Below are 72,089 nucleotides of genomic sequence, written 5' to 3' on the forward strand. Positions count from 1 at the left end.
GAGCGTGGATCCATCCTGCCTTGTATCAATGGTTTAGGCAGGTGGTGGTAGTGTAATGGTGTGGTGAATATTTTTTTACCATGTAATGGTGTGGTGAATATTACCATGTCCATCCCTTTTTGACCACAGTGTACCTGTGTGTATGACCACAGTGTATCTTCTGATGGCTGCTTCCAGCAGGATAATGCGCCATGTCAAAGCATGAATCATCTCAGACTGGTTTCTTGAACATGACAATGAGATCACTGTACTCAAATGGCCTCCAGTTACCATATCTTAATCCAATAGAGCACCTTTGGGATGTGGTGGAATGGGAGATTCACATCATGGATATAGCGAAAAATTTCCAGTACCTTGTTGAATCAATGCCATGAAGGATTGAGGCAGTTTTGTAGGCAAAAGGGGGACCCGGTACTAGCAAGGTGTACCCACTAAAGTGGCTGGTGAGTGTATGTGGGTCTTAACAGATAGACATTTTGTTAACATTTTTTGGCGTGTTGCTAATGGTCTAAACTGATTCAATGATATATGCTATGCTAAGCTAAAAGTGCACCTGCCTCTATGGGACTTGCAAAATTATCTAGTTTTAAAAAAGGTGGAGTATTCCTTTAAGGGTCTTGAGCATTTGCAAAGTTGTTGTTTGCTTAGTAAAACTATTCAATTATTAGAAACGTTTACGTATATTTTTCTTGTCAAGGGGGACCTAAATATAATTTTGAAAAAAAAAAAAAAACAGAATGCAGAGAAACAGTAAATAATAACTACAGATTTTGAAGTGAAACACTACATGCTCCAGATATTGCTATGAGTTTAACTTATTTACAGTAGAAACATGGTCCCAAAGCACTTTTTAGCACTTTTAGCTTAGCTTAGCATAAATCATTGAATCAGATTAGACCATTAGCATCAAATTTCAAAAATATAACAACTTTTAATTTTATGTCAGTCTTATGATGTAACTACAGAAGAGTCCAGCTTTAAACAGGAAAATGGTCAAGACACTTTGTTAACTTTAATAGTGTAATGCTAATGGTCTAATCTGATTCAATGATATATGCTATGCTAAGCTAAAAGTACTCCTGCCTCTATGAGACTTGCAAAATGATCCTGTTGTCAAAAGAAGTGTAGCATTCCTTTAAGAATCTTAAGCATTTGCAATGTTTTGTTTGTTCAGTAAAAACGATGCAATTTTTAGAAACGTTTATGTATATTTTTCCAGGTCAACGTCGTTCTAAATATGATTTTTCTCAAAAAAATGCAATGAAAAAGTAAAATAATAATAAAATGTTTTAAATTTTGACATAAAACACTACAGATATTTTTATGAGTTTAAGCATGTGCAGTAGAAACATTGTCCAAAAGCACTTTTTAAGCACTTTTAGCTTAGCTTAGCATAAATCATTGAATCAGATTAGACCATTAGCATCAAACTTAAAAAATATAACAACTTTTAATTTTATGTCAGTCTTATGATGTAACTACAGAAGAATCCAGCTTTAAACAGGAAAATGGTCAAGACACTTAGTTAACTTTTTTAGTGTAATGCTAATGGTCTAATGCGATTCAATGATATATGCTATGCTAGCTAAAAGTTTTCCCGCTTCTATGAGACTTGCAAAATGATCCTGTTGTCAAAAGAAGCGTAGCATTCCTTTAAGGATCTTAAGCATTTGCAATGTTTTGTTTGTTCATTAAAAACGATGCAATTTTTAGAAACGTTTATGCATATTCAAAGTCGTTTTAAATATGATTTTTCTCAAAAAAAATGCAATGAAAAAGTAAATAATAATAAAATGTTTTAGATTTTGACGTGAAACACTACAGATATTTTTACGAGTTTAACCCATGTGCAGTAGAAACATGGTCCCAAATCACTTTTTAATTTTATGTTAGTCTTAGTATACAATCTAACTACAGAAGAATCCAGCTTTAAATAGGAAAATAATCAAAACACATTGTTAACATTTTTTTTTTGTTGGTCTAATCCGATTCAATGATATATGCTATGCTAAGCTAAAAGTGCACCAGCCTCTATAAGACTTGCAAAATGATCCAGTTTTCAAAAAAGTGGCGTATTCCTTTAAGGGTCTTGAGCATTTGTAAAGATGTTGTTTGTTCAGTAAAAACTATTACATTTTTAGAAATGTTTACGTATATGTTTCTTGTCAAGGTGGACCTAAATATAATTTTACAAAAACAAACTGCAGAGAAACAGTAAATAATAACGGCAGTTGTTGAAGTGAAACACTACATGCTCCAGATATTTTTTATGAGGAAACTTGGTCCCAAAGCATTTTTCCAGCACTTTTAGATTAGCTTAGAATTAATCATTAAATCAGATTAGACTATTAGCACCAACCAAAAAAATAGCACATTTTGGTAACACTTTACAATAAGGTTCATTAGTTAATGCATTTACTAACATGAACTAATCATGAACAACACTTGTACAGCATTTATCAATCATAATGGAACATTTACTAATGCATTATTAACATCCAAGTCCATGCTTGTTAACATTAGTTAATGCACCATGAGTTAACATGAACTAACAATGATCTACTGTATTTTCATTACCTAACGTTTATTAACATGAATAAATACTGTTGTAAATGTACTGTTCATTGTTGGTTCATGTTAGTAAATGCATTATTAACATTAACTAATGAACCTTATTGTAAAGTGTGACCCAAATTTTTATTTTCCGTCAGTCTTCGTATATGATGTAGCTACAGAATAGTCTAGCTTTAAAAAATGAAAATGGCCAAAAAACGTTGTTAAAATTTCTATTTAGCGTGATGCTGATGGTCTAATCTGATTCAATAATATATGCTATGCTAAGCTAAAAGTGCGCCTACCTCTATGGGACTTATGCTCCTCTAAGAGTCACAACAAAACTGTTGTTTGCTCAGTAAAAACTATGCAATTTTTAGACACATTTCATCCAGGCCAAGATGGACCTCAATTTTTATGGCCAAAACAATTTAAAAGATTTTGAAGAGAAACATTCTCTAGAGATTTTTACGAGTTTAACCCGTGTACAGTAGAAACATGGTCCCAAACTGTATGCATATATAAAGAAACCCCATGGCAGCAACCGTAGGCTAAAGGACAAAACAATACAAGCAAGAATAATCCACACAGCTCTGTACAAATCTGCACAATGCACATGTCAAGCGAAAGACGGTAGGTCCATTATTTTGTATAAAGTATATACTGCTTTTCAAAACGACTGCAGAGCCGCAAAATTACGCTAGTTAAGGAACTGAATTAGAGGTTTTGGAAATATAGGCGCATAGGAGGAGGTCTACCTGAAAGGTTAGTTGGCTAGATTGTCACATGGAGTTGTTGAGTAGCCCGACAGCTTGCGGGAAGTCTGTTAAATGAGGAGTCGGCGTTCACAACAGGGTTACAGAACGTGTAAGTGCTCAAAAGATTCGGATAAAGCTTTCCAGATACAATATGTATGTGGTATTCCAGTGATTGCCACATACAAGACTGCAATTAAATAGAGAATGCACATTATGATTGCAAAATCTATGCAGATATCCAGCAGTGTATCTCCCTGCCGCGTATGAAAGTGTGTGCTACTAATATGTGCAAATGGATGCCTGAGTAGCTCTCATTATATGGTTCCCTGGGTTACTCGGGTCCGGGTCATGTATGCTTCCAAATCCATCTGCAATATTTACTGCCAGTTTAACCCTCGACCTCGGAGGAAACTTAAGTGAAGGCAAAATAGCATCCAAGCAAAATATCCATTTCAAGAGAATGGCACGTTATAACAAATTATTTGCTGGTACACAAACAGAAGGTGCAGAGTGAATGGGGGGAAAGGAAATCGAGAGAGCATTTGAAAGTTATCAGTTTATCAGTATTTATTAGGTATGTTGGTTTGAGGAAAATGTTAACATTTAGGGGTTTTTTGTGCTATAAAAGAGTGATGAGATTTTTTTCAATTTTAAATCTATTTAGGGGGTAATTAATATAAACATCTGGAAATGTGGCTTATTTTGTGCCACTTTATACCAAAAATAAAGGCTCTAAATGACTTGTGTTTGACTAACACACAGGTTTTGTTTGATTCTGTAAAATACTGATGACATTTCTTCCAAATTAAAATAAAAATATAGAGCCAAACATTTGTTTTCATTTGTTGTGTTTGAAAATTACGGTTAATCCACCAAATATTGGTCATATGTTGTCTAAAATGAATATAAACGCTTGAAATATATCTTCAATTTTGTTACTTTATGAAAAATAAACGCTAGAAACTACATGTTTTTATGTTTGAGTATTGGTGTAATTTATAAAAGACTTTTCTAAATAATATATAAAAAAGTATTATCTAATAGAGACTTTTTACTGAGAAAATGAAAACTAATAATCCTTTGTTGTGATGTAAAATCAGGGTTAACCCACCAAATATTAACTTTTTAACTTGCCTGAAGTCAAAACATTGGTATTGGTTTGTCTAAAAATGAATATAAATGTCTGAAAATGTGGCTTATTTATACCACAACATAACGGCCTTTAATTGACACAGTTATTTGTATTTGTATAGTTTGAATGAAACAACATTTCTTAAGGGGAAAATGGGAATTGGTCATAATAACATTTGTTTCTTCACAATATAAAAAAATGGATTGTCTAACAGAGGTGTTTTCGGGAAAATTATATCTAATCATAATATTTTTTTTATGTTAAAACTTCACCAAATATTGACTTTTTAACTAAGTCAAAACATTTGTTTAGTTTAGTCTAAAAAAAAGATTATAAACGTCTAAAATGTGGTTTATTTTTTGCTACTTTATACTAAAAATAATGGCTATAAATTACTTGTGTTTGAATAACACAAGGGTTTTGGTTTTATTCGGTAAATTACACATGACAACATTTCTTCCAAATCCAATTTTTTTTAAGGACAATTGGTCATAATAACATTTGTTTTCATTTGTTGTATTTAAATATTACAGTTAATCCACTAAATATTGGTATCATGTTGTCTGAAAATGAATATAAACACCAGAAAATATATGCTCAATTTTGATATCTATGCAAAAAAATCAATAAATAAATAAATCCTATCCAAATTACATAGTTTTATGTTTGAGTAGGTGTAATTTTTGTAGGACATTTTGCATATTGCGTAAAAGTATCATCTAACAGAGATTTTTACGGGGAAAATGAAAACTAGTCATAATAATCATTTGTTGTGGTGGAAAATCAGGGTTAATCCACCAAATATTGACTTTTTGACTCATCTGATGTCAATTTTTAGTCAAATGAAAATATTGTTTCATCTAAAAATAAATATAAACGTCTGGAAATGTGGCTTATTTATACTAAAAAGACGGCTATAATTGACACAGTTATTTGTATTTGTATAATGTTTGAATAAAACAACATTTCTTCCATTTTTAAATTACAAATATTGTTGTTCAGAGCTCTTTTTTTAGGGGAAAATGACAATTGGTCATAATAACATTTGTTTACATTTGTTGTTTTGAAAAATCCTGGTTAGTCCACTAAATATTGGTATCATGTTGTCTAAAATTATTAAAAACACTTGAAAATATATCTTCAACTTTGCTACTTTAAGCACAAAAAACACTCCAAATTTGTTTTTAATTTTGTGTTAGTGTAATTTTTGGAAGACATTTCTACTCTATATTAAATAAAATTCATTTATCAGAGACTTTTTTTTTTTTACAAGGAAAATGATATCTAGTCATACTCATCATTTGCTATAGCTGAAAATCAGGGTAATCCATCAAATATTGACTTTTAAATAAGTGGTATCGATTTGTCTAAAAATAAATATAAATGTCTGAAATTTTTATTAAAAATATTGTTGTTCAAAGCCCCTTTTAGATGAAAAAGATGTAATAACATTTGTTTCTTCACAATATTAAAAGAAAAAGATTGTCTAAGAGGTTTTTTTGGGGAAAAATGATAACTAGTCATAATAGTATTTTTTCTTGTTAAAAATTCACCAAATAGTGACTTTTTAACTTGTCTGAAGTCAAAACATTGGTATCATTTGGCTAAAAATTAATGTAAATGTCTAGAAATGTGGCTGATTCATACCAGAAACAATGTCCTTAGATTATACAGTTATATGTATTTGTGAAGCGTTTGAATGACAAATTTTCATCCTAATTTTAAATAAAAATATTGTTGTTTAGAACCCTTTTTAGGGCAAAAATCTGGGGGAGATTAAAGGGAAAATTATAATATTTTTTTATATTGTTGGAAATTCACCCAAATATTGACTTTTTAATTCATCTGAAGTGAAAACATTTGTATTGTTTAGTCTAAAACTGCATATAGAAATGTGGCTTATTTTTTGCTACTTTATACCAAAAATAATGGCTCTAAATGACTTATGTTTGACTAACTAAAAGATTTTGTTTGATTATGTAAAATACTGATGATATTTCTTCCAAATTAAAATAAATATATCAGCATTTAAAGCCTTTTTTGAGTAAAATGGTCATAATAACATTTGTTTTCATGGGCTGTATTTGAAAAGCATGGTTAATCCACCAAACACAATTCGTATTTGTATTGACCTTATTCTTCAATTTGTAAATGCGCTCGTTTTTGCAATTGCTAGAACTCATGATTCAGTTGCCTATGGGGGAACAATCAAACAATCAAACTACTTGCTCTACAAACAAGTGTTTGCATGACTATACAGACAAAGAATAATATAATTTTGCATCAGTTTGCAGCATCAAGCTGAAAAACAAGCTGTTTTTAACATCTGAAAATGAACAGAAGTGAATGAGTCTGGAAGTTTTGAGCCAAAAAGATTCAAATGGTTGCGAAAAGAACAAGGTTATTAGGGTTTGAATGACCCCAAATTTATTTCAAATTTTAAATACAAATATTGTTTAGAGTCCTTGTTTCATTTGTGTTGTAGTTGAAAATCATGGTTAATCCACAAGATTTTGACTTAACTCGTCTGAAGTCAAAATATTTAAATGGTGTTGCCTAAAAATGAATATAAACATCTGAGAATATGATATTGCTTGCTACATTATACCCTTAAAAGACTATAAAAACATAATTATTTAAAAATGTGTCTAATTTGTCATTTACAGCCTTTTTTTGCATTAAAAACTTACATTATCATATTCCTGACTCTTATATTGCTTTTTAGACAAACATTAAAAACAGTTTCAATGTTTTAAAAGCAATATTTAGTAGAACAACCCTGATTGTTAATTACAACAAATGAAAACATTTATTTTTCTGTCATTTTACTATGTATTCTAAAAACAATCTAATAAGAATCAAACCAGAAGAACAGCAAATAAGTGAAAATAGACATTTTTTTAAAGTTTGATCTTATAAACATCAGGTCACTAGCACCCAAAGCACTTATTATGAATGAAATAATAAAAGGCAATAATCTTAATGCACACTGTCTTACTGAAACCAAAATTATTACATTAGTTTAGATGAAGCATACTTATATATGCATGAAACTCGTCAGACTGGTCGTAGTGGCGAAGTTTTATCAATCTTTAGTAATATTAGTGAGATGTAGAGATGATGCTAACCATCGAGGACCTCAAGGACAACACATACAAAGAGATGAAGCCAACCAGAGGATCTCAAGGACAACACATGCTAAGAGATGATGCCAACCATTAAGGACTTGCAGGACAACATATACACTAAATACCCTCCCTAAACATGTAGACATCACCTATATGCTATAAGATTGCAGGTTAACTATGCCTTTTTATAATAACTTATATTTGATCATGACTATAAATTAATTTGATTGCAATGCAATAATGTGCACCTTTTATAAAGTTGCTTTAAAACAATAATTGTTGTAAAAAGAGTTCAACAAAAAAGCTTGAATTGAATCGAATCATTTTCTGAAATGTTAAAGAAATGTTATCAGACCTATTCAGCATAAAATTAATATTCCATAATGGCATTTCGCATTTTTTACAGCTGCACAAACAGATTTGGTAGTTTGTGGCATTTAGCATCCTGATACACACGGATGTCAAAACCAGAGAAACTGAACAAAACCCCCAGTGGAAGTTATAATTTCAGTGCAATCAATTGAGCGTTTTGTCACAATAGGGAAAGGTGAGATTTGTGTGGTACTTTAATTAGGAGCAAATTGTATCTTGAAGTAATTGCATAATAACCCATTAAAACTTTCACCTCTCAGCGATTTCCAAGTGCATTTGTTGATTTGAGAACAATGTGGTTTAAAATGCAACCCATGGTTCAAAATAATCAAGTATTAAGTCTTGCGTGGCAAAACGGTCATGTTGCATTTAAATAACTCTGTTATTTGCTTTGTTCACAATATTGAATAAAAAAAACAACATTTTATTTGAAGTTATTAGTGGTTGCTAATACAGATCTCACTCATTTTGTGTTGAGAGAAAGGAGGTGAAGAAACCTCTTAAGAATTAAAACTTGGGCCTCACAGCTCTAAACTTTGTGATTTTAATAAATAAAGTGTGTAGAACAGTATAACAGATTACAGATTAATAAAGAATAAAGTATTGATCTTACACAACATGTAACGTTTCTTCATCCAAATATTTAAAAAAAGTATTTTCAACACATTTCTAAACATAATAGTTTTAATAACTCATTTCAAATAACCAATTTCCTTTATTTTTGCCTTGATGACAGTACATCATATTTTACTAGATACTTTTTAAGACGCTAGTATTCAGCTTCAAGTGCATTTTAAAGGTTTAACTAGGCAAGTTAGTGTATTTAAGCAAATAATTGTATAAAAATGGTTTGATCATAGACAATCAGAAAAAATGCTTAAGGGGGCTAATAATAATATTAATCTTAAATGGTTTTTAAAATATTCAAAACTATGTTTATTCCAGCCAAAATAAAACAAATAAGACTTTCTCCAGAAAAATAAAATATCATCGGAAACAGGCCTACTGTGAAAAATTCCTTGCACCGTTAAACAATGTTTGGAAAATATTAAAAGAAAAAAAAAGTCAACTGTAAATACAAATGTTGTAAATAAACAATACTGCTACAAATCTGGAGCATGTACAGTTGAAGTCAGAATTATTAGCCCCTCTTTGATTTCTTTTTTCTTTTTTAAATATTTTCCAAACGATGTTTAACAGAACAAGGAATTTTTCACAGTAAAAGCAGTTTTTAATTAAAAAAAAAAACATCTTAAAGACAAAATTATTAGCCCATTTAACTTAACTTTTTTTTCGATAGTCTACAGAACAAACCATCATTTTACAATAACTTGCCTAATTACCCTAACCTGCCTAGTTAACCTAATTACCCAAGTTAAACCTTTAAATGTCACTTTGAGCTGTATAGAAGTGTCTTGTAAAATTTCTATAGTCAAATATTTACTGTTATTTACTGTCATCATGGTAAAGATAAAATAAATAAGTTATTAGAGGTGAGTTATTAAAACTATTATGTTTAGAAACGTGTTGAAAAAATCTGTTCTGTGTTAAACAGAAATTGGGGGGGAAAATAAACAGGGGGGCTTATAATTGAGGGAGGGCTAATAATTATGACTTCAACTGTAGTGTTTCCCTTACAAAAATAACTGCAGTAAACTAAAGTAAAACTGCAGTACAACAGCAGTATATAAAAGTATAACAGCGGTAGGAGTTGTGTAGTAGGAGTTTGTTCTTTAACATCTTCTAAAAATATTTAGTACTTTTTTCAGGGATGTTTTTCAGATTCAAGGTATTTTCTAATAAAAATTGTAAGAGTTTATTTGCAAAAACGAACAATAAAAAATAACTGCAGTGAACTGAACCGTACAACAGCAGTAGCCTATATACAAGGATAACTGGGGCAGAACTGCAAAATTGATGTATATTAAGGTATAAACGCAATTCAACTGCAATACAATAAAGTTCAACAGCAATACAATCTGCAGTACAACTGAAGTAACATTAAATCAACTGAGCGGGTCAATATACAGTAGTGATATGTTAATTTATGTCAATGAGATGCACAAGTTAAAATTGCACTTTAGTTTTATTATGAATTGCAGTATTGTATTTCTGTAGTTAGTTATACTTCTAAAAAGTGCAATACAATATATTGTGGTTGTACTTCAGCAATACAGCTGAAGTGCTGAAAGTTAAGTTGTCCACCGAGCAGGAAAAGTAGTAGGGCCTACCTCAAAATTTGAACTAAATAAATTTCTGCATTATGACTTCACAAGCAGCGTTGGAGCAAAACTATTCCTCCACCAAATGATTTTCGGTGCATATCTAAGCTTCTAAAGTCAAGTTCTAAAATACCAAATACCTCAGTTTTACGTGTATCAAAATACTACAAAATAAAGCAGCCACAAATGTATCAAAATAAAATGCTGTATTTTGTATTTTGAAAATACTACAAAACTTCTACAAGAGAGCATGAATTTTTTTTGCAATCCTTCTATCAATAGGCCTTTTGAATCAATCCTTTTACCATTAAACTGATTTAGCGAGTTAAACAATGATTGATAACAACATCCTTTCTCTGAGCAAGTTGAAGCCAGCTTCTCTGCATCTCATCACCTCTACTGTAAGAATAAAAATGTCATTTTTATTTACAGAACTTGTTATTTTCTTTTTGAGAATTTTGGTATGTATTTGTACAGATTTCATACAGAGAGTACTGTCTTGAAGATTATCTCTGTAAAAACTGTAAAAACCATTTAATGGAGATAATGAGTTGAAAGACATCACTATATCTCTTGATTGTGAAAATTGCCACCATCTCTTAAAAGTCTTGTTTCAAAATTTTTGCATTTGAAATCTTCAATACTCAATGTAAAAATCACAATTTTTGAAAACTATCTCCAGTTTTAAGCATTTACATACTGTATATCATGAGTTTTTTGTTGTTGTTTTTTGCAGTTGTCCTCTTAAATACACAACATAAAACATGATATCACAAAAAAATAAATAAAAAATTGCTATCTATTTTTACTGCCATGAAACGCGAGTTGGGGTTTTTGACCAGTCTGTAGATGTGAGGATTATTAAATATTTTTCTCTCATACTGACTAATTATGTCAATGTTTGTAATTAACTGTAAAGAGCACCTGCAGATCAGCTATTAGGGTTTGAAACAGCCAATGAAGAATTATCGCCACTGGAGACCCCTGCTATTTGTCTGTTACTTTCTTTATATGTGATGCATAATTTCCATCCATACTCCAAGCATTGACCACCTTCTTCAATATTAATACATTTTCTGGTCTGACCTCAATCTTGGGCAAATAATTGAGAAAGCACCAATTAGAGGCCACATTTTATGATGTCATCATGTCGATTTTCTTACAAAGTATTTTACAGTGTTTTAAAAACACTAAAATATTTTAAAACAAAATATTAACCCAATTCAGAAACCCTATCAAATACAAATTACTAAATACTACTTTGCATTTTAAATAATATTTGAAATACATGTATCATAAATACTGCCCATCCCCAAGTAAGCCTACCTCAAAATTTGAACTAAATGTATTTCTGCATTATGACTTCACAAGTAGTTTTTGGAGCAAAACTGTTTCTCCACCAAATGGTTTTTGGTGCATTTCTAAAGTAGCTATTAAAGCCAAGAATATGATGATTTAGAAATCACACATATTGCAGTCAATCAACCTTGTTGGCTCTGGTTTCTAATCGCTGCCCACAAAATCCCAGCAGGGATGCTCAGGTTCGGTGTCAGAGCCTTCACCGGATGCACAGGCTATCTGAGGACATCTGAGAAGCTCGACCATCTGGGTTAAACGTTAGTAGGACTCACACTTTTGTCGCTGTATGGCAAGCCATTTTGACATTTAATCTATAACCCATACTAGTATCTATTTTTATGTTACTAGTTCTTATTATTTTAGATACTAGTATATTTTCCATTAAGTACTAGTGCTTATTCATTAGATACTAGTGCTCATTTATTAGATGCTGGTGGTTATTCTTTAGATACTAGTATCTATTTAATATACTTATTAAATAAAAACTTGTTCTTACTTATTAGATACTAGTACCTATTTTAATAGTGACTAGTAACTATTCTGTTGTTACTGGTAACAAAATTATATATTTTTTCCCATTGATTCTATAGAATCTGTCAATGAGATATCAACTCTTCAGTTTTTGGACTAGTACATATTTTTATGTACTAGTTGTTAATCATTAAGTACTAGTACTTGTTAATTAGATACTAGTACTTATGTATTAGATACTAGTACTTATTCATAAGATACTAGTACTTCAACATTAGACACAAATAACTATTTAATAGGTACTACAAAAATGACTGATTTTATTTTATTTAGACATTTTTGAGGGAATAGCTTCGTTATGGATGTGACTTTTTTTGTTATGGATGTGACGGATGTAAAATTGCCATTTGTGTGACTTTGGTAAATCAAATATAATTGTTTGAAAATATTGACAAAGACTTTTAAAGTATTTTTAAAGTACTGTAAAATACTTGCCATACTATTTTTCATGGCAAGGTTGACATTTGCATGGAATATAACTTGTCTATGACCCGTAAATTTATTCAGAGATTGATGTTAAAAGGTACTCTGTACAGAACATCGTTGTGTACGGAATATGGTTAGTCTTTAGTAACAACAGAATAGTTATATACACTCTAAAAAATGTTAAGTTATTTATTTAACCCAATGGTTGAGTAAAACATATTTGATGCTTTATTGGGATACTTTTAACCTTTATTCTGTTATTTGTTAATAACTCAAGCAGTTGAGTTAAATGTTTGGTGCTTTATTGTGTTATTTTTAACCTTTATTTGATTATTTATTTAATAACTCAACCAGTTGGGTTCAAAATTTAAATTTTAACAGTCAACTGATTTAACTGACACAAAACAGCTGTATTAATGGTTGCGTAATGTTGTTTTTGCTTTTTAAGTTTATTTAAGCTATAACGCAATAATATTGTTGTTATTTTTTATCAAATTACCTCTCTGTGTCGTTTTTTTTATATCCATTTCACCATCCAGGACCATCTTTTAGAAGTGTTTAGATGAGGTTAAAATGCATTGTACATTGTGAAGCCTGCTGCAGTGAAGCCTGCTGCAGCTGCTGGACAGTCTCTACATCACGCAGAGCTCTATATTCTGCTCAACACATGATTTTCTGCTTGCACAGTTTATAACTGTCTGTTCTTTGTTCCGTTTCTTCATTGTTTGTGATTCTTGATTTATTTAAAAAAAAGGGCTTGGAACTAAAATGTAATGGAAATAAAGCATTTTCAATATTTAAAAAAAAAAGTATGTTATTTATTTACAGTCATTATTATAAAATGAATAGTAGTACTATAGTAGCAATAGTAAAACTAGAATAGAAAAATGACATCAAAATAACCCAACGCATAGGATTAAAATAAACCATAGTTGGGAAGGTGCTACACTCTCAGAAAAAATGGTACATTCTATTACCAAAAAAGGTACAAAGCCTTGTCACTGGAGCAGTACCTTTTTATGGGACAGAATTGTACCTAAAGACAAAGAAACACATTTGTATCATTGCAGTTTGCACCTTTAAGGACATGATTTGCACCATGGAAAACTAATTTGCACATTTGATTTTTAAATCCTGCAGATACAATATTGTGCAGTACCTTCATCAACTGTACAAATCTGATTCATGAAGGTACCACAACAGTGACAAGACACTTTGTACCTTAACAGTGTCAAATGTGTTCCTTTTAAAGGCTTTTTGCTATAGCCGGCAGCTAGCTCTCTGCAACTCTCACATGGTCGCCCACTGAAGCTAAATGGGGCTGCGCTTCGTCAGTACCTGTATGGGAGACCACATGGAAAAGCTAGGTTGCTGCCGGAAGTGGTGTTAGTGAGGTCAGCAGGGGCCGCCCAACCTGCGGTCTATGTGGGTCCTAATGCCCCAGTATAGTGACGGAGACGCTATACTGCTCAGTGAGCGCTGTCTTTCGGATGAGACGTTAAACCGAGGTCCCGACTCTCTGTGGTCGTTAAAAATCCCAGGATGTCCTTCAAAAAAGAGTAGGGGTTTAACCCCGGCATCCTGGCCAAATCTGCCCACTGGCCTCTGTCCATGATGGCCTCCTAACCATCCCCATATTCCAATTGGTTTTATCTCTGTCTCCTCTCCACCAATCAGCTGGTGTGTGGTGTGCGGTCTGGCGCAAAATGGCTGCCGTCGCGTCATCCAGGTGGATGCTGCACACGTGTGGTGGATGAGGAGATTCCCACCCCCATTGTGTAAAGCGCTTTGAGTGCCCAAGCGCTATATAAATGTGAGAATTTATTATTATTATTATTATTGTTATTATATCCAAAATGGGTCAATTAATTTTTTATTAAATAAAAAACATCAAATTAATTTACTAAACACATTTATAAAACAATGTTTTAGTTTACAAATAAAAGTTTCTTTGTGTGAATGCACATTTTCAATTTGCAATGAAGAATAAAAATACTTTAACATAAATCAAAAGATATATTTTTGTATTATGGATACTCATGTTTATGAGTTCCTTTAAACACATGCTTTTAAATGATGATTCATATTTTAATATGCAAATTATTTATAAATCACTTTGCCTTTCCAGTAATATTTATTTTCATAGATATTGTAATAAAGAGGGAGTTGTCCAACACTTTTGTACCTTTTTATGAGAACATGTGAGTACCATTATTTCAATTGTACCATAAAAGATACAGAACAGGTCTTTTCTGTACCATATAAGGCAAAACTTTTACAAAGGCACAAAACTGTTCCTTAAGGCAGGGGTTCCCAAACTTTTCAGCCTGCGACTCCCAAAATGACAATGCCAGTGATTCGCGACCCACAATATCCTCTGAGGTGGTTATAAATACAGAAACCTTGCATACAATGGCTCACACACCAATACACCCAGGTATATTCTTCATTTATTATTTTTTTTTATCTTTGTCAGTGCTGTAAATGGGCCAAAAAGTTGAACCTGGTGTTATAAAATTAATCTGCTGCATCTGACGCTATTGCTGTGTCTTTAATATAATGTAATTATCACAGGAGTTGCAATCTAATCCAGTTGTTAAGTGGTGACGTGTTGGTGACGCTCATTTGAGTTGAGAAATTATTCGTTTATGATCACTTTTTATTCATTTCACGCACAACAGTTAATTTTAAATAAAGTCATAATATACACAACAATCTCTGGGCTTGCTGCTTAACAAATGTCAAAATTTTAACAATTTACAAAAAAATTAATCACTTTCTGCCCAATGGATATTAGGAATGGACATATTGCGATCGTGATTTTCGAAAGTATTAAATCGCTTTGTAAACGTTTATTATTACCATTTAATGAGTCTCCCCATACAGTTGAATAGAGTGCTTGGAGCCGGAAGCCACTTCACGTGACGTCACACTTAACAAACAGATAGATCTAGTAACTATAAGCTACTATAGTAACTATATAGTATAGTTCAGTAGGTTATGGATAAAATATCAAATAGATTTTTGGAAATCACAGGTGACCACCCTTCATTGTCCTGTGACCCCTTGAGGGGTCCCGACCCCCACTTTGAGATTGACATTATTTGTACCACCGTGTACCTTTTTCTGAGAGTGTATAATAACTTATAGTTGGGTTAGTTTGAGAACTGTGTCCTCAATCAGGTGGATAGGATTGTAAAGGATCCAACTCATTTTTTGTTTCCCCAGTACGAACTGCTTCCCTCTGGTAGAAGATATAGAGTCCCAAAGTGTAGGTTAAACCGCTATAAGAAATCCTTTGTACCTGTGTCAGTGGGTTTATTTAATAAGAGTATATCTTAATTAGCACTATAAATTTTGTAATTGTTGTATCTTCTATTGTTTTTTATTGCTTGTTTAAGTGAGTGACTGCAGCAATATGGCGATGCCCATAACAAATCTCCTGTCAAGGACAATAAAGTTTTACTACTACTACTATTTAATACTAAGTTACTACTTATATGTTGGGATATTTATTTTTATATTAAAATAAATAGTAGTATTTAATAAATAAGCACTAGTATCTAATGAATAAGTACCAGTACTTAATGGAACAGATACTAGTATCTAAAAAAATAAGCACTAGTAACAAGAAAACAGTAGGGGTTATTGATTAAATGTCAAAACGGCTTGCCATAGTCGCTGATGAGATGTGTTTAGCGGTGGCTCTGAAGCGAAAGAAAACAGTAAAAGAAAACACTCTTGCTTGAAAACTGCAGCGCCTCCACGACAGACGTTAGCTTCATTTCGTTTGTAGAATCGACTCCTTCAGCAGGACGAAACCACAGATGTCCTGCGAGCTTATACATCGTTAACATGTCCGGGAATAATTTCCTGTTGTCATTTATGTCTCTCTTTCTGTGTCCTCCAGCAACAGCGTGCACTAAAGCTAGTATAAAAGCAGATGTGCGTTGCAGGCCTGACCTTGGTTGCTATGGGTACGAGGGGCAGACTTATATTCAACCGCCTGCCTGAGTTCCTGCTAATTGCCGTTGTCATGGCAACGAAGCACCTGATGTAATGGTAGGAAAGGGCAATAATCTTACAAGGGTCCATTTATTTATAGGGAGCTCTTCCACCCTGCGCCTGTCAACTCGGAAACGGACTCGGATGAAGTGCTAACATATGGAACAATAACGTTTATTAAAAAGAAAGAGAGAGAGGGAGAAAAAGTGTGTTCGGGAGCACATAGGGGTGTAATTTTGGGCAATTTCCTGAAACAAACAGCCGCTGTAACAGCCTGTCGCGTGTTTCTGTTTGTTGAAATTCGTCTTAAATACACTGGAGACCAAACAGTGAAAACGCTTTACTTTTTAAAGTCCCCCTGAAATAAAAATGGACGTTTTTTTAGTGTTAATATATCAATGCTAATCTTAAAGTCACCTATAAGCTAGTGTGCTCCAAAACAAAGTCAAAATTATATTATGTATAATATAAGCAATATAAGCATTCACTTTTTTACTTTGGTCAATATGGATCAATGATTTTCATGACATCATCATGCACTTAGCCTTATTAACAGATTATCTGACCAATCAAATGCTTTCTAGAATCTAAGTATCTCGGAAGCTGTCAGTTTTTTAGGCCCTACATGTAACTGAGGGCTCACACAGACCCAGAGCATTTCCATAAGCACTTGCATATGTACAAAAATAATAAATGGTATACACTCACCGACCACTTTATTAGGTACAACTGTCCAACTGCTCGTTGACGCACATTTCTAATCAGCCAATCACATGGCAGCAATTTAATGCATTTAGGCATGTAGACATGGTCAAGATGATCTGCTGCAGTTCAAACAGAGCATGAGAATGGGGAAGAAAGAGGATTTAAGTGACTTTGAGCATGGTGGCATGGTTGTTGGTGCCAAACGGGCTGGTCTATGTATTTCAGAAACTGGGATTTTCACGCACAACCATCTCTAGGGTTTACAGAGAATGGTTCGAAAAAGAGAAAATATCCAGTGAGCGGCAGTTCTGTGGGCGCAAATGCCTTGTTGATGCCAAAGGTCAGAGGGGAATGGCCAGACTGTTTCCAGCTGATAGAAAGGAAACAGTAACTCAAATAAGCACTCGTTACAATTGAGGTATGCAGAAGAGCATCTCTGAACACACAACACGTTCAACCTTGAGGCAGATGGGCTACAGCAGCAAAAGACCACACCGGGTGCCACTCCTGTCAGCTAAGAACAGGAAACTGAGGCTTCCGGTGGCACAGGCTCACTAACATTGGACAAGAGAAGATAGGAAAAGAAAAACGCCTGGTCTGATGAGTCTCGATTTTTGCTGCAACATCCGGATGGTAGGGTGAGAAGATTCATCCTGAATTGTATTGACAATTCAGGCTGGTGGTGGTGGTGTAATGGTGTGGGGGATATTTTCTTGGCACACTTTTGGGCATGTCCATCTCCATGTCCATCCCTTTATGACCACAGTGTACCCATCTACTGATGGCTACTTCCAGCAGGATAACACGCCATGTTATAAAGCACAAATTATCTCAGATTGGTTTCTTGAACATAACGATGAGTTCACTGTACTCGAATGGCCTCCACAGTCACCAGATCTCAATCCAATAGAGCACCTTTGGCATGTGGTGGAACAGGAGATTCACATCATTAATGTGCAGCTGACAAATCTGCTGCAACTGATCATGTCAATATGGAGCAAAATCTCAGGAATATTTCCAGTATCTTGTTGAATCTATGCCACAAAGGATTAGGGCAGTTCTTAAGGCAGTATGGTCATCTTAAAGGGCATCTATGATAAAAAATAATCTTTTGTAAGCTGTTTGGACAGAGCTGTGTGTAGGTATAGTGTCCACAGTCATGTTGGAGTGAAATAAACACAAGTCTCTTTTTTAAAAATTTCCTGGTATTAAAATAGGACCCAAATCCCAGTGATTTTGAGGCCCACCACAACTTGACGTAGGAGTGCAGTTTTCACCCGTCCACTGAATTGATTGACAGGTGCCATGTCTCCATAATAACATGTGATGTATGCACATGTCCACAGAACTTTTTTTTGCAAAACAACTGGGATTAAAACAGGTTACAACTTTCTATGATTGCCTGCACTTTATTAATTAATTTTATAAGTTTAAAATGTTTTTAAAACAGAGCATGTTTGAAATAAAGATGGTACAATCGCTATGTAATTCACAACTGCTAAAATCACCTTAAACGCACATATATGGGTGTGTATATCTGTGTACTGCAAGCGGCATGTGTGTGAGACTCATCATTTCACAAAGGCTTGAATAAACTCCACCACAAATATATCAAATAAACTTAAGCCTGCCACGATTTTGTCATCTGAGATAAATTTGGGAAATCCTTAAAGATTCCTGAAATCCTAAGCTAGAATTGGTGCCCGTTGCGATCAAAATTTTCCTCTGATGAAGATTTGGCAGTTTCAGATTTCAGGCACTTTCCTACAGTGTGACAACAGCTGCGATGAGCTTCAATCCAAGAGCCAATAGCAACTCAGAATTTGATGAAGCAATCCATGCGACAATTCCAATGGACCACGGGGAAATGTCAAAACAGTTTTTTTTCTTTCTGGTTATATTTTTTAGAGGCTGTGTGCAAAATTGCTGCTGCAGATTGTTTTCGTTTGCTGTGAGGAATCATTTCAGAACGCGAGATAGCGAAAGTCTTTTGTGTTTGGTGCGTCTTCATTGTCGTTCAGTCTGACTTTATGACAGCTGAGATCTTACAGTCTTATTGCAGTCTGACATGCTACAATTGTTCAGGATTATCAAACATTTGCACAGTGAGCCGGCCTTTACTTGGTATTTTTGACTACACTCTAAGAAATGCTGGGTTACTTAAACCCAAATTGGATGAACTATAGACTAAGGGCATACTCACACTATGCTATCTGAACCGTGCCCAGGCCTGTTTCCTGGATCGTTTGAGAAGTGCGAGTGCTCTGAATTGGGCTCAGGCGCTGTTCACTTGGCTGGCCCAGGCCCTGTTAAAAGAGGTGTGAAAAAGTGCAGTCCACTTGGGTTCAGGCACGGTACGCTTGTAGTGGGAATGCAAAGCACGCCTGAGCCCAAAACTGAAGACGAGACAGCCTGATCTAACGAGGAATCGTAAGTATTTTACATTTTGACTGTTTAGTGGCTAAATTTGTATGAACAAAAATGTACAATTTTAAAAAGGAGGCGTGGCACCCAACCCCACCCCTAAACCCAACCGTCGTTGGGTGATGAGCAAATCGTACTAAATTGTACGAATTAGATTGTACGAATTCATACGAATTAGCCACTAAATCAAAAAAATTATGAATTGCCGTGAGATTGTGTTGGACGAGACGTCACTTTTAGGGGACTGTTTTATATGGATTTATTAATCATTCTTACTGTTCAATGAAGGCAAACTGTCTTAGATTTTTAAAGACGCAAACCCTTCACTGCACGACAGCTGCACCTTCAGCAAACCTCTTAATTCCTGCAGCACAAGGACTTTATAATTGTTTATGAGCGTCAAAAGTGGCGGATCTGTTCGGCGAAATATTTGACTGCGTGTTACTGCATATCAAACGACTAAACCAATATAACTAAAGAAATCTCCACTGTGCTGAGAGAGAGCTCTTACTGAACAGCGCATCATCTATGACGCAAGCGTGCCCAGGGCCAAATGTAATGTGAGTGCGGGCCGTCGGGCGAGATGGGAGGGGGTGACAAGCGTGCTTCGGCCCGGTTCAAGGCAACTGTACATAATGCGAGTACGCACTATCCCAGACATTGGGTTAAATTTGGTCCTATTAATTTCATTAAAAAAATTTACCCAGGAGTTGGGTTAGTCCCTATTACACCCAAAACTGTGTTAAAATAACCCGGTATTTTTTTAGAGTGTAGTGACCTTATTTCAGCTTCATCTGTGTCTGCCTCTGTCCCTGTTCATGTAAGTTTATAACAGCTATGCATTTATCTGATTTGAGCACTAAGCCTTGCAGTGTGAACGTAGCCTTATAACTTTAATTTACACTTTACTAGTGTAACAAACTTGAGTGCAATTAAAATGGCTGCAATTTAAGACTTTAAGACCCTTTTAAGACCATTATGAATGAGATTTTAGACTTATATGGGGCTAAACACTAAGGGTTTTTTGTAATGGCCTGGTTGGACAAATTGGAATTGGAAAAAAACAAATGTAGTTTTTTCTTAAACGCATATTTTAATGCGTCAAAACAATAAAACTCTAGTTGATTTTTTTTTCAACAATGTTTCTTTGTTTTTGTTTTTTAAATGACAAGTTTTACATTGTTAAAAGTATATTTATAATGAAGAAAACTACACAAATAATCAAAAATATATATTTGTTTGCAAGGTGCAAATGAATTAAATAACTCCTATTCAATTTAATGCGAATCTGATATAAAACCTTGAATAAATTCAATGCCTTTTTATAAATAATGTGTCTACTCACTTTCTTCAGTAAATTGTTTTTGTGTAAATGGAAGATTATGTATAGGAATATATTGCTGCTATTGTCATAAGGAATTGATTTAAGGGTTGATTGTTTTTAGTTTTCTTTTTCTGATTTGGGAATTTATTTCAACAAATGTGCTGTAAAATGTCTAACAGCTGTTGTGAAATAAACAGCTCTGCAATAAGAATTTTTTTATGGGTAGGTTTTATTAAGTTATTAGGATAGATTGTTGGTGATTAGATGGGTGTCATGCTGACTGGATAACTTCGACAACTTTTAAAACTAAAACGGGTTTAAAATGATGTAAGACCTACAACACAACATTTCTGTGAATTTAAGACTTTTTAGACCTAAAATTTTGTTTGTGAAATTTAAGACTTTTTAAGACCCCGCGGACACCCTGTTAAATGTGTTTTGTTACTTGTAACCACTCCATGTGGCTTGTACTGTATCTGGTTAACTCTTTATATTCCCATATCGCGTCTAAAGCCAGACGTGTGCCGCTTTGTCTAAGGTTTTAAATGCGTTTATGAGCCCGCGATCTTCTGCCGTTTGTCATTGCTATGGCCACCATAAGCTGTTCCTACACACGTGCGGTGGTCAAGTTTCGAAATAGTTCAGCTGTTGCCACGGTGTGGATTAATACATAATGTGTGTCACTGTTTTTACTTATGGTTAAGAATAGAGCAATATGCTGGTGTTAAACTGCATTGCGTTAATGCACTCCTGCATTGGGCTCGCACAAACACTCTGCACTCTGAAGTCGTGCTGAACGCAGTTGACCAATCGCACAGACAGGGTCATCAGACCAATCAGCGCAGATTAGCTTTGCGCTAAGGAGGGGTTTGGAAACAAATGAATCACTGAACGAATCACAGGTAGTCATTGGAATAATAAGCTAAAAATAAATGCATGTTATAAGACGATGAAAGTGTTTTTTGATCTTGCATGCAAATCACTGTTGTTGGAGACTCCCAAAACCAATACATGACCCTTTTAAATGCATAATAGGGGCTCTTTAAATCAGCATTTGTTTGTATTTTAACAACAGCAATGCATAACCTGCATGACCTGGAAAACCTGACAATCTCTCACTATATTTCTACTTTTCATTTAGATTTTGAATCCCAGAGCAGCCATATTCATATAGCTGGATGTCATGCACGCACTTACAATAATGGAAACAGTCATGATGAGTTACATCTTCGCTCTTTAATAATTATCAAAAAACGTAAATACATACACAGCATTTCAGTAATGCAAAAGAAAAAAAATGTTCTTGAACAGCGTTGACCTGAATAACTGAGCCTTCGACCTCTCTGTTCGGATTGGATGGTCGATGATAATACAGAGAGAAAGACAAACAAGACTTCAGGGTTCAAGGGGTTTCTTCCTCCTCACATCCTCCGTGCTTTGCGCGGGCGACAGCCATTGTGTGGCACTGGGGTGTTGTCGGTGATGGAAACAACCTCCAGTCCTCCCATGGTTAACCCTTTAATGGCAGACTACAATCGAGGGAGCAAAATTCAATTTAGGCCAATATACAGTGCACAGAAATCCTATACACCTCAAGAAGATGTGCTTTAAACATTTATGAATATTGCAGATTTACTCAAAAGCGCTTTGGCCACAAAGCCAGTATTATTTTGCGTAAGTACAGATCATGTTTCATGAAGATATTTAGTAAATTTCCAGCTTAAAATAGATTAAAACTCTATTTTGGATTTGTATTGTGCCTTATAACACTGTAAAGCAGAGATTCCCAAACTAGGGCCCGCGGGCCAAAGTTGGCAATGGTAACCTTTGATTTGGCCCACCATCCCATCAGAAAAGAAAGCGATGGTGAGGGTTGGGGCAAGTGCCTTTAACCAGAGATTGTCATTTCTAATTTAACATAACCTTTTTTTTGTTTGTTTGTTTCATTGCCCAGCTATAAAAAAACCAAACTGAAATGAATGTTTTAATGAAATCTATCTGAAAATGAATCTGATTTTTAAAATGTAAATACTATTTTTCGATGGACAGAAGACAAAACGCTGAAAATATTGGCAACCAAATCAAGGCAAAAACAGGGGCTTCATTGAACTGCATTCAGTTAAAAATGGGATTGTTTTTGTTTTTAATATAATTATACTGCATTAGTAAATATAAATTACCTATAGCAACTTTAACATAATACAATTTGGTATATTTACCAAATTGTAAATATACCACCACCTTCAATGAAGTTTGTTTTTTTGTCTGTTTTAAGAAAAAGTTTGAACACCCCTGCTGTAAAGAATATTTGTAAATAAACAGTTTTCCGTATTTAAATAATGTTTTTTCCATTTATTTATGCTTTTGAACAAATATAATGGCATCTTGATCTTTCCTCCAAAAGCTTTTGATGCTGAATAGTTGAAAATGCTGAAAAGTGACTCTTGTAGACATTTTGAATAGTTTGGAGTAATATATTGGGCCCTATCATACACCCGTCGCAATGCGGCGCAAGACGCAAACAATTGTTGCTTTCTAGTTTTAGCTCGGTGCAAGAGCCATTTTGACGTTTTGCACCGCACTGTTTAAATAGCAAATGAATGTGCGCTCATATGTGCACCCATAGGCGTTCTGGTCTAAAAATGGAGATGTGTTAAGGTGCATTGCTTATGCATTGTTATTTTGAGTAACTATAAATGACTGTTCAATAGACCAGATCAAAGCAGGTCTAAAGTCCAGCGCAGAGCACGTCAGTTGTGTGCCTCGCTTACACTACTTAATACAGACAGGGTGTACAGCAATATACAAATATCCTTAAAAATGAAAAATAATTAAAGGATTAAAATATTACAAAAATTATTATTTTCTCGCCTACATAAATATAAAAACCACCGCCTTCATGCCTTCTTCATCTCGGGAGGCTTTTCAAGTTTATTTAAGACAAATTGCTTTTGTATAATGTTAGTAGCATCAGTATTATTTATTATATCCATATTAATTATATTTGTTTTATTAAAAACAACTTAGATTTGCCCACTTGTCAGGTTTTAGACCATATGGGGCACAGCATGTGTATTTGGAAATAACTGAAGGTTTTGACCACACTTGGTTATTACTGTTCATTTATTAGTTTGCTGGAGATTAGAACTGAATTTAGAAATAGTTTTGACACAAATCTTTGCGCTTAATAATAATTAAAAAAATAATAATTTTGTATAGGCTAAGTGATGTCTGTACTTACAACACGTTTCCCTATCCACAAGAGTGAAAGTGAAAGTAAAGAATGAGGAGGCTCATCTCTCATTCTCGTGCTGCAGATGCTGTTTATAACTGTTTTCTCTCTAGTGAAGCGTTCAGTTTTTCATCTTACAAAGTCTGTCATGTAAATAGCAAATGTGCTTTGGCGCAGTGCAACTGACTCCTAAAGGGCATGCAAGATAAGACTCTGACTGGTTTATTGTCAAAACACACCAATAACTTATTAAGAGAATGAGCTCAACCCTGTTAGACCATGCGCCACGGTGCATAGCAGATTTTTTCATCATTAAAATAGCAAAAGGGGATTCTGACACGCCCTGAATGCATTTGCACCCTGTACTTTGCACCTGGATCATCAAAGTAGAGCCCTTTGTCTGTTGATATATTTGTGTTGTATATTACAGCACAAAAACCTGATAACAAACTGCCAGTACTTTTTTCTGTTATTTTACAGACTTTATTCTTTCTATTGTATTTCTTAAACATCATCTTGTCTCAAACTACTAAAATACCAATAAAAGTCACTTTGTTAAGCCACACACACACACACACACACACACACACACACACACACACACACACACACACACACACACACACACACACACACACACACACACACACACACACACACCTAGGGAAAACTACCAATAATAATGAATGCATGATTATCAAAAAAATTACTATAATGGAAGTTAATGGGGCAAAACAGCCACCAACATAATAAAGGGGTAGTGTGTTGTTGAGTTTTTAAAAAATTCAAAGATTTTTCCCAAAATACTTGTCAAAATAAGGTCTGAAACAGAGAAAGTTGCACTGTTGCCAACTTAGCAATTTTGCTGCTAGATTTAGCAACTTTTCATACTACCCAAGCAACTTTTTTTAAAGCACCTAGCAACAACTTTAGCAATTTTTAACAATTACCCGGCTACTTTTAGCAACTTTTAAAAAGTGACTTAAAAAAGCAGTGGCTCCAGGCTTCACTTAGTAGAGTAAATTGCTAGCGCAGATTGTTTTTCATAACTGTTGATTTACTGATATTTGTTAACACATATAATTGTTGGTAATCTAGACAGCAATAAATTCCAGTAGTGCTTTAATCGTTGTCGCTTACACAAATGTGTTAATTTCACAAGTTAAAAAGAGTACGTACACAAGCTGTGATTGTTTAAAGGAATGTAACAGTTCATTATCAGTGTTATATTTAAAAATAAAAAAAAAATCTTATCAAAAAGTGTTTGTATTACTTTTACAAATAGTCAACTCTATTTTTCATACAAATTTAAATGGACATATTTCAAATAAGGTTTTTGCTGAGATGGCCAGTCAATTTGAGAAAACATTCACTATGCTGTATACTACATAAAGAAGCAGTTTTGAGTTGCGATTACGCAATGACATCATCACTTAAAGTAATATGTTAATAAGAACCTATATATTGTGCATCTGGATGTAATGTTTTAATATAATATAATACACGGCACCTCAGGGAGTAGAGACATGATGGGCTTACGCTTGTCAGATACTACGTGATGACATCACTGATATGTAAAATAGTATGTGACGTCTTCCGGCAATACTTTTCGTTGAAAATAGTTAGCAATATTGGAAGGTTGTGGCCAAATTACGTCTCAAAATCACCCCAGAACAGCAGCACACAAGGGTTTATCTTTTAAGTTTCATATGATTTATTTCAAGGCATTTATTTCAGATTTTTGTCCTTAATGTTCTCTTATGTGTAGGACTCCCTGTGCATTTCAAAGTGAGTTTGCTTCAGGAAGAGTAATGTGCTTTATACAACATCATCATACATTTTTTCAGCTGCATGGGTATACAATCTTTGCAGATCTAGAAATAAATATCCATTTTTCAAATTCCTAAATTGACTTATACCATAAAAATCCACATTGAAGCATCGCTGATTTCACTACAGCTTCTATCCAACTACCCAAATCTATTTTTGCTACAACAAGCACAAGTATTTACCTTGGCTTGCTTATTTAGCAATTCGATTCAAATAAGTCAGCGCTGCAGTCGCGAGGCTTGCATTGATTTATTTATGCCCAACCGCCATCTGCTTAAATGCAACTTAGTCTGGAAGCTTCTGACTGTGAATAAACCGAGGGTAGGTAAAAGAGTAATGCATGTCTTAAAAGCCCCCTGTTGCCTGCAGCTCTGGAGGGGCTCATTAGATTCTCACCCAGCCCTAATGTCCTCCCACCCGACTCGAGTAAGAGCATGCAGACGACTGCTGAGCTCGCTGAACCCATAGCTCACTTTCACAGTATTGATTGTATAGTCAGCACGCATAACTGTTGCTTTTCCATATGGGAGCGTACAGAGAATGATAAACACTCATGCCTACTAGAGCTGCACGATATTGGAAAAATCTGACATGTTTTGTTTCTCTGTGATATATACACTCAACGGCCACTTTATTAGGTACACCTGTCCAACTGCTTGTTAACGCAAATTTCTATTGGGGGTGCAACCTGGTACTAGTAAGGTGTACCTAATAAAGTGGCTGGTGAATGTATATTGCAATATGAATATAATTTTACCAGATGAATTTGGAAAGATTTCATTCACTTAAATAGACTGGGATGACCAAGTCTATGCGGAGCGCGTGCATAAACCATAATAAATTGCAAGCATTTAGACATACAGAGCGCTTTATGGTTTTTTGGATCTAACAGTATTCAGGTTTAAAAATTAAACAGTCAAACGTAAAATAACATGGTTATTATTGTATAAAATACTTCAAAATAATAATATTTAATAATTTCTTTATCTTTAAACCTTTAATAAATAATATAATCCTGGGTTGGGAGCATTGCAGGTACACGCGTTGCTCAAAGATATATTGTGTAGTGCGTTTATTAAACTGAAAGGATTAATAAAGTTAGATAAATAAAAGATTTCAATATTTTCCAAAGATTGTGGTTGGCGGCCTTCATGTGTTATGAGTGATCTCGTTATTTATTTAACTCTGTACAAAACGCTGACTAAAATGTCATCTTATCAATGGCGTTTATGATGCATTCACACTTTGGTTCTCTTTTTTATTAATTCTGTACAAAAAAAAATGCTTTTAATATCACCTAATTCATTTATTTCATTGTCATCATGTCTGGTTTTTGGTTCATGCTGCATTCCTTTTTTTAGTTAAGCTGCATGAGCATTACACATAACATATATCATGAAAGTGTGTCAATAAAAGCACGTAATTGTGTTATAGCTTTGGTATTGAAAAATTTGGTATAGAAAGATCTTTTCTTTCACAATGGATAAAACGGAGGTTTGATAATCTTGCTCTTAAAAAATTTACATATGCAATCAGAGGTAAAGCAGATGCTTTAAAAAAAGAAAGAAAGAAAAGTGTGGTTCCCTTTAAGGTAATTTTTAAACAGATAGATAAAAGAAATGCTAGATGGATAAAAGAAATGCCTTGTCGCTGTAGCCACTGGCTTGCATGGTTCAGGATCTGTATAGCTGCGCATCGATGGATTTGCTCTTCAGTGTTTGGACTATCAGTAGTGATTATTAAACCACACTGAACTGAGCTAAACTGAACTGAACTTAAACACAGAAAACTGAACTACACTGTTCCAATTTACTATGATCTTCTATGTGAAGCTGCTTTAACACAATTTACATTGTAAAAGCGCTATACAAATAAAGGTGAATTGAATTTAAAATGCTATTGGACTGTATTTATTTAGACATTTTTTATTATTTTATTTTTATTTTATTATTAAATACTTATTTAAAACATTTATGTTTAATAATGTTGGGGTGAGAAAATACATTAAGAAATACTATAGAATATAATATTCTGTACTCTCACTGGGTTTGGTAACAAAACAAAACTAAAAAACCTGCATCTGAGCTCATTTAGAAGTAGACAGAGGACCATATGAGAACAAGTGGTCTTGGTCCATTTTTTGGTGCACTCCAAAGTTCGAAAGACAAAGTTCACACCTATTTATTCAAAATCATAGTAAAAGAGCTATTAATTCATTCAGTACCCTTCGGCTTAGCCCCTCATTTATCAGGGTCCGTCACAGTGGAATGAACCACCAACTATTCTGTCATATGCTTCACACAGCGGATGCCCTCCCAGTCGCTACTCAGTACTGGGAAACATACACTCTCACATTCACAAACACACACTCACATACACTACGGCCAATTCACTTATAGCTCATGTCTTTGGACTGTGGGGGAAACCGGAGCACCCGGATGAAATCCACGCCAACATGGGAAGAACATGCAAGCTCCACACAGAAATGTCAACAGGCTCAGTCAGGACTCAAACCAACAACAACAACGTTCTTGCTGTGAGGTGACACCGCTAACCACAGAGCCACCGTGTTGCACTAAAAGAGCTGTTGCTCTAGAATTTATTTGAATCAAATCAAACCTGCCAAGTGTGAACACACCCTTATTGGCTTCTTTTGTGATATTTTCCAGATTCATCCTGTGATTGGATCTTATTGGTTTATTCAGAGTTTGAACTTGCTCTTTGTTTGTATTGCTTTCATTTATAAACGTTTAGCCCTGATGAAAACCTGTGGGCTGAAATGCATTGGCACAATAAAGGACTGATTTTCAATAGCGCCGTTTTTATTTGCTGATTTCTGCACTCCACATGTGTTGATGGTTTTATGCTTAATAAGTACTTTTGCTTTTTATACACACCTTCTTGGTTTTGTGAAATTGCACCAGAATAATAATCACAAGGCTTCAAACAAGTCAAAAAAGCCCTGCTTACGTCTCTATGCCTATTTATCCATCCATATAGCTTTAAAAGTGCTGTTTTATAACTTGATCATTAAATGATAGAATGTCGATTTTAAGAACTGTACGCTCTTAACTGAGTTTTCTCTTTACAGAAAAATGTTGATGCATATATACTAGACACATTTTTTTGGTTTTCTTGATATCAATTCCTCTTGATAGTAATATCATTGTGCCTGCGGCAGCCAGAATGAGGGAATAGTTTCTATCGAATAGGTCCTAGAAAATAGCTTTTTTTTATTTTATGTTTCATCAGTTTTAGGACATGATGTAACTACAGAAAAGTACATCTTTAAATAGGAAAATGATCTTTTTGAACTTTTGAGCAAGATGCTAACGGTCTAATCCAATTCAATGACCTATGCTAAGCTAAGCTAAAAGTGCTCCCACCAGAACTGAAGATCAGCTGAAAGAATTAAAAAAATGGTAAAACTCAACTATTTATCTCTAGGTAACTTGATAAAACTTTTCCACAAAAAAGTGGAGTGTTCCTTTAATAGTTTTTAGTTTATTTTATTTTGTCTGCCAAGAAAATAAGTAATGCCCAGTTCAGACTGCAGGATTTTAGCCCTGATTTTGACTTTCCGGCAGGTTTTGAGAAACTGTGGAAAATGCCCGAAATCACAGGCAAATCGGTGCTTGTTCACGTAATCTAAGAGAATCACAGATGAGTTGCCAACTCTCGTCAGATATTCGGAATGCTAAACATCTGGACCACTAGTGTGGGTATCTGCAGGCCAGCGGAAGGTAATAGAGTAAAAACTAGTGTAAATTGGGTAGGAGCACCCGCATTTGTTTGACGTGTCATCTGAGCAATATCACAAAAATAAAAAAGTTGAGGAGAAACTGCTAATTCCCTTCAAAACCCAGGTTTTTCACTAAAGGCTTTTTTCTCATTATGTAGTTAATGACAAAAGATATACTACATGACCTCACATTGTTTCCATGTCACTTCTTGCGTGTGTTTGGTTGTGAGATGTAGTTTGCGGACCGAGACAAAGTTGTCAGCGATTTTTCCTATTGGTAAGTCATGCAGTGTGAAACCCCCTGTCGCGGATCCATCTTGCAGTGTAAACACAGCAGCGACTAATTGCTACCCCAGATAGTCATGCTGTGTGAAAACACCTGGGACATGACTACTTTGAAAATCGTGCAATCTGAACTCGGCATAAGTCTAATAAGTAACAGCACACTTCTCCCCAATAACATATTTAAAGTATCAATCTTGTTTGAGCACAAATAGCAGAGAAATAAAGAGTGATAGCAATAAATCTGCTTTCTTTTACTACACTGTAAAAATGTTCTACACAATTGATTTGTGTCGGGGCAACATGAAGGAATTAAGTTAGCTTATTAGCTTTTACAAATTCAAGTGGATTGAACTTAAAACAGTTAAGTTGTCCCCCCCAGGGCTTAATATGTGCCGGGACACGTCAGATCCGGAACCTCTAAAATCTGATTCGGCACCTCATTTCACCGATCCCCCGTCCTCAACCAGCCTCCTACCTCGTCCGCTGTTCACTTTCAGTTTCTTCCGCAACTCCCCAACCTTCTTCACTTTTATCTGCGACAACCTATTGCTCTTCACTGTCATCCTTCGTCCGTGACACCCCTCCCCAATCCAACGCAATTCACAAATTAAGCACTGGTCCTGTTGTAAATTGGTGAATTGTATCGTTTCAACTCAATTTAAACAAGTAGTTTGAACAAACAGCAAGTGTACAACTATTAACCAGTCCATTTGAATCAAGTATTTTCTTAGTGCCCCTAAATTGTTTTTGTTCATTTGCAAATAGGCGCCCCTCACACTGTGAGCAGCACCTCTGAAAGCCTATTTGCACCCTCTGCCGCAGGGTTTAACAAGACTTCCACTAAACTAGACTTCTATTTTTTTCTTGTTTATTAATATTAGCTGTGTTCTGCAAGTCATCAGGAGAGTTAGGATGTGAACTAACATACAACAAATTAATCAACAACAAATTAAACTTGCTTTAACACTTTGTTTTGTTGAGAAGGGGTGTGCCATTACTACTTTCACCTTACATAAAGAGGTTTAAAATGTTATACTCACATGCAGACTTAGTCAATGAGGGTTTTCTATATTATTAGAAGATATTAATAATTGGACAACACACATTAAACTCATCTAAAGTTACAGTAACAATTTATATGAAAAACTAATGCTGTTGTTTTAAACTTATTTACAGACTGTTCATAAACATATGAAAAACTGTTTTTACATTGATAATGCAGCAAGTAATCATTTATTAATGATTTATTTATAAGAGGGATCATGTGACAATGAGGAAAAGAAAATTCAGCATTATGTCACAAGAATAAATTACATTTATCCATACACTTATATTGAAATTAATTATTTGGTCCCTTTATATTAAGTGGCCTTAACTAATATGTACTTACACTGAAAATAATCATTGGTTAAAATGTATTTATTGTGTAAATCCATATTTTTATTGTACCTATGCTTAATTAAATGCATGCACGTAATTACATATGTAATTAATGTCTGCAATTACATCTTTAATTACACTGTTGACCATCCCTTACATCTTAACCCACCCTAAAACCTATCCATACACACCACACTTGCGCTTAACCCTACCCATATCCCACTTCCATACATTATGAACATAGTAAATACAGGGTGGGCCAATTATATGGATGCACCTTAATAAACTTATTGGGAATTTCAAGAGAAAAACAATGGTGTACTTGGTTTTATACGTAACTTTATTCTTTTATGAGTTATTTACAAGCCCCCTCACAAATACTAATATACAAACAGGACAGTAATATCACCAACCATTCCCATTTTATTAAGGTGTATCCATATAAATGGCCCACTGTGTACACTGTATTTATTTTTTGATGCCACTACATACTAGTTAAGACCATCTAATATAAAGTGGGACCATTGTAGCTCAAAGTATTACTGTTTATTCAACTGCATGTTTGGATTAAACCGATGCAGAATGACAAGCATAATAGTTCTCTTTCATGAAAACAATCCTACTGACTTCATATTAATATTCATTTTTATGACTTTTGTTTCTGGGGCGACACGGTGGCTCAGTGGTTAGCACTGTTGCCTACTAGCAAGAAGGTTGCTGGTTCGAGTCCCAGCTGGCTCAGTGAGCATTACTGTGTGGAGTTTGCATGTTCTGCCCGTGTTCGTTTGGATTTCCTCCGAGTTCTCCGGTTTCCCCCTCAGTCCAAAGACATGCGCTATACAGTAGGTGAATAGAATAAACTAAATTGGCTGTAGTGTATGAGTGTGTATGGATGTTTCCCAATACTGGGTTGCAGTAGGAAGAGCATCCGCTGTGTAAAACATATGCTGGATAAGTTGGCGGTTCATTCTGCTGTGGCGACCCCTGATTAATAAAGGGACTAAGCTGAAAAGAAAATGAATGAATGATTATTTGGTCCCGTTATATTAAGTGGCCTTAACTAATATGTACTTGCACTGAAAATATTCATGTTACAATGTACTTATTGTGTAAATGCATGTTTTTGCATTGTATTAAATACTTGATTTGCTTGTATCAAATACTTAAATTGCTTGATTAAATACCTACATGTAATTACATCTGTAATTAATTTCTGCAATTAAATCCTTAAATACACGATTAAATAGGGATGTAATGATTCACCTGACTTACGATTCGATACGCTTAATGATACTAATCTTACCATTCATGATTTAGTCACGATTTTTTAACAAAATTATTTTGATCAAATTTAAGATGAAGAGCCCTTTCAGTTCTTTTTCTTAAAGGGCCATGAAACCCCCTCGTTTCAGCAGTGTGTTTTCACACCTCTACTTTGGAAAAAGTCAGAAAAGTGGGCGTGTCCAGCTCAGTTTAGGGGGGAGTGTCGGAGGAAGAAAAGAGGCTTGGTATGGGAGTGTCTATTTGGGCGCGCTAAATTTCAGAGTCAAAACACACACCCACAGTGGACAATGTGACTGTGTTTACATGGACATCTGTAGTCGAATTATTTGCCAAATTATTAAATGGTGGACTTTAACTGCAGTTTGGCTCTTTCATTCAGGGAATTCATTAATGTCCCTCCCGACAAACGTGATATTTGATTCGAGGCGCTGCTCTAAGCGTGTATTTTTCATGCAAAGTTTGATACCGCACGGCGAATGAGAGAAAAAAAAAAACTCAGCATTTACCGGAAACTTAGATGCACACGGCAGGTAGCGTCAGAAAGCCGCGTGTGTTATTCCGGTCACAAAATCCAACATGAGGTTATAGTTTGGTTGTAACTGTTAGTGCTAACTATTGCACTCGGTGCAATAGTTTGTTTGATACGAATAAAATACGAACTGAATAAACAAAGAGCACTGGTCGCTCACTTACCAAATCTGTAGAGACAGGACAATCAACAGCAACTAGAGCCGCATCTTTATTTAGAGGAGACTACAAGCGAATCTGGATCTCAGCGTTTGCAGATGAGAACAGCTCTCAGGTAAACAATAATCCTCCTTAGACACGTAAGTTATTGTTGTCGCGGGTCGCGTACACTGTTAATCCACACGTGAGTCTGTGCTCTCACAGAGAGAAAATGAAAACGAAACTTAACTGCAGCAAACTATAAAAGCAACACTTCACGCTTGTTTTGCCAACACAATGTGGCGTCTTTGCCGTCTACACTCTGACAGTAATGAATATTAATGAAGTTGCACAATAGATCGCGCTGATTGGTTTGAACCAAGCTTTACTCATGCATTAATGCAACACACTGTAAGACGTAATAAGACTCACTCTGGCCCAGTCTGCACGCTGGAATACACGCTATTATGTCATTACCGTGACGCAGCTTCAAAATTTTTTTTCAAACCGGAAGTACGGATTTGCTTGAAATAACGCAAAAACAACCAATTTACACTTTTTAGTGAAATATAGGTGTCCTAATTCTGTTTTTAGCAGTGTGGGACACATATACGACTGTCAACAGCTCAAAAAATGTGTTTTGGTGTTTCGTGACCCTTTAAATGCTGCACATTTCTGCAATATATATTTTTTTGCAAAAACTGAATTGCTAGTTTAAAAACAAATACCAAAACTGAATAATACAAACTAAAGAAGACTTATTTATATAAACAAACTAAAACTGTGACTGTGCTGGGATTTTACATTTTTAAAAAGAGGTATCAGCATATCTATGTTTTCTGACATAAGCTGAGGTCTTTGCACATTTACAATGTCCCCTGCTGACGAAAAAAACGTTCACAGGGGACTTAAGCCCCGTTTACACTAGTATGTTTTAGTTTTAACCCAGCATTTCTGAACAACTCTCCGTCTACGCCACACACACACGCACACACATGCGCACATGTACACACACACACACACACACACACACACACACACACAAGTGCACACACACACACGCGCACACGCACACACGCGCACACGCGCACACACACACACACACACACACACACACACACGCGCGCACACACACACTGGCATGGGCTGCAGCATAGATGTGAGCTGTGCTCGTCGGACTGTTCATCGAGGATCTAACGCTGGATCTAATCTCACTATATTTGTAAATTGTGATATTTAACTCATCTTGTTGTCTACATCTAATATCATATTCCCTGACTTTGGTCTTTTGAATCTATAACTAGTTCTCAGGTAAGGTGTTTTGGCTGAACACAAAGATAAGTTAATAATCAATGTAACCACGTACATTCTGTATATTGACTGATTGTTGCCTTTATTTCCTATAATGTATAAACTTATTGTGCGTTATACTTTTATAATGGCCATTATTTATGATTAAAACTGATATTTAGCAAAAGAGAGGGTGTGTTTCGTACAATGTAACCAGGGTGATGTGAATGACGTTATAAAAGCACACTGTTCCCTTTGAAGATTTACTCGAAGTGTCCTCTGTAGTTTGTTTTCCATATCAAACATGCAAACTCTGACCTTACAAGAAGAGGATGCAAGACTGAACTGTGAGAAGGCTACCTAATATTGAGGAAAAGATCAGAGAGGCAAATGTCTGTAGCCCTGCCTCTGTTTTCAGATGTGTCCGTTTTCTCGAAAACTCTGGCGTAGTGTGGACAGATGGCGTAACCGTAGCAAAACGTATGCGTTTTAAAACTAAAAACAAACTTTAAAAAGGCAGAGCAAAATGTACATAACCAAGTAAAATATCTTGTACATGAACATTTTATGTTGTGCAATATTTTGCACCAAAATATATTGTGATACAGGATATTATTGTCATTTTAAGTTCATTTTATGCCACTTATTACTTAATGCCAGACTGACAATATAATATCATCATAATGCAAGCACAATCTTCCAAAGAACACATCATATTTTTTTCCTAAGAATATTTAATTTAATTATAGCCACTTTAACAGTTTAAAAATTAGGCAATGGAATCAGAATGTGAAAACACATATCCTAAGTAAATAAACAATAATAAATATCAACAAACAAAATGCAATGTAAAAAGTAACAGAGGCTATGATATCAGCTACCAGATCTACTTTTAGTTGTCAGACACCCACATGAAAATATACGGTACTACAGTAATTTATAGTAAATACTGTAGTGTTTTAACCATACTGACACCTCCTATAGTTATATAGATGTTGCTAAAATGTTGCTAGAATTGTTTTTTTTTTAATTGTTTTTTGTTTTTTATTGTTTTTTTTAAGTTATAGTAAATAAGCAAAATTTTTATACTTGGACTAAAATATCACAAGATGATATTAAAGATGGTTTCTTTAGACCTATATGTACAGTAACATATACATTTAACTCATAGCAATGCTTTCAAAACAATCCGAAGTCACAAAGCAATGCCCTGGCAACATGCAACTATTTAAATCTACTTACCATCATTGCCATTTTCTTTTTTGATTTATTAGTTATGCGTTTGATTTATTTTATTCATTCCTCCATGGCCTTAACAGCTGCAACTCCCCCTAGCATTTTTTTTCTCTCTATTGTGCGCATAATTATGTGGTGAATAACAAAACAGAATATTTTAATTATTATTTGCATTCTTTCACGTCTTTGACATTTTCATAATGATATTTGCTTATTTGAAAACATACAGCAACAGTTTATGCCTTATATAAGAAGCAAACAGCAATATCAATAGCTGTACAGTTTAAAGATGCCCAATTTGCATTTAAAGATGCACAGATTTTAAGAGAGTTATCATAATAAAATTTAATTGCAATCATTTAAAGTGGGATAAATGTCAACTGTCACAATAAATAAATGGTTTGACACTATTATAATAACCTTGCAAAAATTCTATTTGCTTTAAGGAAGTCATACAGATGGGTTTTTTCTATCTATCTATCTGTCTATCTGTCTATCTATCTATCTATCTATCTATCTATCTATCTATCTATCTATCTATCTATCTATCTATCTATCTATCTATCTATCTATCTATCTATCTTTTGCTGTATGTCTTTATAGCTGTTAATTAGGAAAGCTACTCACAAAGCGGCCTGGTCCGAGTCCTTTCACCAGCACGCGGACGTAAGTGACCCCCTTCGCCCTGGCTTTCTGCTCAAGACAAACATACATACATTTAGGACATTTAGCATAATAAAAACTAATGAATCACTGAGGAAACACAAAATTGCAGGAGCCTAGAATCGGAGGTCTGTCCGAAGCGGCTAATTTAGATCATAACGCTTGTGTCCATACAGCAAATGAATGGTTATCAGTGGGAAGTCATATACTGATTACACTGCCTGCTGCGACTCAGGACTGTCATTAGACTCTTCATGGCACACGCTGATGAAATTACAAACAAATTGCATGGAAGTAACTGAAGAGACGTACAAACATGAAACCTAAGATTTGAAAGGCTATTTTCAATCGTGCAATTTCTCTTGGCTGGTTTAATTATCAGTGTAAACGTCACTGAAACGGTTGATAAAGATGCTGCTGATAAGCAAGAACAAACTATACAAACAAACAAAAACATGAGGATGCATTTGAGCTTTTCAGAATTTACAATGGGAAAATATGATTTAATACGTCTTCTATATTCTAATTGTTTTGACTGGCCTTGTTTCTAATATTACAACATGTCTACTTTAAATATGACCAAATTTTACAGTTCGGCTTTAACTTAGAAAAGAAGCAAATCCAGATTTACACAGGCTACTTTTACAATTAAGAAGGGTGTGGTGCATGACTAGAAAGAAATGTGCTGCCATCAAGTGGACAATATACAAATGACAGACCCGAGATTGTGACAAAAGGATTTACAGATTCAATTAAAAACAATATTAATGAACTCTTCTGAAAAACAAAATTGGATGTCTGATATATGTCTGCAAGACAGATCAAATGTTCTAGAAATAAAATCTGAATTAGAACCTAATACAATGTGCAGAAAACAACATAACTGTGCTATATCTATATACAGAATATTTGACATACAAAAAGCGGTTTCTCTCTTGCATACATAGGGCCATCAAGATATCTATTTTTTGTTGTATGATGTAATTCACCAAAATAGATTTTGATAAACAATATTAATGTCATTTTAAGACAATTTTATGCCACTTATTATATAATTCTAGAATGACAATATAATATCATCATAATGCAAGTTCCAAAGAACACATCAGATTTTTATCCTTAAGAATATTTTATTTAATCATAGTGATTTTAACAGTTTAATAATTAGGCATCGAAATCAGAATGTGAAAATGTATATCCAAGGTAAAATGTAAGAGGCTGCAATATCTGCTACCAGATCTATTTTCCGTTGTCAGACACCCAAATGACAATAAATAAAAGAAATAAGACTTTCTCCAGAAGAAAAAAATATTTTCAGATATACTGTGAAATCTTCCTTGCTCTGTTAAAAATCATTTGGGAATTATTAAAAAAAGAAAAGAAAAAAATTCAAAGGGGGGGCTAATAATTCTGACGCAAACTGTATACACATTCAAAAACATATACAATTCATAGTTAAATTTTGCCTGTAGCTATATACAGTATATAGTTGAAGACAAAATTCTGAAACTTTATTATTTGTTAATTTTTTATTACTACATTTTTTTTCTTTGCCATGATGACAGTACATAATATTTTACTAGTCATTTTGCAAGATACTAGTATTCAGCTAAAAGTGCATGCTCCTCAAGCACCAGACAGTGCAATTGGTATTGAAGATAAACTAGTAAAAATTTGAAGTGGATCAAAAGTTTTTATGAACATAACAAATCAAATATGGTTTCATATTCATATTTATCAATCTTACCGCAGCAGCTGAAATCCCAGCAGTCTGTGCTGCAATAGGAGTGGATTTCTTCACATTTTTGAAGCCCTCTGTACCACACGACGTTCTGACCATGTACTGACCCGCACAATCTGTGACTTGGATATGAGTGCTAAAGCAAGAAATTAAAAACAGTTGAGTGAAACCCAAAAGAAATAATGCTAATCAAAAGGATAAGAGTTGCCTCACTATAGAGCAAAAATGGCTAATGTTTTTTTTTTATTTAAGATGTATGCATTGGTTATGGATGTGACCAGTGGTGGAAAGAGTACTGAAAAAGCATACTTAAGTAAAAGTACCATTACTTGCCTAAAAATGTAGTGCGAGTAAAAATCTGCTGTAAATATTACTCAAAGTATGAGTAAAAAGCCCTTTTAAGAGTACTCAAGAGTAGTGAATATTATGCTGTTAAAAGTTGATGCATTTACATGTAATTTGTGGATGTGTGTAAACATAACTTTGTGTAGTGCATTTAGTTATTGTCCAGCAGGCACACGTTATAAGACAAGAATATTAGGTTAGATTTAGGTTGGGATGTCAGGTGACCAAAATTTAATGTCTAGCCAGCGTCTACAGACAATGTTATTTTGATGTCCAATATTGACATTAAATGATGTTGATATTTGGTCAACTTTAGGTTGCTAGAAAGTGACCAAAATCCAATGTCAAGGCAACATCTTAATCTAACATCCTATTGACATCAAATACTGATATTTATTAATCAGTTATGGCAACCAAAATCCGAAGTTCTGATGTCAACCCGATTTTCATTTCCAAACAAAATGCAGCGTCCCCATGACGTTAGGGTACAGTGTTAACGTCTTGTGCCTGCTGGGTGTTCTAGGCTATTTCGGTCATCATACAGTAAACACCCGTCATCATCTCAGTGGTTACATGCAACTAAACAATCTCTGGGTCAACGCGTGTAAAGATTTTTCACATCTTCTGGGATACTTTTAATGCTTTTAAACTGTTTGCTGCAATGTAAAGCGCACATGTCTTGAAGTAGTTTATTATGATGCGATTTATCTTCTATGTGCGATCTGATTGGACGGGAATCACAGGACTGATTTTTCTAATCCCCACAGACAAGAAAAAATAAAGTAGTGACTGTAGGTTGAAGGAAAGTAGTGGAGTAAAAGTACCGATACAGCACTAAAAATGTACTCATTGGACAGTTAAAGCTCACATTTTTAAAACTACTTAGTAAATTAAAATTTCTGAGAAAAAATACTCAATTACAGTAATTTGAGTATTTGTAATTACTTTACACCACTGGATGTGACAGATGTGAAATTGTCACTTGTGTGACGTAAATAAAATACAATTGTTTGAAAACATTAACAGAGACTTTTCTGAGTATTTTACAGTACCATAACATGCAAGCCTACACAAAAAAACTTAAAAAGGGTTTCGCTATAAAGGTTGACATTAGCATGGAATTGCTCAGTTTAGGTAAAAGAGATCAGGTACAAGCTATGAAATTTGTTCATTTTTACAAGATTGTAGACCTTTTAATTGAGATATTTGCATTAATAATAAATGTTAATAGCCTCTTGTTGTTCCCACTATGAAACAAAGCTGTAAAAAAATGAATGCATTCTAAAAAGAAACGTAATATTTAATGATGTTAGACAATTGGCAAAGTGCATCTGATTGTTCATACTTTATAATTAACAATTGCAGTGTTTGAAAGAAACAATATTAATGCATGAGTTTTGTCCAGCAGATGTCCTTATTGCATGGGGGGTCCTGAAGTGAATTTAAAACAGTGAATCATTTTGTAAAACAATTGGTTCAGTTGTTTCAAAGGTCTTATTAAACAAGCATCGTAAAAGCACACAGAAACTAAACTATGATGCATGTCAGAACTAAATAAACTTTATTATACTTGATTATAAAGTTTATTATCTTTTGTAAGACAACTTACTTGTTATATGTGGCTTTTACATGTGCGATCGGTAACTCTTCAAACTTCTTGCTGTCCCACCTCAGGGGGCTGTCTTCACCCGGAAATGGAGGGAAGAGACTAAATTGAGAAAGAGCAAGAAACAATTATTACAATTTTACCATAAAATCTAACCGATTCATTCATTCATTCATTCCTAGATAGATAGGTAGATGATAGATAGATAGATAGATAGATAGATAGATAGATAGATAGATAGATAGATAGATAGATAGATAGATAGATAGATAGTTTAGTTAAAGTTTTAGTTTAGTTTTCTAAACTTCTTAAAAACCAGAAAACTAAACTACACTAAAATCTAAATAAATAAAACAAATACACAGGTGACAGTAAAGGCAAGTATAACGTCAAATAATAATCAACATAAAGGTTTGAGAGCACCATAGTTAAAGCTATATTTGAAAAACAATTGTGTGTTGTTGACATGTCTCTCAGTGTTTCTGTGTAAATCATACTCTTTCAGTCTTCTGACTGGTTCTGATGGACTTTGGGTTTCCACTGGTTTGGCATCAGACTCCTGTAATCGGACTGCACTGCATAACAGCGGACGCTGTACCTCCACATTTCCAACACTGCAGGAGACAACAAACTAATTAGATTCATCAATAATAATAATAATAATAATAACAATAATAATAATAACAACAATAATAGGGCGACATGTAGGCTCAGTGTTTAGCACTGTTGCCTCACAGCAAGAACGTCATTGGTTTGAGTCCCGGATGGTTTAGTTGGTATTTTTGTGTGGAGTTTGCATGTTCTCCCCGTGCTTCACTTTCCCCCACAGTCCAAAACATGCGGTTTAGTTGAATTGATTAATATAAATTGGCCGTAGTGTGCGTGTTAATGAGTGTGTACGGATGTTTCCTGCAGCTGGAAGGGCATCCGCTGTGTAAAACATATGCTGGATAAGTTGTCGGTTCAATCCGCTGTGGCGACCCCAGATGAATAAAGCGACTAAACCGAATAAATATGAATAAAGCGAATATGACTTGGTTTCTAAACAATTCCAAACATAAAAACTTTATTATGTTGTGTTTTTTATATAGTTTTAAGGACTTCATTAATGTTGTAAAATGTTAAAAACAGCATTAATTAGAATAAATAGGTGTGTCCAAACCAAACAAAGATACATAAGACCAAAGTAACAGCATAATGCACTTCTAAAAAAATAGGGTATTACCATGGTACGATATCCTAAATGTTCATAGTAAATTGATACCAACAAAACAAACAAAACATTGTAATATAATGACAGCATTGACAGTCACTATATCCATTATGTAAATTAAAGTGTCACCACGTAAACACATTAACAGAGTATCGTTACTGCTATTAAACCCAAGTACGCCACTTACATTAGCCGTCCATGCGAATTCAAGCTTTTAAAAAGCTGCTGACATGAACCACGAACGAGGCTGTATAACGTAGAATACATAATTTGTTTTAAATGCAGTTCATTCGCAAAAATAAAAACGCATGACTTTTGGCTGCTTTGCGGACATTGAGGGTCGCGCAGTATGTGTGTAATGAGAACGTCCCAATCGTAACAAACATTCAGAGGGGTGTTTACTTTTAGTATACACTCCAACGTATCAGATTTTACATTATCTTGACAACACATAAAAAATATATTCTCTATTACATACATTAATAATTTAACTTTAGTATTTCATTAACTGTTCTTTGAAAAATCTCTAAACAGTTTTATTTAAAAGTCATTTCCCCCTATTTTCGAAATGGTCGCGTCGATTTCGTGAACTGCGCAATGCACTGCGTGAGCACGTGTGGGCAACATGGCTGCGCCCTTCGCTAGAGTTTGTCAACCTTTATGGAGGAAAATAACTACAGCTATATTAAGCAAAGGGGTGAGAAATGTATCGTCCACTAGGCAACAGTGGGCAAAGCTTAATGTTAAAACTGCGGGAGCTGCATCTCCGTGGGCGCTGCATGGAGCTGTGTGTCTGCAGAGACTGCCTGTAGTCTCTCAGGACAGGAGCCCCATAGAGGAGGACTTCATGGAGCTGATGCGTCAGGTCAGACAGAATTCGTAGAGCCATTTATATTGTATTTTTATCGCCTTAGTTTTTATTATTTAAAATGGACAGTACGCGCATCACAATGTTTATGAAAATGGTACAAAGTAACGGCTGTTTATTTGTAGGCTATATAGATTTTTGTACGTTATTTAACGTTAGCTTATTTTAAGGCTGAGTGTGAGGTATAGTTGGTTTTATATTGACACATTCGTTCAATGACAGCTTGTGACATGCTCTCTGTTTTGTTTGCCATGGTTCTTTGAATATTATATATTATATTATATTGTCATTTTCCTCATGGGGACCAAAAATGGTCAAAATGTACTGATATTGCTATACTTGTGGGTATATCTGGTCAGGAACACACACACACACACACACACACACACACACACACACACACACACACACACATACACAAACACACACACATAAAAGAACAAACACGACATATAAAATGTAGGAAAGCAGTACATAAATACTTGTTTAGGTTGTGAGAAGTTGATAAATGTAAGATAACACAGAGTATAATACACTAAAAGTGCTGACAATAACAGCTACTCCTCAAAAATAATAAACTAATAATTATTGAGGCAAAGTTGGTTTTATATTCACACGTTCGTTCAGTGACAACTTGGGACATGCTCTCTATATGGTTTACCATGGTTCTTTGAATATTATATATTATACTATATTGTCATTTTCCTCATGGGGACCAAAATATGGCCAAAATGTACTGATATTGCTATACTTGTGGGTATATCTGGTCAGGAATACACACACACACACACACACACACACACACACACATAAAAGATCAAACACTACATACAAAATGTAGAAAAGCAGTACATAAGCACTTGTTTAGGTTGTGAGAAGTTGATAAATGTAAGATAACACAGAGTATAGTACAATAAATTTGATGACAACAACAACTAAAAAATAATAAACTAATAACTAATAAACTAATAATAAACTAATAATTATTCGCTCAGTGACAACTTGTCACATGCTCTCTATATTGTTAACCATGGTTCTTTGAATATTCGGTCTGAAATCACACGTAAACATGACTTCAAATCAACATTAGCACTATTTATTTGTCTGTGAACGGTGTTGTAATTTGATAGCCATTGGCTGGTAATATGATTTCACTATTCAGAGTTTGCAGATAATATTTTTCTGAATTTAAATTGATAAGGAGAAAGTCTGAATGTGTGAACACAAAACCAACTTTACCTCACTGTATTTTGTTTTTGGTAATTAATTGTGCCATTGATTTAAACAGCTTCTGGTTGGTTTGTTTTACTGTGGAGTTGATCTCAGCTTTAAAAACATTACAAGTAGACATAAAGATTATTATTTTTTGTCAATTAAAAAAAATTACATATAGATCCTCAGTTTCAAAAAAAGGAAATCATAAAAAGATTTTTTTCACTTGTTGGAATAAACCGCCAACTTATCCAGCATATGTTTTACGCAGCGGATGCCCTTCCAGCTGCAACCCATCACTGGAAAACATCCATACACACTTATTCACACACATACACTTTAGACAATTTAGCTTACCCAATTCACCTATAGCAAATGTCTTTGGACTTGTGGGGGAAACCGGAGCACCCGGAGGAAACCACACGCGAACATGCAAACTCCACACAGAAACGCCAACTGACCCAGCGACCTTCTTGCTTTGAGGTGAACGTGCTACCCACTGTGCCACCATGCAGCCCCTTTTAATAAATAATATAATATATTTTTCTTCAATGCTATAGAATTTATGTAATTTTTCTTCTGTTTATAAGCATATAAACTCAAACAACGGATAATTTCTTGTGTCCAAATGATTTAACTTGAAATTTCTTGAGATCCTGCGATATGCCTTGCAGATTCACACATTGCGATATCGATGCTGACACAATATATTGTGCAGCCCTACACCCATGCACACTCATACACTACGGCCAATTTAGTTTATCCAATTTACCTATAGCGCATTTGTTTGGACTGCGGGGGAAACCGAAACACCCGAAAACCCACACAAACACGGAGAGAACATGCAAACTCTATACAGAAATGCCAACTGGCCAGCTGGGACTTGAACCAGCGACCTTCTTGCTTCGGGGCAACAGTGCTAACCATTGATCCACCCTGCCTCCAATTTCCATAACATGCTTTTTCTAATTATTATAGTATGCAATGTAACATTGTTTATGCTGAGTGTCTATTAATATGCTTTCTATCAATTCATTTACGGTTGCTTATTGTTTCAGATCGAGTTTGAGAAAAGTCTGCTAGCGGACCATGAGGTGAAGGTCCTGGAAGATGCTGCTCGAATGAGCCGGAAACAAGATGAAGATTACGATTCGGATGAGGAGGACGATTACAGAAACAAAAAGATTGTTACAGCGCAGGATCTGGAGGATGTTTGGGAACAGAATCTGAAGCAGTTTCAACCAGCTCCGAGATTACAAGGTGAACAATCTACAAGCATTGCTTTTTCTCGATTCGTGACTGGACATGGGATGATAACCGGTTTCAAAGGCTTACTGTGTTTTGGAAAAGTTAAGTTTTTTTTGAGGCAACAGAAAAAGACCCTCCACATCAAAATCTACTGGTCAGCCTACGATTCAGCAAACATTAAAAAAAACAAATTACTTAATAACAAACATCCAAGCATGCTGAACAGAGCAGTGGCTTACTTTATATCCAAAGCAAAGAAATATATCCAAAGAAAATCCATTCAGTTTGTAAAGAAACTAATGAAGACAGCAGAATTTCATGATTTTTTTTTAATTATTCAGCCTGACATGTTCCAAAATACTTTAAATGTTTCTTAAAATAAATGATGTTATGTTCAATGAGGGAAAAAGTTGTTGTTTTTTTGACTCAGACATTTAAAAATAATAAATTTTAGAGCAGTAATCACATTGCTGTAATACTTTTATCCAAGGTTATCATACCATCAGAATCTTATAACGGCCCATGCCTATTCAGGACATTTCAGAATAATTAAAGCTGCTGAATATGCCATGCAGCTCATCTCTCCATCAATCATGTTGCAGGTGACGGTGAGACAGACATGAGCTCCTTAGAGCGTTGTTTAGCAGATAGTCTCGTCCTGCTGGTACAGAAGGATGTTGGCAGTCAAAAGATTTGGCTTCTGCCTCAGATTGAGTGGCAGACGGGAGAAACACTTCGACAGACGGCCGAACGTGCCCTTGCGAGTCTTCCAGGTAATATTTCTATTGTAATATTGAAGTCATTTGCTTCAGGTTGTTTGTTTTATGGTGAAGCTGAAAAAAATATTTAGTCACTAAAAGCGTTGCCAGATTGAGTTACTGATTTCCAGCCCAAAAGCTCTCCACTCAAAAACGTTCACTACCAAAAAAAAAATGTATGTGATGTTGATCTATGTTCACGTATTTCCTTGAAAACACAGATACATTGTTGTGTTATCCGCAGAAATAAAACTGCAGATAATAAAGGCTGCTTTTGAACGTGTGTATTTGTGTCTTAAAACAGCATTTTAGACTGGAAACACTTTTTGTTAAGTCTGCCATTTGACTGAGTTTGAAAAAAAAAAAAACTATAGCTATTGAAAAACTATCTCAGTTTACACTATACAGTACATCCTACTCCCACATGAACATTTACTCAAAGGAGAAGAACCTGAATGTCCTAAAGAACCCAAAATGTCGGTATTGTAGCAAAAACCAAACTGTTAAAAATTCTTGTAGAATGCCCTATTTATAATGTTATCAGACAACAATTTTTGTCTGGAGAGACTTTAAATGAAATATTTAGAAATGTGAATTGTACAATTTTTATCAAAAGTAAACCTTAAAAAACTGTTTTATAGTTTTATCTTATATATTATTATTATTTTAATTGTTAGAATATTTTTTAAAATACTTTTAAAAGTGGTATTTATAAAATGTATAAGTGTTTTTATGTAGGCAATTTTTGTTTTTATATAGGCAATTTTTTGGGTTGACAGTGAAATGGTCATATTGCACATGCTCATGTAACCACCATAACAGACAAAATTGTGTCCAAAATATGAACATAAATACTAAATATAGCTGCAAGCAGCAATTATCGGTGGCAAGCAGCCTAGCGGCCACATGATAAACAAGCATGGCAACAAGCTGCAGAGCAGCTGAAGAATTCTATAAATTTGGTCTGAGCCAAATTTGGTGGCAATTGGACTAACAATATATTAGTCCAATTCAAAACAACAGATTTTTAAACTAATTCAAGATGGTGGACAGAAAGTTGTGTTAATTAGGGAATAAATTATATCAATGTTCTTGGCAAGATCCAAGAAATCTAACAAGACATGTCTCGTGACATTAGACGAAACTATTCAACAATCAAAAATTCTAAAACTTTTGTATGATTTCTATTGATAGAATTGACTTGTTTGTCAATTTTACCCAGAAGGTGGCGCAAACTGATGTGGTTCGGTCAATTTCAGGCCTAGATCACACACTTTAAGTTCTTTTTACTTTATTTATATATATATATATATATTTTTGTAATTTAACAAGCTTTGACATTTTATGTCATTTTGGCATAGGGATTATTTAAATATGTTAATAAGTTCAAAATCTGATCACCTACAATGTTAAAAAGCTATTACTGCTGTTGTTGTTAATTGGCTTTTTTATTTAATGATTGTTAATTATTTTTTGTCTTGTCACCTAAAAACATTTCAACATACAGTCTGATTACTAAAAAACCCAATTTGGCAACATGGATAGAAAAAAAAAGATATTTATCAACAAACACATTCTGGTTAGAGAAAAGCTCAGTATGGCTTGTAAAATAAATAAATAAATTCATTCTTTTTCTTTCTGCTTATTCCCTTATTCATCACGGGTTGCCACAGTGGAATGAACCACCAACTATTCCAGCATTTGTTTTAAGCAGCAGATGCCGTTCCAGCTGTAACCCAGTACTGGGAACAATCCATACACTCTCACATACACTATGGCCAATTTAGTTCATCCAATTCACCTGTCTTTGGACTTTTGGGGAAACCGGAGCACCCGAAAGAAACCAACGCAAACACGGGTAGAACATGCAAACGCTACACATAAATGCCAACTAATACAGCCAGGATTCGAACCAGCGACCTTCTTGCTGTGAGGCGTTTGTGCCAACCAATGAGCAGATAAATAGAAAAACCCAATTTGGCAACATTGATCTCAAACAGGCCAAAAAAGTATGCAGATTTTGAACAAACACATTTTGGGTATAGAAAAGCTTAGTATGGTTTATAAAAAAATAAATAAATAAATTGGGACAAAGTTTTCATGATAAAAAAAACGTTTAGCCTAAAAGTGATAACATGTAGGGCTGTGTGATTAATTGAAATTGAATCGCAGTCGTTATTTGGCAATTAGCCATCCTGAGCAAATCGTCACCTTGGAATTATAAGGTTCTATCTGCGTTCTGAATGATTTTGAGGTATTGAGCTTTAAAGATTTTTCATTTCATATCAAACAGTATGTGTGTAACATTTGCTTTTTAAATAAAAAGTCTTGAAAATGTAAACAACTTATAAAAAACATCCCATAATGTAAATACGTTTTCTTGTAATAAGAATATGTCAATAACTAAGTTTTGACAAAAATGTCAGATAGAAGCTCACTCAATTGAGTGAGCACACTTTTGTTCTGCTCAATCAGAATTGCGCAACCGAACTATGTGGAAAGCCCACAATTAAACAAACCGGACAGCGCGGACAAGTGGGATGATGGTGTCTGCCGCTTCAGAAGCATTAATAGACTAATTCATATCAAAGAAAAACAGCATGTCGGTAATATGGAAATATTTTGGTTTCAAAGTCACAAACACCGAACAAAAACAGATCACTTGTAAGAGCTGTCGCAGAATTGTTGCCACAAATCAAGGAAATACAACAACCAGCACCTAAAAACGCACAACAGGCCAGTGAAACTCAATCTAGTAGCGAGTAGCAGCAAAGTACAATTTGTTGTAAAATTGTAGCAAAGTACAATTTGTTTGCAGCTGTTTACACCATATAAAAAAAACATCATGAAGGCAACAGAAGATGACTAACGCCATAACTCACTACTGTTTGCTCTAGAGAAAAATGAGTGTTTAATTTCTGAGTGTTTATAAACAAATTTGAATGAAAGTTGGAGTTAATATCTTTTCAGTTCGTTTTGTTAATTAACACACACTGCATTTTAGCAGTAAGAAGCTATGATACAGAGTATTGAGCTGAAGCTTGACTACAAAATTAAATCGCAAATCAAATGAAATATCTGTCAAAAATAAATCGCAATTAGATATTTTCACCAAATCGCACAGCCCTAATAACAAGAATGTCGTTCATAAATGATACGTGCTTCAGGTTAAATTATTAACCTCATGTTTAATCCGATTTCTGCAGGTGCTGATCTGAAGGCCACTTTCCTTGGCAATGCACCTTGTGGATTTTACAAGTATAAATACCCAAAAGACGTTCAGAAAGAGGGCCTCGTCGGAGCCAAGGTTTTCTTCTTCAAAGCTGTGATGTCCAGCCAGAAGCACTTGCCCCTAGAGAAGAATACATTTGCCTGGGTGAAAAAAGATGAACTCCAGGAGTTTTTGAAGCCAGAGTACCTAAAACAAGTCAGGCGCTTCATTATGACTTTGTAATATTGCGGGGGAAAAGGACAAAATAAAGAATATGTTGGTGGAAAATGCCTACTTTTGGATCAGAGGATGACAACAAATAGTATAAATGATGTTCAGATGTCTTTTATAACAATTCGGTGTGTTTATTAATAATGCTCTTATCTGTTTTTGCCCGACACTTAAGTTGCAATTTGTCATGTAAATGTATTAAAATTAATAATGTTTTTCACTTATACCATGTTATTTTTGCTAAACGTGGCATGAAATATTGAAAAAAATGCACTTGTCTCTTGTTCTACCACTTGAGGGCAGTAGAGGGACAAAAAAAAAAGATAAACAGACCTTCCAGGGCCCTTTATAAAAACACAAAGGATATCCAATTATGCTTTTGGCCAGCATATTTCTGTCTTGTCAAATTTAAAGGCCGTGTATTCTGGCTTTCTCATATGCACTTTTATGTCACTCTCTCTTGCTCGGTTGTCAAATAGTCATTGACTTTTGTGCTGTGCTGGTGGAAACGCGGATTAGTGATGCTATGAATTATTTAGGCACCTTGATTATGTAGGTCTCGAAAAATTGGCTGTAGACAGTCATTTCTGCCAGTGTTTTGGGATTTGGAGAAGAAATTACTTTCAGACCTCCTCATAAATAGTGCAGCTGTGGGGTTTTGCGTTGTGTCTTTTTCTTTTAAGAACACACTTGAGAATAGTCCTATTTTGCAAGGATAGGTGACTACACCTAAAACATTGCTCAATTAATTTACCTCAAGCATATGAAATATAACTGGACTTTATTTAGTTATTTGTGTGTGTGTGTGAAAAATTGAGTCATGGTCTTCACAACACAAGTGTACACTACCTTAGCTCTACACTCAATAATAATAATAAAAAATTATTAATTAATTAAAAAATAAATATATTTTTTAAATAGTTTAATTAGCTTTGCTTTTTGTCATTTATCAATTCAATTCATGTTTATTTCTATAGCTCTTTTACAGTGTAGATTGTGTCAAAGCAGCTTAACATAGAAGTTCTAGTAGATTGAAACTGTCAGTCCATTTTTCAGAGATGAAGTTCAGTTTATTGGGGATTAATTTCACTGCTAAAGGTTTGAACACTGAAGAGCAAATCCATCGATGCGCAGCTCCACAAGAGCCAAACCAAGCAAGCCAGTGGCGAGGAACAAGAATTATTTACTCATGTCAAAGTGAAAAAATGCTTATATATGTTAAAAAAAACAATTGCATAAGTTTTTACCCCCATCAGCATTTACAGGGTGTTTGCAGGGTCTTAAATAAAAACCAAAAAAAACCCCCCAAAAAACTAAATTTTAGGCCATAAAAAGTCTTAAATTCACTGAAAATATCGTGTTGTACGTCTTCAATCATTTTAAACAGGTATCCATTTTGCTTTGTCCTAGTATAGCTCACTTAACTCAATTGGGCTGACATCATCCTATGACTAACAGTTAGGGCTGGGTGATTAATTAAAAGTAATCAAAATCGACATTCAGAATCTGTCCAATTTTTTCAATTACTTTTCCTAACTGTGTTGCAGGCCCAGCCCTAACCAATTTGGCACCCTAGGCAAGATTTCAGGTGGCGCCCCATCACATTGCAATAAATTCCACTGCTAGTGTATAGTCATAAGAAACTAAATGGCTTTTTGATCGACTACTACAAGCTGGGAAAACATTAGATAAATATGCCAATGCAATTAACGTTATTGCTAAATAGATCTAATTTTTTAGTGGAAGGACTGATGGGGGTAGTTACATTACTATTACTATTTTCCAAAACATCTATGGCCTTCCACAAACATTGGCTAAGGTTAAAACTAACAGATAGCACTATAGCTATTTATTGATTAGCAATCTGTCAACGTTGGGATGTAAAAAATATCGGACAACAAAAAGCTTCAAATGAAAGAATTCATAGCAAACATTACAAAATATTGACAAAAAAATAAAAGGTTAAGCCTATTAAAATTATATATATATATATATATATATATATATATATATATATATATATATATATATAAAATCTCGGCTTAAACTGAGCAGCAGTGGTCGTTATGTCGAGCGAAAAAAAAAAAAAGAAAGAAAACGACAGCTGTGAAACATAACCAGCTTCGTCTATTTGTAGGAAACACACTTTATATCTTTTTATGGCAAAAGGTTTTTGAGTTATTGCCGTCTATCACTAAATGTGTCAGGAATATGTGCCAAAACCAACTTAACTTTCGCAGGTCAGAGTTCACCAAGCTTGAACTTTCTAGCGCAGTGAACTGCAAAACTTGACGCACGACCTTGCGTTTCCAGTTTTACGCATTTGCGTGCATATGATGAAAGTCTATGGGAAGAAAAGTGCAGTGTGACCGCAGCTTAAGACTGAATTATACTTATTATATTATGTTTTATACGTTATATGATATTATACTTCTGCCAACGGGCACTAGTACAGTCTGACGCAGCCTTCGCATACCTGCGCACCTCTCAAATTAATGTACTTACACGTAGTGCAAGCTTTGTAATTGGTTGATTTGGTGGCGGTGACGACAGTGGCGGCACAGAGAGCCGCGTTTTAGGCAATGTGTGTTTTATTTTTAGTTCAGCGTTAGTGTTCAGTAAATAATAATATATTTCAATACAAAATAATAATAGTGTGTTCACTTTAATTATTTTAAAATTAAGTAATGCACCCTTCATTCAAAAATCATTTGTAATATGTGAGCATATTTACTGTACAAAACTTGTGAACTATGAGGGCAAAAAATAAAATTATAAAAATAAAATTATAAAAAATTAACAGTTAAAATGTTCAATTAATCAAGATTTTGATTTTAGGCCAAATCGCCCAGCCCTACCAACAATACTGTCTTATTTTTAAATGTACATTTAGTTTTTGCAAATAGATACAATTGTAATGTAATGTGTATTTATATAGTGCATTTATTGTGTATGGCTATATACCCAAGACGCTTCACAATGATGTGGGATTTTCCACAACACCAACACCACCAGTGTAGAGCATCCACTTGGATGATGCAATGGCAGCCACAGGACAATAGCACCAGTGCGTTCACCCCACAACAGCTATTGTTAGAGTGGACAGTGATGATTCGGAGGCCATGTTAGGTAAAGGCCAATGGAGGTAATTTGGACAGGACACCAGGGTTACACCCCTATTCTTTATGAGGACTACAATGAGATTTTTAATGACCACAGAGAGTCAAGATGTCTCTTCCAAAAGATGGTGCCCACTGACAGTATAATGTCCCCTTTACTTTACTGGGGCATTAGGACTCACACAGACTGCAGGTTGAGCGCCCCCTGCTGGCCTCACTAATACAACTTCCAACAGCAACCTAGTTTTCCCATGTGGTCTGCCATCCAGGTACTGACGAGACTCCACCCAGCTTAGCTTAATGCCGAGTTCAGACTGCATGATTTTCAAAACAGATGTTTTCACACTGCTTGACTATCTGGGCTAGCGTTTCGTCGCTGCTTTGTTTACACTGCAAGATGGATCGGCGACAGGGACATTCACATTGCATGACTTTACTATAGGGAGCATCGCCGACAACTTCGTCCAAACTACGTCTCATAGCCAAAAACACGTCGTTTATCTTTTGTTATTAACTACATAATGAGAAAGAAGCCTTTAATGGGGAAGAAAATGTACATATTTGCTCACCTGGGTTTAAAGGGAATTAGTCATTTCTCCTCAACGTTGATAATAAACTAATTTCTTTCTGTATGAAACGTCAAACAGACACGGTTGTTCCTGAGTCCTGTCAAACCTCCACTAGTTTTTCCTCCATTTCGTGGGTCCAAATAAACCGAAAAAGAGCGCTTTTAACTTCTCCCCCAGCCTCCCGCTGGCCTGCAGCAGGTATACACACACAAGTGAAAGCTGCTCTCTCATTGGCTGTAGGCGATCGCTGATGTTATTTTCAGCCAAAACTCAATTCACACGGCATGATTTGAATCGCCGACAGCTCCAGATATTTAGCATGCCAAATATCTCACAGGCATCGGCAACTCATCGGCGATTCTCTCAGATCGCGTCTTTGATAGTTCATACTGTGTGATTGTCACTCACGTGCACGAGCAGCGATTTGCCTGTGATTTCAGGCATTTGTCGGCGATTTCTCAAAACCTGTTGGCGAGCCAAAATCCGGGCTAAAATCATGCAGTCTGAACTAGGCATAAGTGAGTAACCAGTCTTGGGCTGCAGGGTGATATGGCTGTGAAGCCTCCTTTCCACTGCACATGACAAGCGACAGACCGGAAGTCGTTCATTTCCAATGGAGAGCAGTCCGGGAGCTGCGTTGAGTTCTGATCAACTCCGTGTGCTGATAATTCGGATCCGTTGAATTATTTGAACTCCTGAGACTAGACCTTATGCTACCTGCTGACCGGATATGATGTATTCCAGTGTTGTCCAAGCAGATCCGTGCGCGCAAGATGAGAAATAGGAGTTTATTTGGTTATTTTTTGAATTATAAAAAGTCTATACTAAAAAAAAACTTTTCTGTTTTAAATGCAAGTAAGAAAGTAATAAAAATATATATTTTAATGTTGTCTCCACATTCCCTCCGATATTTTAGCGGTCTATGAGTTTCTAGTATTCATTCATCCATTAAACTATGTAAACGCACAGAGAATAAAGGCTCTTGATTTTGCCCACCTATATTTCGGACACAGTGAGAATCAGCTTCTCCCCCGTGGTGCACAACAACACTGAAAACACTGTGCGGCTGCCACAGGGGGGCGTATTCCGACAGTCGTGTCCAAATGTCGTGTGCAGTGAAAAGGCGGCTTGACAATTAAGGCTGATTTATACTTCTGCGTCAAACACCGGCGTATGCTACGGCGCTGACGCATAGCCCTTCGCCGTGGCCATCGCCGTCACTGACGTTCACCTCTCAAAAATTGTAACTACACGTCGCAACGACGCGTAGCGTAAGCTCTGTGATTGGTCGGCTTGGTAGCGCTGACGAGTCTGGGCGGGACCGAGAGCCGCGTGAATGGCGCGACGCCGCGCGAGCGATTGTTTACAAGTGTGGAGTCCCGTGAAGGAGCTCCGGATGGAAAGTTTTGTTTTGTGTTTACCTAATAGTTAAAGTTGTTGCACGTCCGCCGGTTAGTGATGGGCAAAGCGAGGCTTCGTAAAACACTGAAACTATCGAAGCAAATGTGTCGAAGCTTTGAAACGTTTCGAAACACCACTCTACGGTGACACCTAGTGGTCATTTTATCTGTATTTCACTGAAACAGCTTCAGCAAAGAACAGTTGAGTAAATTGATGTATCAAACCCCACTTTGTAGCCTTGAATTTTCACATGGTTTAGTCGAGCGGTTAGAGTACGTGACTACCATGCGGGAAAAATGGGTTTGAATCCAGACTGTCACAAGTGTATTGAAATGCTTTAATACCAGTTGATAATGCTTTGTTATTGTATCGTTTTGTTTCAACATTGCTCTGACATACGAATAAACATTTGTAAATAAATTTGTATTTTGTTCATATAACAGGGTTGTTACTAGATCAGATACAGTTGTGGCCAGAAGTTAACAATAATTATTTATATTATTAATTAAATTTCCCATTGTATTTTATTTACGTCTATCCAAAACCTAAACCCATCACAGTACTGTAAAAATATGAATTATTGTTTTACAGTGTTACAAAAATTATGCTAAATTGATGGTGTATCCGTAGCTGTATCCTATCTAGGCTACACCATAAAACAGTAACATGATTAAAATACATAAAATCATGATTTTGGAGTATTTGTAATAGTCGAGATTCGAACCCAAAATAAATTCGACATACAGTTCCATAGTTAACACGCACAGTCCACTAGGCCATACAAGCCAAAGACTTAAACATCATGCCAGTGAAATGCAGATTCTCCGGGTCTTAAAACGCCTCTGAAATGATCGATGCTTTGAATCGCTTTTGTCACGTGACCAAGTGTTTCGAAACACTTTAGTCACGTGACCTGGGTGTTTCGGATCATGCTTCGGTACAGTGTTTCGAAACACTTGCGCTTCAGGATCTCGACACTGTGTCGAAACGTCAGTTTCACGTCAGCCATCCCTACCGCCGGTTCCTGCCTCAAAATGAGCGAGTTTGAGCCACTTGTACATCCCGGAAATGTTCAGGAAAAGCAAAAAAGTAGCGAAGAAACTCGACACAGAGGAACATTTACACCTCACTGCCAACTATGGTTTCGGAAGTGTTAATGCAGACCGACAGAGACAGCGCGCAGAAGTATAAATGCACAGCTACGCACGTTGCCTGCGCCGTGGGTTACGCCAGTCACCTGACGCAGAAGTATAAATCAGGCTTTAGCAGCTACTGTTAGACATTCTAACAGCGAATTTCCTAATCAGTGTGTTTCCCTAATCAGTATTTTTTGTTAACTAAAAACAATTACAAGATTCCCCAGATTAATAATAAACCATTAGCAAAATATTTTGTGTTTAACCCTGTATGAGTCCAAATTTTTATTCTTAATGGTCTTAAAATGTCTTGAATTTGACTTGATGGAACCTGCAGAAACCCTGATTTAGCATTTTCAGCCATGAGTCTGCGTGAACAGCTTCCACTGGTCACTGCAGTATTTCTCAGTGGTTCTACAAAACTGCAAACAGCATGATTATTTCTGCTAACCAGCTTATTTCAAGTCCATCCATACATTCTCAGTTGGACTGAGGTTGATTTGACCACTCAAGGAGTTTAATATTGTCTAAGTCATTTCAATTCATATGTAGCTTTGGGTCAGAAATGTTCTTGCATGACAAAGTAAAACTCTGCAGTTAGTGCATAACTGTGTGCATAAGTGTTCACCCCCATTAAGTGAGCATTACAGTCGGTATGAAATCAAAATGTACTCTTCCTATTTTTAGATCAGATCAGGGGCGTCTGGTGGACCCCTAGTAGTATCTCTGGGGGCCCCAAATTGTTGTGGGCCCTTAGAGTTGTCCTGTCCCCCACCCTACAAAATTTTTATGGCACAAGATACTACTTGTGTTTTACATGGCAAAGATGTTTTGTTTCATGAGAGATGGGATCCATTTAGTTGCATATGGGTTTAAACATTACCTCCATCATCAGAGGGCTGACTTTATGAGGTCAGATCTTGTGAAGGTCTGTGATGTATAAATATGCAATATCTATAATTTTAATGACCTTTAAAAAAAAATTATTAACTCCCCCACTTGTTTGTTGTTGTATCTGTTTTGCCTGAAAATTTAATAAAAATTAAAAAACATTAAATATTGTATAATCATGTGTGAAAATATTTATCCCCATCAATGCAGCATTCGGTAGATGCCAGTAATTTCAACCTTGAGTTTGTGGATAGATTCCATTGGTCTATACAAGGTAACGTCCATCCATAAATTTGCAATTGCATTGATCTGAGCACTCCAAGCCTTTAACCTATTTGACCCTGGACCCCAAACCCCCCCCCCAAAAAATGTCAATTTTTAAAAATTGAGATTGATCACTTAAAAGCTGAATAAATAAGCTTTCAACTGAGACACATTCATTCATTCATTCATTTTCTCCTGTTTTTCTGGGGCCGGGTCGTGGGGGCAACAGTCTTAGGAGAGAACCCTAGACTTCCCTCTCCCCATACACTTCCTCCATTTCCTCCGGGGGGATCCCGAGGCGTTCCCAGGCCAGCCGAAAGACATCGTCCCTCCTCCTGGTGGGACATGCCTTAAACACCACCCAAGAGGCATCCGGAACAGATACCCAAGCCACCTCAGCTGACTTCTCTCGATGTGGAGGAGCAGCGGCTCTACTCCGAGCTCCTCCCGGGTGGAAGAGCTAATCACCCTGTTTATAAGGGTGCACACTGCCACCCTGCGAAGGAAACTCATTTCGGCCGCTTGTATCTGACATCTTGTCCTTTCGGTCATGACCAAAATCTCATGAATATAGTTAAGAGTAGGAACGTAGATTAACCAGTGAATCAAGAGCTTTGCCTTTCGGCTCAGCTCCTTCTTTACCACAACAAACCGATACATCAACCGCATTACGGCTGCCACTGCACCAATCCGCCTGTCAATCTCACAATCCAGATACAACTATAAAAACCTGAAATATGAGCATTCAAAATATTTAAAAATCTTTAAAATTGTTTAAATTAACTGAAAAGCAATGCAAATTACCAAAAATATATTTATTTTAGTAGATCATTTAAAAATATCTTCATGGAACATGATCTTTATATAATATTTTAATGAGTTTTGGCATAAAAAAATCTATCTTTTTTAATCTGAACAATGTATTTTGGCTATTTCTAAAAATAAACCAATGCAAAATAAAATTTGCACTTAGTTTTGTAGTCCAAGGTCACATTTAAGCCATTCCGGTGTAATTTTAGGTCATTGTTTCAAAAGCCTTTGAGAGCTTTCACTAGAGAAGCATTTCAACATCATGATACTGCCATTACCATGCTTCACAAAACATGTGTAGTTTTTGGCCAGCATGAGTTTTATTTGATGGCCAAAAAGCTTCATTTTGTACTCTAAAGACCACAGAAACTTCTCTTTCGGCAGGCTCTTGGTGACCTTCCTCTTAACACGGTCAGTTGGTTTTGAGGACAGCCAGCTGAAGGCAGATTTACAGCAGTACTATGCTCTTTCCATTACTTAATTATTGATTCAACTGTTCTCCCAGGGATATTCAATGACTTCCTGAAGTCTTCTTGTAGCCACCCAGGACTTGTACTTTTCAATTACTGTTCCTCTGAATAGCTTGGAGTGTTTTTTTTTTTTTTGTTTTGTCTTAATGATGAACTGTAAGTTCTGCTAAAATATTCAGTCATTAGAAGTTGGATCTTCCAGACAGAGTTTCTGATACAAATTATTCAAATACGCTAGGAGCAAAATAATGGGATTTTAAGTCTCCCCTTAACATTTCTAGTCAATTTCACAGACATCTGGAAGTAAAAAGACTGAAACAGCATTTCTTTGCAAAACATACTCTGGTAATATTCAGTGATATTATTAAGATGTATCAACAGAGGTGGTTCTCCCAAAATGAAAATGACTTAATCATTTATTCTCCCTCATGTGGTTTTAAACCTCTATGAGTTTCTATTTCTTTTGTTGATACACTGTGAAATAATGCTAGATTCCACACAATTCCTTTATGTTGTCTCAACACAAATCGATTAAGTTAACTTAATTGTTTTTACATATTTAAGTGGATTCAACATAAAACAAAAACAACCTAAGTGTTGTGTTGTTTTAGCTCATTTTAAATAAGTAGTTTAAACCGGCAGCTTTAAAGTCATTCTTAAAGGGTATTTCGAAGAATGCTGGTTGCATGGCACCCGTTGGGCCCTATCATACAACCGACGCAATAAGACGCAAGACATGTTCGGTGTGATGAGTTGCTATTTTCAGACCAACGCACCCCTAATTTTTCTGTTTTGTGCCATGTTGTTTAAATAACAAGTCCATTGGTGTCACTTTGTGGACTCAGAGGTGTTTCGGTCTGGAAAAGAGGTGTGTTAAGGTGCATTGTTGGTGTGTAGCTATTTTGAAGAACTGAAATAGACTGTGCTACATAAAGTGGAGCGCAGAGCACATTATTTATGAGCTTATACAGGTCAAAATGTGTACACCTTGCTTAATAAACACATTATGTACAGCAATATGCAAATATCTTTACAAATGAAAAAGAATCAAAATGTTACAAAAATTATTATTTTCTACATAAATATAAAAAACATTACCTCCACGCCTTCTTCATGTCGGCGAGCTTTATTCAGTTTATTCATGACAATTTGTACTTTTATAATGTTATTATTATTATTGTATAGTATTATTTATTATATGCATACTTATATTTGTTTAAATAAAAAAAGCTTTGATTTGTCCACCTGTCAGGTTTTGGACCATATGGGGCATAGCACGTGTGTTTGGATATACTACGTTTTTTGACCTGGAAACGTTTTTTGCTGGAATTTAAAACTGAATTTAGAAATAGTTTTGAAACAAATCTTTCCGCTTAACAAAAGAAATTAAATATGTAGGCTAATGAATGGATTTTCAGTGGAGTGTGTACAACACAGTAAAGGAGTCAAGTAAAGAGTAAACGTAAAGAGAAAGTAAAGAGGCTGAATGGAGGAGGCTTGTTCTTTATTCTTGCGCTGCAGATGCTCTGTTTAACTATTTTCTTGCTAGTGAAGCGTTGAGTTTTTCCACTTACAAAGTCCGTCATGTAAAGAGCAAATGCGCCATGGTGCGATACAACTGACTCGTAAAGGGCATTGGAGATGAGACTCTGATTGGTTTAATGCATGTTATGCTCAAAACAAACCCATAACTCATTAAGAGGGTAAGCACAATGTTAGACCATGCACTATGTATTTTTCTGTCCTTAAAATATGGGTTCGGATACGCCCTTAATGCTTTTGTGCCATGCGATTTAGACTTTGTGCCTAGATCGTTAAAATAGAGCCCTTTGACTTTCATAGTAGGAAAAAAATACTGTGAAACTCAACAGGTTCCATACTAGCATTTTTCTAAATATCCTCTTTTGTGTTTAACATAAGAAAGAAACTCAAATATCGCCTATCCAAGTTCTTCGGCAAAACAATTAATAACTTGATTTCTAGTTGATCATTTGGTATCAGGAGTGGCTTATATGAAAGGCAAATGCCTCTAGATTATGATTTTTTAAATCAAAATAAAATATGATTATGTTTTAATTTTTAATTATTTAATTAGGACAGTAAGGTCTGACTTTGCTTAGACAAAAGTCTTGTCACTTTACAGAAATAATGTACCGTTTATTATGTATGTACCGATTATAAAGTGATGCTGCAGCGGAAAAAGAGGTCATATTGTGTCTGACTCCCATGAGCTTGGAGGACTGCATCCATACATCTCTGCAATGACTCAAATCACTTATTAATAAAGTCATCTGGAATGGCAAAGAAAGCTTTCTTGCAGGACTCCCAGAGTGCCTCAAGATTCTTTGGATTCATATTCAATGCCCCCTCCTTCATCTTACCCCAGACATGCTTAATAATGTTCATGTCTGGTGACTGGGCTGACCAAACCTGGAGCACATTGACCTTCTTTCCTTTCAGGAACTTTGATGTGGAGGCTGAAGTATGAGGAGGAGCGCTATCCTGCTGAAGAATTCGCCCTCTCCTGTGGGTTGTAATGTAATGGGCAGCACAAGTGTCTTGCTACCTTAGGCTGTTGACGTTGCCATCGACGACAAGACTTTTGTGAGGAAGTGTACTTTTTATATTCAGCACTATTATTTAAATCTCTTTATAGAGTCAACAAAAGCAGAAAGAAGCCCTCTGTGATTTTTATGGGCACTGTATCCCAAGTTTACCGTTAATCCAGATATTGGCATATTGTTGTAGTTTCATTAGTTCATGTATACATCCAGTGGCGTCTGCGCCTAAGTGTACTCTAGTGTCTAACCTAATAACTGTGAGAAAAAGAACATTATGCAAGTTTGCTGCAAAGACATTTCGACCCAAATCCCATTTCAAATTAAATTGGCCACATTTAGCTCATAAACGCGCTTTACCACAACAGCTTAATTTATAATTGAAGGTTAAAACGGTGGGGGGGATCTGGAGGTCTTGAGAGGCATCTAAATGGAGTCGGTGAAAGCAATAAATGGGTGTAAGAAGGAAACTTCCCTCCCTTTAAAGACCTCAAGCGCTGAGCTCAGCTGTATGAGATCAGGTGAGGTTATTGAGGGAATGCTCCACAATTAGCCGATCAGCATGTTTTCGTCCTCGCTCACGCCGTACACCTCTATCACAGTGCTTTGTCATGTCTGAGAGGATTAAACACTCTTTGACGATATTAGAATTGATATTTCCTCTGTACTTCCCCCCTCTCTCCTCTCTCCTCTGTTTGTTTGTAGTCCCATTTCAAATTAAAGTGAACGACGGCTCCTAAAAAAAAAAACAAAGCCCGGAATCAATCGACCATTAATAATGTGCAGGACACAATGCACAGAAATCTTTGGTTGTACAGGATAAAGTCCCTCTGGAGAAATTTAACCCCAGTTAACCTGACACGGTTTCCATTAGCTTTCTTTTTTTTCCCCTTTAATCCACAAAAGCCAGTTTAATTGAACAAGTGAAGAGTCTATTTGTCTGTATAAGACTAGAACAAGAAAACATTATTATACACTTAGTCCTGAGAGTACAATTTGGGTTCAAACTCTTATTTTTTTGTACCAAAGAAGCCCAAAATTTTATATCCCTTTTCCTGAAATTCTAAAGTCAGCTATTTACACACATCGGCCACTTAATTAGGTACACCTCACTAGTATCAGGTTGCACCCCCTTTTGCCTTCATAACCGCCTTGATACTTCACGGAATAGGTTCAACAAGGTACTGGAAATATTTCTCAAAGATTTTGGTCCAGATTGACATGATCACATCATGCAGTTGCAGCAGATTTGTCGGCTGCACATCCCTAATGTGCTCTATTGGATTGAGATCTGGTGACTGTGGAGGCCATTTTAGTACAGTGAACTCATTGTCATGTTCAAGAAACCAGTCTGAGATGATTTGCGCTTTATGACATAGTGTGTTATTTTGCAAGAAGTAGCCATCAGAAGATGAGTACACTGTGGTCATAAAGGGATGGACATGGTCAGCAACAATACTCAGACTGGCTGTGGCATTGACACGAGGATCAATTGGTACTAATGGGCCCAAAGTGTGCCAAGAAAATATTCACCACACCATTCCAACACCACCACCACTAGCCTGAACCATTGATACAAGGCATGATGGATCCACACTTTCATATTGTTGATGCCAAATTCTGACTTTACCATCTAAATGTTGCAGCAGAAATCGAGACTCATCAGAGCAGGCAACATTTCTCCAATCTTCTATTATTCGATTTTGGTGAGCTTGTGCGAATTGTAGCCTCAGTTTCCTGTTCTTAACTGACAGGAGTTGGACCTGGAGTGGTCTTCTGCTTCTGTAGCCCATCTGCCTCAAGGTTGGATGTGTTGTGTGTTCAGAGATGCTCTTCTGCATACCTCAGTTGTAACAAGTGATTATTTGAGTTACTGTTGCCTTTTTATCAGCTGGAACCAGTCTGGCCATTCTCCTCTGACCTCTGGCATCAACAAGGCATTTGCACCCACAGAACTGCCACTCACTCGATATTTTTTCTTTTTCTGACCATTCTCTGCAAACCCTACAGATGGTTGAGCATGAAAATTCTAGTAGATCAGCAGTTTATAAAATACTCAGACCAGCCTGTCTGGCACCATCAACCATGCTACGTTCAAAGTCCCTTAAATCACCTTTCTTCTCCATTCTGATGCTCGGTTTGAACTGCAGCAGATCGTCTTGACCATGTCTGCATGCCTAAATGCATTGAGTTGCTGCCATGTGATTGGCTGATTAAAATTTTGCATTAACGAGCAGTTGGACAGGCGTACTTAAAATGTATTAAATAAAATAAAAATTAAATAATGCAAAAAATTAATAAAAAAATGTTTAAAGGCGAAGTCAATTGTTCTATTTGTATAGGTAACTCTCTTTCAATATCTAAAATTGATTCATTACTAATGATTCAAGCAGACTCTGTTTACTTTTACACCTGATACACATCTGTATGAATACCCATATATATATATATATATATATATATATATATATATATATATATATATATATATATATATATATATATATATATATATATATATATATATATATATATATATATATACATACATATATATACATACATATATATATATATATATATATATATATATATATATATATATATATATATATATATATATATATATATATATATATATATACACACACACATATATATATATATATACATATATATATATATATATATATATATATATATATATATATATATATATATATATATATATATATATATTTGTTTATTAATATTATTATTATAAATCCCACAACTGCCATTAAATCTATTTAATGCATTCTTGTTTTATAAAAGTGTTAATTTCTTTACAACTAAACATAGTTGTTGAAAAAACGTATAATAATAATAATCAATGATTCTTGAACATCAAATAAGCATATTAGAAATATTTCTAAAGCACAATATGACCCTTAAACCTGGACTAATGCTGTTGAAAATGCAGTTTTCCCATCACATTAATAAGTTAATTTTACAAACAAATTTTGAGAGGAGTATGTGATATGATCGCGGCTGGTCTCTCATCAGTAATCAGGCAGCAATGATCTAATTAGATTGATCCAAGCTTACATTAAATAGGCAGATTTCACCCTATTGCCTTATCTTTGTTTTGGAAGAATCCCCCCTTCTACCCCATCTCCTCCTTTTACCAGTGGAGCTCTCGAGACCTACCTGATCGCGGACTCCCTTACATGCTAATAGATCAGATGGGAGCCTCAATTATCTCCGAGCTCAGGGTTCTCTCTCAGGACAGCATGTTAATAAGACAACTTGTTAATGGCGTCAAGGAATATCTAAGTGTGAACTCTTGAAAATCCATGTTAAAATGTATCCAAACAGTTATTATTTTGTAGACGACTGGTTTTACAGCAAATTTGAACTTTTAAAGAAATAGTTCACCCAAAAACGAAGATTGTCATCATCTACAACCTCTTGACTTGATTTTTGTTTTTGTTCTTTTGAACACAAAAGAAGACATTTCAAAGAAAGTTGAAACCATTGACTTTTATTTGCTTTTCCAATGCTTACTGATCTCTAATATTGTTCAAAATATCTTCTTTTGTGTGGTTTGTAACAAGTCAAGGGTGAGTAAATGATGACAGAATTTTTATTTTTGTGTGAACTATCCCCTTTAAATACATCTTACTGAACATGAGATACTCATTTAATAATACAAAATCTTATTACAATACACAAGTGTCTTAGCATTTCACTCTTCACTTTCCTTTGACTTCTTTATCAGGGGTCACCACAGAGCAATAAACCACCAATTACTCAATTGTTTTACGCAGCGAACTTAGCATTTCATAACAATAAACAAGCAGTCAAACCACCCTTGAGGAAAACCTGACACTGGATATCCTTCAAAAAAAAAAGTGACATAAAACGTATCACTGAATATGGCTACCTTGAGGACTAAGCAAAAGGTGTCATTAGGTGTCATTACCAGTTATAGTCAATGATCGGTTGCTTTTTCCCTACCTGGCCTTGGGTCAGCTCTCAAACACTGTGCTGCGGATGCACCTTTGTGAATGCGCTCCTTTGAAAAGTCATTAGATTTGTGAGCAAGCAAGATGGGTATGACCCCCCTTGGCAAAGCTTCTGGAAATTGCCCCATCCATCATAATTACACCTATTGGGCAGCACTAAGAAAGATGGGATGAACACTGACCTGGTGCAGATCCAGAGAATAGGAAGACTGAAATTGAACTTAAATCCCTTTAGGGGGAAAAGAGGGATTAGGAATGTTTGGAGAAGTCCTGCTAATGGGGGAACTGGGTCTAACAATGGCTTTTGGGATATTTGCCTTTGTCTGGATGTTATCCGCTTCTACTGAATCCATCCGATGCAAAGCTCTCTCTGATTTGTTGCCATTTACGACTTCATCGTCTTTCTCTCAAGCTATTTCCTAGTCATCATGTGTTAATGGCTGAAGCTATTTTGAGAGGGTGTTGGCAAATTTAAAACGTTTGCTTCTGAAACAGTGTCAGGAATTAAACACTGTGTGGATGCACATTTATTTGACAGCAGTTGCTCTTGCCAAATGAAGCAATTAGTGGTTGCACTTTTTTTTTTGGTCATGTTTAAATTAATCCATGGAAGCCAGGAAAAGGAGCCGGAGGTCAATCATTAATTAATGCTCAACTTTTTCACATTAACTGGCTGAGTTTGTCGTAGTCAATCCCTCCACAGAATAAAAATAAGCGTGCATTAAATGTTTATGCCTTCTTTATTCAAGAGCCAAACACATGTTTCATTCCATATTTATTGGCTAATGTGGATATCCAGGAATTTCAGCTTTGTACTTTAGTGAATTTCAGTTCATTGGAATCTACACTCACTGGCCACTTTATTAGGTATACCTTTCCAACGCAAATCACACAATCAAGGGATGCTCATAATAACCGATTAACTGAAAGGGCGCGTTTTTAATGGTATCATTTAAATGATTATATATATATATGGGGCCGGTCAAAGGGAAGGCACTTTTTGCATTGAGAGTCGCATCTTTTAAATGATTTATTAATGGCTGCAAACATTTTGCGCGCTGCTTATGCGCCCTGCACACCTTGCAGGGATCAATAATAAGAACTGCCCGGTGGCCCAGGGCCAGCGTGATAGACGCTTGGGACAGTAGACAGGATCATTACTGGCCCGATTGGGACAGTGCTGCCTTGTCTCTAACATTTAATTAATCTGTGACTATTTGTCGATTGCATGCATTTTAAGTTTTGCTTTTAAGTCTTTAAACACTACCTTCTTTGTGATGTCGTAAACACCATATTGCTTTCCAGTTCCTCTTCTCAGATTTGATGTTTTGAGCATGCAATTTTTTCCCGTAACTTGGTAACAACCAATACAGCGAAGAAACGGCAACATCAAATTATGAGGCTAAAAGAAAATGTCTGTTTCTAATGTCTGGCAAGCAGACATTTATGTGTGAACAACACGATAAAAAAAATGAAGTCATGTTTTGCACAGTTTGCCGTCAGTTTGACAAGTCAGCCACCAATTGTTAAATAATTTCGAACCGCAATAAAATACCTCCACATTTTCCTCTGCTCTTTTTGTTTGCATGACACTTTTATAACAATTTCAAAGTATTGAAATTGTAGAATTACAGATTTTATTTTTGACACATTACTTAAAATATGTGGCTAAAAATAGCTATTAACTTCCATTTATGTATTTATTTATTTATTTATTTTTTGGGTGGGGCCAATGAAAATTTTGGCTGGGCAAGTAAAAATCTGAACCACTGGCCCGATCGGCCCAGTAGAAAAAATCCTTAGTGTTGAACCCTGCCTTGCATTTTTTTTTGTTGCACGCTGTGCGCTCTCAGCTGAAATAAAGTCAACTCTGGGCGGAAAAAGAACGTTACACAACAAAATTGTTATATGCTTTAGTAGCCTATATTTTACAAAAAGTCAACATACACGTCTTGTCAGTAGACCCTTTCACACAGTGATACCGGTAAATAACTGGAAAATTTCTGGAACGACTTTACCGGTAAATTCAAAAAAGTGATGTTTACACAGGCGTGGACGTTACGGAATTTTTCCAGAAAAGACACACATCCATTCCAAAATACCGGAAAATTCTGACATCATTAACCAGAAATGAGCTTTAAACGGCTGCACTTGTATTTGTAAACATTTGACTTCATCACAAACTCTGTGGATGATCAGTATTGTGAACAACTTCGATGAAAACATATGGAGGATCACTTTTGCATGTCAAGATGTTCATAATATGTGTGTGCTGGCGTTCACGGATGTTTCACGGGTACACGCAAAGCTTGATGGTAAACAAACAGCAACTTATCATAAACGTCTTATCGATGATTGTTTACACAGTTGGCATTAAGAAGAACATATAAACGTTATCTAACTAACTTCTAGCAGCTAAATGCGTCTGGGAAAATATTCAAAGGCTTTTATTCTCATAAACCGCGCGGACGTGAATGCATCTGACTGTTCGGATTGGTTAAAGCAGACGTCTCACGTCAGCACGTTCTAGACGTGCACGCGCTCTTTCCGGCAAATTATTGGTAATGTTACAACTTCTCTTTCCGGAAAATAGCCAGAACGAACTTACCGTTTTTTTTTTAAAAAGGACCTGTTCACACATACAACCTTTCCGGAAAATTGCCGGTATTTTTCCGAAAAGGTCTGTATGTGTGAAAATATGTGTATTGTCTTTCATCATGCGCAACTTGCACATGAACAATGAGTGAGAGAGGAAATAAAAGCATACAAGCTCTAGGGTTAATCCAGACGCTTAAGACATAATCTTTAAACTAATGAATAATATAAAATGTTGACAAAGGTTTGTGATATGATAATGCCAGCGAAACATTAATTAAATGCCTATTTTCAATGAAGCGATCAATTTGAGGTAGCCTGCCATTTTTATTTGACAGAACTAAAAAACATGTTTCCTCATATGCTGTGTTTATTCCAACCCAACCAGGTTAACCAATGTGTTGTTTTAATCCTTATAGCAGATTTAAAAGTACTGTATGTGTCTGAAATGTATGATGTCTGGTATTGAACGAAAGCTAGTGACATTTGCAATACGTTGGTGTAAATGAAAATTTATCTGGCCCAGCTCTGGCCCACACAATCAGGTTTTGCTTGGCCCACATGCCGCAGTGAATTACGGTACATGACTGGACCAAATCTGGCTTCCAGACAAGGGCCAAACACGGACCATATCTGGGCCAAGTCTCAGCCAAGTTAACAACTCATAACTGGGCCTGAACTGGGCCAGATAGGTTGGTGTGTCACAATTGCAATGAAATTGATAAACCCATGGAGTGATGCGCTTTAGGCACACTATGGGCACGCTTTTTCTCAAAGTGACCTGATTGGTAGAATTTTTTTTTCTTTACTCAAAAATGATTTTAGTGTATTTTAAATGTGGGTCAAGACTGGCCAAACTCACATGGCCCACTTATCAAATTTTTAAATCTGGGCCAAATACTACGTTTTTCATCTGGCCCAAATCTTGTGTGCCGCCTTAAAAACGGTGCCACCTCTGCCAAACCCGGGCCATGTTTGGCCCACATGCTGTATGCCAGTGCCGGATGAATGCCTGCTGTGCCAGCTTTTTGCCAAATCTGGGCCAGAATTCTTTGCTACTAGGGTGCCCTTCATGGCAACTGCTCATTGAAAGTCAGTGCCATAGGGATGGATCAAACCAGTTCACTTAACAACACCCTGCAACAAAGAAACTTTGCTTTTTGCAATAGCTGGCTTGCGCATGCTATTGCTTTCTGCCCTGTTCGCCTGCCCGGACACCGCACCGCCACGTAATTGTGTCACCACGAACTTCCCACGCAAACCTCTTAAGTTTCGGGAACGCTCTCAGCAGTCCATCACCTTGGTAGCCCAGAGCGACCCACTCAATATTAACAAGATTGGTAATGTACAATATCTTCTATTTGCGGGACAAATGGTAGGTAAAGTGTGAATCTTTTAATCTGATTTAATCTGACTTAATTGAGTCGAATCAATGATTCGAATCTTCAGCATCCAATTCATTGAAATGAGCTAATAAACCCCTGTACGATCTTAAAATGTAGGTTGATCCCCTACAGCACAGGTGTCAAACTCAGTTCCAAAAGGGCCGCAGCTCTGCACAGTTTAGTTCCAACCCTAATTAAACACACCTGATCAAACTAGTTGAGTCCTTCAGGCTTGTTTGAAACCTACAGGTAAGTGTGTTGGAGCAGGGTTGGAACTAAACTGTGCAGGGCTTGGGCCTTCCAGGAATTGAGTTTGACACCCCTGCCCTACAACCACTAGCGCTGTCAGTAGCAACAGGCTAGCGCAGAAATTCCATTGAAAATAGTGAAATAATTTGGCGCAATAGCCTAGTGGTTAGCGCTTTGACATATGGTGCAGTAGCACGTCATGGCGTCCCGAGTTCAAATCCGGGCTTGAGGACATTTCCCTACCCCCCTCTCTCTCTCTTTCCAACTTCACTTCCTGTCTCAATACTGTCCTATCTAATAAAGACCAAAAATAAATCTTAAAAAAAAATACTGAGCTAAAATAAATTGTCATATTTTAAAGGCATGGGGCAGGGGGAAATCGAATTTAATGCAGTGCGATCTTGTCCGATCTAAGATCCACTTCATATTGTATATCTAACAGGCAGTGAAGATGGCTGATTTTTAAAGAAATTAGATCTTAAACGTGACAATCTTGTAATGCAAAGGCAGTTCACCTGATCCCTTGGGCTGCCTGGCTGAAAATTAAAATTCAGTGTGCATATAGCCCATTTCAGCCCATTTCATGACAGTGACATAACTCGCATATTGCACATGAGTTAGCCACACCCACTTATTTAAATGCCACTTACTTATTTACACAGAATTAAAATAACGATTACGGCTGACCATTAATTTCGCAGTATTGATATACCACCAATATAGCCTAAGCCAAAGCAATTTCGCAGGTTAATTGAAAGTTTACCGACATTGCCCTTTCTATAATTTTATGCCCAGTTCAAGGTTTAATCACCTCCAAAATCTACTGATAGCACTAATAACCACTTTTCACTCCAATATCATCTTTTCCCCGGGAGGATTATCTGAGTCCTTGAGAAATCCACTCTCACTAGAAGGAGATCACATAATTAGATCTGTCTGTCTTAATGCATTCATGATATAGATGGCGTGAGGTGTTAAAACCACAGTCACATAATCACCGATCGTGCTCCTGGGTGCCATTTTTAAATGGTTTATTTGCTTTCGTGGTCTTGTTTTCTGCTTCTCTCCATACGGCGGTATTGATCGGGTAGCGTTTGTGAGTCAATAGATTGCTATAGATTTGAATGACTGCAGTGTGGCTCTCTTAGCCGCCGCTCCATCATGTTGCCTGAAAACGCCGGGCCTTGTTTCGAGGTGACGTGGAATCAATACACACTTCACACCGGAGCTTTCACCGAGCAGTCTGTTTGTCATCAGTTAGCTGGGTTGGTGTGGAATAGGAAAATGGGGGAATTGGTATGAGCACTACCTAAACTGGGCGTTTAAGCATACACTGTTATGTTTTCCCAACCCTGTTCCTGAAAGGAACACATCTTCAACCTCTACCTTATCAAATACATCTAAATCAACTCATCAGAACATTAGAAGAGACTCCAAAACCTGAAATGAATGGGTCAGATATAGGAGACATCCAAAGTATGTACTTTTGGTTAGTATGCAGGAACAGGGTTGGGAAACACTGAACTATGGTATTTTGGAGGACTCAGTTTCATAGGGCTGAATTGGAGAGGTGTTAGGGCTGTGCAATTAATCGAAAATCCGATTTCGATTTTGGCTTCAAACGATTATGAAAAAGCATTAATCGAGATAAACGATTATTGCATCATATACCGCCCCTTTTCCAGCTGTTCACATTTGTTGCTATTAAAAGTGCGAAAGACCACGTGCGTATGTGTGTGTGCGTCAAGCACACACAGCCAGAAGCATGCGGCCGGTCAGCATTCGGTCTCATCTGCACACTGAGACGAGCAGAGGAGCTTAGACATCTAAAGTCATCTTAACGTGAGTGCTTTAATGGTCAAATAGGTGTCAAAACGCGATGTTTAGTGATTATTCTTATTAACCCTCATTTGTGTAATAAACAAACGAGTTGAGAATCAAAAGACACGTGAAAGAGAAACCATTAAAGAGACAGCGCGCAATGTTCCTGCTGCTGCCTGTTTTTATCATTAATCAAACAAAAGGAGAAAATCCCTCACTGCTCTTGACTGAAGGATTTTTGTAGCTAAAGTGTTTTTCTTACAGTGAAGATGCTTAAAGCACAGTTTGTTTCATATTTTTATTCTTTTGTATTTATTTCTCTTTCCTTTGCAGGGTGGAAAATAACTGTATGTATACACTTGAAGTCAGAATTATTAGCCCTCCTGAATATTAGCAACTCTTTTCCTGCCCAATTTCTGCTTAATGGAAAGAAGTTTTTTTTAAAAACTTATTTCTGAACATAATAGTTTTGTATAATAGTAATAATAATAATAAACAATAATAATAATAATAAACACAATAGTAATTTCTTTTATCTTTGCTATGATGACAGTAAATAATATTTGACAAGATACTTTTCAAAATACAAGCATTCAGATTAAAGTGCAATTCAAAGGCTTAATTAGAGTAATTAGGCAAGTCATTGTATAACAGTAGTTTCTTCTGCAGACAATCAAAAAAATATATATCTTAAGGGGGCTAAAAATGGGTGTGTATATATATATATATATATATATATATATAATCTGGAATCTGAGTGAACCCCTAATCATTTATATGTACTTAACGCTATTACTAAGATCGTCCCCCGTGTACAAACAATTGGATTTTTGAAATAGTAATGACATAACGAAGCCCTGTTTACTGAAATCACATGACCTTGACAATTTGATACGCTAAAATAAAAGATTCATAAAGGTTTCAAAACTTCATGAAGCAGTGCTTTAAAAAACAGCCATCACTAATGTATGGGGTTCATGGTTTTTCTCATGAAGTGAGGGACCTAAGGCTACTAAAACCAAACAAATTACCAGTGTACATATTAATAAATCACCTTCTTCTTGAGCAGGAAAAAAAGAAATACATTTTAAACAGTAAAAAGAATTGAAAAGATAACTTTTGCAAAGTTTTAATTGTTTTTTTTTTTGTTAATCTCCAAATATTTAATGCTAAACCAATATGTATCAGGAAGCTTATAATGCCAAATGTCATAATTGTGGACTGTTTGCTGAGGTGTTGGATTAAAGGTAATACATTTTTGAAAGCATTCATTCATTTTCTTTTTGGCTTAGTCCCTTTACTAATCAGGGGTCACAACAGTGGAATGAACCGCCAACTTATCCAGCATTTGTTTTACGCAGCGGATGCTCTTCCAGCTGCAACCCATCTCTGGGAAATATCCATTCACATTCTTTCACACTCATACACTACGGACAATTTAGCTTATCCAATGCGCTTATTTCACACGGCCGCGATTTTAAAGAACCAAAGCAAGGCTGTGGTGGGAAGAAACTCGGAAGTATAGGACCAGCACTGTAAACATTGCAGTAACATGCTGTGGACTACAAAACTCCAACTGTTGCTCAGATTTTAAAATGAAGATATGGTGTAAACATCACTTTAATATCATTCAGTAAGTTTAATTAAAAAAATTAAAGGCAATTTAGCATCAAACAACACCTCCATCTCTTTAAGAGTAATATGCTCAAGTGTCCTCTAGGCCACAGGTGTCAAACTCAGTTCCAAAAGGGCCGCAGCTCTGCACAGTTTAGTTCCAACCCTAATTAAACACACCTGATCAAACTAATTGAGTCCTTCAGGCTTGTTTGAAACC

The 72,089-nt window shown here is 35.7% G+C and overlaps 2 protein-coding genes and 1 long non-coding RNA gene across 5 annotated transcripts; 2 read left to right on the forward strand and 1 right to left on the reverse strand.

Annotated features, from left to right (window-relative positions):
- The first annotated feature begins 18,393 nt into the window (after positions 1-18,393).
- Positions 18,394-24,830, forward strand: LOC147835934 (uncharacterized). The gene is made up of 2 exons (XR_015495421.1): positions 18,394-19,534; positions 19,581-24,830. It is a non-coding gene; the product is annotated as an uncharacterized LOC147835934 (long non-coding RNA).
- On the reverse strand, positions 22,154-41,829 carry mrps11 (mitochondrial ribosomal protein S11). 3 transcript variants are annotated; one of them, XR_015494786.1, is made up of 7 exons: positions 41,640-41,809; positions 40,737-40,853; positions 40,243-40,341; positions 38,295-38,424; positions 34,014-36,577; positions 32,470-32,789; positions 30,902-31,403 (listed from the first exon to the last, which is right to left on the reverse strand). XR_015494786.1 is itself a non-coding variant. In NM_001044797.1 (6 exon segments), coding segments are annotated over 6 exon segments (600 nt in total). In that variant the 5' UTR covers positions 41,720-41,829; the 3' UTR covers positions 22,154-22,360.
- Positions 41,830-42,046: 217 nt separating this feature from the next.
- On the forward strand, positions 42,047-49,196 carry mrpl46 (mitochondrial ribosomal protein L46). The gene is given in 4 exon segments (NM_001002518.1): positions 42,047-42,317; positions 44,591-44,792; positions 45,383-45,553; positions 48,745-49,196. Coding segments are annotated over 4 exon segments (861 nt in total). The 5' UTR covers positions 42,047-42,077; the 3' UTR covers positions 48,993-49,196.
- Positions 49,197-72,089: the final 22,893 nt, after the last annotated feature.

The sequence above is a fragment of the Danio rerio genome, chromosome 7, assembly GCF_052040795.2.
Source record: "Danio rerio strain M-AB ecotype USA chromosome 7, GRCz13ab, whole genome shotgun sequence".
In the NCBI taxonomy this organism is placed as follows: Eukaryota; Metazoa; Chordata; class Actinopteri; order Cypriniformes; family Danionidae; genus Danio; species Danio rerio.